Source organism: Melopsittacus undulatus, chromosome 8 (assembly GCF_012275295.1).
Source record: "Melopsittacus undulatus isolate bMelUnd1 chromosome 8, bMelUnd1.mat.Z, whole genome shotgun sequence".
Taxonomy (NCBI): Eukaryota; Metazoa; Chordata; class Aves; order Psittaciformes; family Psittaculidae; genus Melopsittacus; species Melopsittacus undulatus.
In genome coordinates, this window is record NC_047534.1 from 5973944 (window position 1) to 6029774 (window position 55831).

Consider the following 55831-nt stretch of genomic DNA (forward strand, 5'->3'; position numbering starts at 1 on the left):
ATTTTCTTGCTCATTATAAAACACAGCTTCTCCCTTCAGTTATAACTTGAAAAGGCTTGAAAACCTGACAGCTCCAGTTGGAATCTGTTTCCCTGGCTGTTTCCAAGCTATGCTTCAGAGTTTTTGATGGGCAGGAAGTCAGTGTATATGCTGAGCAGTTAAACACTGTGATTCAACAAATAACAGCTCCAGCAGTCAGAGTATCATCTAAAGGGAGAAAATCATTAAAGAAGTAGCTCATTTAAGAGCAGAGAGGGACTTCTCTTTTACGTTAATACTTTCAGTATTGTGAAAATGTGAGTTCAGTACACTATAAACGTTTATAAATTACTATACTAGTTACTTATTGGTGTTTTTTAATTTACTTGTTTGGGTCTGCAAGAAAAATATCTTCATCAGAATTATCGAATACCTAGTGAAGTATGTGGTTCATGTTGTCATGGTCCTGTTACAAATGCTTACCCTCTCTGTAGCAGGAAAATGGTTCTTTTGGATTCCCAATAGACTGATTCCTGCCTGACACATTTTGAATCATAAAAATGTGAAGCATACATTTTGGCAGTTTTGGGTTACATAAAAAACCAGAAACCATACATTTAAAAATACCACCTTGTTGTTTGCTTTCTGGTTTGCTTAACTTGGAGAAACAGTAACTGCCTTTGGGGTGATGTTCTTGGGTTCTGTAGTCAATATTAAGCATCCACATCTGAGCAAGGAGCAGGGAGAGCTGCATATTCTCCATTTGGAGGTGTTTCTGTTTACCTGCTGTGTCCTGTGTTTTGTCTGGGGAGATGCAATCTCAATATAGAAGAACAGCTATTCCAGTCATACTACTCAAGGGTTTGTGTTCTGCTTTTCTGATGTGTTTACTTTTGCCTTTGTTTCCCTTTCTTCCATTGCATTTTCCCTTTGTGGTATAGCACATCAATCAACCTTATTTTCTTTTTTCTCCCCTTGTATTATCCCATCTATTCCACAAAGGGAAATAACTGAAAGTCCAAAGCTGTACAATGCGTGGCACTCCTAAAAAGCACCAAATACCAAAAGTTCTATGATAATTTGAGGGTTGTCGAGCTGAGATCATCATCCCTATATGTGAAAGGTAGACAGCCATGACAACATTATGTATTTTACACTTATTTTTATTACATTACGTATTTTACACATATTTATTTTAAGGAATGGTGTTTCAGCCAGAGGCTGCATGTGATCCTGCAGGCTGCACAGCCACTTGGTTCCACCTTTCTATCACCTTCTCTTTTGCTGGCAGAAACATTCACAGTGAATCGAATTAGGAACTGATTTGGTTTTCAAGTAACCTTTTGTGGGGGATAGAGAGGTGATTTTAACCCAGATGACTTTACAAGACTGTTCAAACGCTTGTGCCAGCCCAAGGAAGAGGTGGGAGAAAATGGAGAGTGTGTCTTTTGGCAGCAATACTAACTTATGTGGGTTTAAAATCGTTCCTGAAACTATTACCTGAGATTTTTTTATTCATAAGCAAAGCTTTCTTTAGGGCCTAAACAGAAGTATTTGGATGGGTAGTGTATTTTGCTTACAGTTCAAGATCATATCTGATTCATAAGCATATTGTTTGTACTGCTGCAGTCACTGTGTGACTATCTTTCTTCCTGTAAGTTAATAATTTCTATTAAATATAATGTGGATATTCTAGTGGAAGGTGAGAAAGGAAGAAATCAGAGCTCTCTGTAATGACATTAAGCTTTTAGGCATATAGACAGCCTAAATGGACTCACAGCTGCTTAACATATGCCCTCTGCCTGAACTCGTTTTATCACTTGGTATCTGACTTCTCTCAACATATAAAAAGTTGATGTGATTGATGGTTGGTTATACAGTATTTGTCAGTGTGAACTGAGTCATTATGTGTATAAATTCAAGAATATAGGAAAATAAAGCTGAAGGAACAGCAACAAAAAATCTGACATTTTTTCCATTCATTAAGCTTACTTAAAGCAACTCTTTTTGTTTGCTGGAGTTAGTGCTTGCTGGTTTTTCTAAGCAGCAATTGCTGAGTGATTTAAAGCACATCGCTGCTCTTTTGTTTGGATTGCATTTGTGAAACCATTTAGAGTTATAAAACTGTCAGCTTAAGAACATTCTATATATTTTGCCAGTGAGGGCCTCATGTATGCAGAGTTTATGTTCTTCTCTCCATTTTGTGTGCGGTTCTCATTCTCCAGTATATATCACCATTCTTGGCGTTGGACATTAGAATCAGCCCCATGGCTTGCTTTAGAGCAGCAGGAGTTTTCAAAGTAATTATGAAGTAGCATCTTAGGTTAGTCATTAGATAAACAAATGTAGAATGTAGAAGATGTTAACGACCTTATCTTGCCCTTGGCCAAGCCTAGCCTAGCAGTGTAGTAATAGAAGGCTCTGCTGATGCTTAAAACCATATGAAATTTAGAAGGCCTGACTGCAACTAGAATGGAGTCATGCATCTAAACATTAGAAAGCATAGACCAGCACTGTTAATTACAGTAGTTAAAACACTGTATGGCAGCTTTCTGAACTCTGATTCCCTAAAATAACTACCAGCTGAGAGCTGAAAAATGTTATTCAAACTGTATTACTTTTGCTTGCTATGTTTCTCTCCTGCAGAATTCCTCAGCCTTATACTGTGTGGCAGCTGTAGGGCCCAGATCTGTCATTCTACACAACAGTCCATCTCTTGTGGACTTCCTAGTGCCTTAATTCCAAAACAAGCAAACACCACCAACACCTTGTGGTGTGCTGCTTTTACAGTGATATCTTTCAGTGTGGTCTGATAAAATACAAGCAGGTTTTATAGAGTATTTTAACTAAACAGTCAACAGGTTTTAATTTAGGGTCTTAAATCGTAATTGTTTTTCAATTTTCTGCTCTGCCTCCCAAAAGCATAATGAGGGCACACCTGATGCTATAAAATCCAGATGTCATTTCAGTATTCCAGGACTGTGTGATAAGTTTGGAGAGCCTAAGAGTATCATAGATGTACAGTTAATCAAGGTTGCTCACAAGAACAGAAAACATGTAAAGCATTGCTAAATAAATAGGGTTTGGGCATGGGTTGCACTTCAGTTTCAGAGCCTTTTAAAATGCTGAAATATGGATGGAATTCCTACTGGTCATGTTTAATGAGACAGAACTAATTGTACTTGGTCATTGTGATTGGAAGAGCAGCAAGCAGACCTGAAAGAAAGCTACATCCTGTAACTTGTGCCAGCTCTTAGGAATGTTATTTCTTTACCTTTCTCCTTCAGACAAAACATCCTAAGCCAGAATGTTCAATGGGAACTGAACTGTACATGACATACAAGTGGAGCTTTATAGTACTTGCTTCTTTAAACAAGTTCAGATTCTGCATACAGGTGTTCAAGGGTCTATTAATGGAAATTGTATACATTTACAAGAATAATTATTTCGCAGAAATTAATTATCACAATCTGAGGCACCCATCTCTGGTTATCACTGGGCATAAAGTCAAATGCAAAAATCTGTGATGTCCATCACATCCATTCCTTGTTTTTTGTTAAGACTTCTCTCTTTTCATACCCAAACTTAAGGTCCAATTCTCTGTCTCCCAAACCATTCATCCTGCTGTTAAGCAAATCAAATGACAAGAGAAGAGTTGAGGTTGTTGATACACTGGGGCTCAGCTGCTGAGGGGCTGTTTGTGCCCTGGGTGTTGCTGTAGGTGTCTATTTTAGGGTTGTTGAATCATGAATGAAAAGATTCTGCTAAAGAAATGAATCCTGCCCACTCCATCTTCCTGAGTGTCTCCTTCTGGATCTCATTCATGACAAATTGAAAATTGCATGTTCCTGCATACATGTGTGTGTAGTTGAGGGTATATGCAAATGTGTACAAAATACGTTGTGGAGTATTTAGCTGGGTGTTTCTGAAGATGTTAGTATAGCAAACTACAAGTGATGCTGGTTTTATTTAATAAATGAATGAATAGTACTTTTGTTGAGGTCTAGGAGAATACAGAAGGCTTGAAAGTAGAGTGTATATACACAAGGACATTCATTCCCTCTAGGTATAGATACCGTTGTACTCTAGAGCTGAAGCTAATGATAACTTGTTGGTAAAGAGGTATGATTTTTTTTGCATGTTTGGATGGCTTTTTTGGTTTTAACAAAATTTGTGTTAAACATAAGGTTTCCTGTTTGAATTGTAGGGAAAGCCACCTTTCCTAAGGATTGATATCCATGGAGTTTTCATTTAATAACTAGTGTTCTGCTTCACCAGCTTTTCCCATGGGTGGGGGAAAATTGTACCTTCTCCAACTGTATGTTTAATTATGTTCCATTTTCGAGTCAGAATGGGCATGTAACAGAGAAGCTGTCAGTTTGAGACTGAGCAAACTAAATATACTCAGCTGAATGAATCCAATACTGTGACATGAACCACTGGTGTAAATAGGAAAGGAGATACCTTGAAGCTTTACAGTATCCAAGAAGTGTCAGATCATATTCATTTGAAAGGGGTGGCAGCACTCTTTTTCCACCAGCACAGACACCAGTATTGTGTTTCACCCAAGATGGGCTACCCAAGTGGTTAGCAGACCCTGATGTTTGCACTTTTATTGTTGAATTTCAGCATTTTTGGAATACGCATTCTGCTTTTTCTGTAGAATCCCAGACATTTCCCTTCATAAAGATTTCGATAAGTGAGATTAAAAGAATGTTTATTCTTCTGCCTTTAAACTCATTTCATCTGCTTTGCTGACTGTCGCAAAACCTTATATACTGCTTTGAAAAAGCTCTTTTACTAGTAAAATTGGCTGTAAGGACAATTGGCACGAGCTGTTAAGAGCTCTTAACTATGGTGCAGATGTGATTTAGTTTTGAGGATGAAGTACTGTTGTTCTGGACTATCAAGACTAGTAGAAATATGAGAAATAGATTCCCATTGGTTCTATTTTGTTGTATCCAGCTCAACATGGGATTCTTCACTATCTCCATTCTCTAAAGGAAGAGTGTGAAGGGCTGGGTCATTGTTTAGGGAATCTCCTTTAATAACATTGGCTTGACTGAAAGACGTTGACAAGCCTTGCTTTGAGTTGTGGCTGCCAGAATATCTGTGTTTGGTCAAAGCTTCTGAACGAGAAAACACTCCTATGTTGTGTGTTTGAAAAGAACACATTCCATTAACAGGAGATGCTGTGGAAACTCGGACCCCTGAGCTTCTGAAAAATGCATTACTGAACAAAAATACCCTGCACTCTGCTTTAAAGATAATATTTACATTTCCTGCTGAAGGAGTAATGGGGAGGAATATCATTTGAGCTTGAGGATGTGGGTATGAGTGATTTGCATTGTCTAAGTCCTACCTAAGCTTTCCTTGTTTGAAATTTGAAGTAAAGACTTCAGTGGGTTCCTCTGCATAAGGATAAATTTAGCTCCAAGAGCAGCACAAAACAGACTTGTTGATTGGTGTGGGAGTGATTGCTGTGATTCCTGAGCTATGAAGGTGCTGGCTTTTCTACAAAGCATCTGTGTAGGGGCAGGCAAGACATGGAACAGCTTTTGTAAAGGTGGATCATGGGTCTGTGGATATGTCCAAAAACTCATATGGGGCAGTATTTTGTTAGGAATCACAACTTTGCTTTTTTGTTGTAAATTATTCTTCTTTAATGACACCTTCAGCTGTAATTTTGTGGCTGGTTTGTGTGAAGAGTTCAAAAGTGGGCTGCTAAAATCAGCGTCAAAACTTCTTGCTATTTAAATCCAGCTTCAGCTATTTTTATAGCTTGATCAGAACAATTCATGCTTTAAAAATGCTTAAACATCTGCAAAAAATAACAGTCCCTTATGGAGGTGTTCTTCAGGTCACTCTTCAAGTGTGTGGGTCATTTCCATTTCCATGTGGTTTGAAAATCACACAGTCACCCTTAACAGGCTGTGTTTTCTAAAGGAAGAGTGGCGTTGCACCTGCAGAAATACATATGCACTTGCTGGACTGAATTCTTATGTTCTGCCTGCTGGAAGTGAAATGGAGGAGATGCTGGGAAGCCTCATCTTTAGCATCAGAGTCATCCAGACTGTGTACCCTGCGGGTTTGGGATAATGAGGTGCCGAAACATTGAGTGGAAGTGGAGGCATCCAGTCCCTCCTCAGCTCTCTGTGGCAGTGAGCATGTGTGTTGCTGTCAACACCTAATGGTGACCAGCATGGAGGGGGCAAGCATGGTTGCTCTTGCTCCACAGGCATCTATTTATTATCTGTTCCAGTGAATTCCTGCCACTGCTGGAAAAGAGATGTAGCTCTCATAATTTCTGCTTGCCTTGCAAAAAGGCAGCCTTTGATTTCACCCTTCATGTCTCACTGAAATCTAGATAAACAGTCTGAAGTTGCCTAAAAACCTGAGCAGAATGTTGTGATCTACAGCTGTGATTGTGTCTTTCCCATTCTGATAGGGGTATCTGTATAAGAACTGCATGCACAGGGTCATGTCAGAATATCGCATGCTGGGTAATACTGTGTCACTCATTCCTGAACAGTGTGCCAGAAATCCCCCTCGGCTGTTTTAACAAGTGATTTTTTGACAAAACAATTGGACAAGCCCTTGTGCATGCAAGTTGCTGTAATTCATGGTACAGTTCAGCACATGGAGCTCGGTGCAAGTATGTACTGTATGTGGCTGCTATGGTGATTAAAATACATAAATAAAGTAGATAAATGTGGACCGTATTAGAAATTCATTACTGGCACTCTCTCAGATCGCACTCAGCTCCAGCGTGTGCTGTCAGTCGTGGTCCCTTGCTCTGAGCGAGCCCTCCTGGCCCCGGAGCAGGAGCTCCTGGAGGGGTTGGACTTGTTCTACCTTGTCAACTAGCAAATTCAATGCAAAAACAGTAAACAAAGGGCTTTTGTGCCTGTTTTATAGCTCAGTGAGGATTAGTGGCAGGACATGTTTTCAGATGGGACAAGCTTAGTGTTAACGTGCCTGAGGTTAACGAAGGAGGGCATGGGGCAGTCTGTAGAGGCAGAAAAGTCTCCCTCAGTGTTGGACGCAGTACAGAGTCGATAGAAGTGGTTCTGCTTACCTGGGTCAGTGCGTCAGTCACGTGTTCCCAACGTTCCGGCTGCTTTAGGATGTGGATCGTGCCGACCTCAGGCGCTTGCTTGCAGCCTGTCCCACAGCTTCAGAGGTGCCCTCCGCTGTGGTGGACATCCTAGCCTGCACATGGGCTCTGGCTGAATCAGATTCCTGCTTTTCTTCCCCCTCTCACCTTTTAGCATTCTCCAGCCGTAAAATCCATCCCCTTTCCTGAAATGCAGAACGATGCACTTGTCCAGTGAAGTTTGTCCAGGCAGGATTCAAATTCCAAAAAAAAGCCTTAAATTTCCTTCATGCCGGGGGGAGAGTGAAGGTAGAGAGCGAAGGAAAGCGCTCGCTTCCTTTAAATCCCCACCAGCGTCTTCCCAGCGCTGGAAGCAAAGTAGCTTGTCATGGTGATCTTCAGAGTCTAACTTTAGGGGGGAGGGAGAAAGTGGAAAGCAAACTGAATGCTGTAGTGGAGATTTCTCTCTTCCCCCACTGGGCCCCTTGCCGACTGTTTTTATTGATTTCAATCACTGGAGGCTAGCTGGCTCTCAGAAGAAACACTGTGTAATGTGTTCTTTCCTGGCTTTCATTAAAGAAACTCAATGCAGTGCGGTCACGCTGCCGAGCTCGCCTGGCAACCTGCCTACACCCTGTGGTACCTCTTTCATTGGAGGAGATGGAGCTCGTGGTTTGGGGTGGTTTTATTTCTTATTTATTTAATTTTTTTAATGTAATTCTCCAGCAAGGATTTCAAAACAGCCTCCGCTCTGCTCCTGCCTCCTCTCGCAGCCCAAAGCCCGTTCCAGCTTCACACGAAATCAGCAGCACCCCTAAAGGAGACGACTTTGGTGGCGATGAAAACACCGAGTGCTGCGACAGCCTCATGCTCCTTCCATTAAAATTCCTCTGTGTGTGTTTCTGGGGACGGGTTAAAAGGGCTGTGTGTGAGCCACGGGGATGTGGATACCAATGATTTCCAAGGGGTTTCCTTTTTTTAATTCCATCTTCTCCTGATTGGTGAATATGGTTTAATTAATGGGAAGGGAGAAAGCAAAAATCCTCCAACAAATACGTGAGAATTCCTGGCAGGGCTGTAGTTGCAAATGAAGCAAAACTGCATTCCCCAAGCCTGCAGTCGTGGTGGTGTCTTAAATACTTCTGTTGTGTTCAGGACTGTGATACTGGTGAGGAAAATGAGAAATAAAACATGATCCTAATCTATGCCTTAGGTCTTAATCTACTACAGTATGTATGTTATAGGAGCAAGCAATCTATAAAGTGGAATTCAACAGAATGGATTTACAGGAATCATGTTGTTCTGTGTGCTTATAAAGGCTTTCATTTAATTTAGTAAATTGTTCAATTCCTTCTTATGCAGCAGTCTCTAATGATAACACTTTATGTGCACTTCAGAATTGGCTATAAATCTGTGAAACATGTAAAGATCGTGTAGATGTGAATTAAGCCACGATTCAGGCTAATAAAGGTGCATCTATTCTCAATTACAGCTGCAGATTTCGCATGCTACCCAATTACTTGTGCTTGTGAGGTACCATGGCTGTGTCCACAAGGATGCTTAAAACCCCCCAACATTTACACAACCACTAAAAGAATCCTTTCCTGGATCAGAAAGATAAATCTGGCTTCCTGCAGAACTTGTGTGAGGCTTTTCTGCCCAAGTTGCACCTACAGAAACCTTTCCAAATCAGGGTAAGGTAAATAATGCCCAGGACTCGAGATTCTAAAGCCACCTCACTTCTATGAAAAAAACCTGTTTTTCTTTGAGCTATGTGTAATTTTTCCAGAATCTTCTTCTGTGAGTGCTACAGGCATGATGTGAGGAGGGACTTCTACAAATGTTACTTCTCATTCAAAACGTGCTTTTGGCATGCTAATGAAATTTCGTCTGCCCTCTCTGGTCATACTTCTTCTTTTCATAAGGTGCTAAATGATAGAAAATAGTTCTTTAAATTTAATATGGCCGTGAACTATTTTATGCAAATTCTATAGCTGTAGTCATAGCACAGTTCTTTTGCAAGCCTCAGATAGTAAATCATTTGTCAATCTTTCTTTTATGAACCTTGCATCTAAAGGTTTGCCAGCCTTTCTTTGTAGGTTTTGAGCACTGTTTATAGATTCCGCTTTTTGTTTTTAAGCTGGCAGATGGCCAGTTATTAATCTGGGATCACATGTATTGTGTAAGGCAGAAACAGGACGTTTTGCATGCTGATACCATGCACAGGGCATTTTTGGGGCAAAAGACTGCTTGGTAGCAAAGCCATTACGTGACGGGTCGGTAGCTCCACGTCAGCTCTTGCTCAGTGAACAAAGCCCCTTTTGACATTTCTCTGTATTAAAAGTTATGAAATAACATGAACTTAATGAACAAACAAGGTGGTACAATGCTCCTACTGGGAATGAAGCCATAGCATCCATTTCCACCTCTTTCTCCTTGAAGTTCAGAAATCTGATGCCCTCTTTATACATTTGTCAGTCAAGTTATAATTTATTCCTCTGAATTTCTGGTGTTGCCTGCTTTGCTGTTGTACAGACTTGTGTGGCTGTGCTGGTAGAAAAGTCTATTGGCTTTTGGAGGAGCTGCATTCACTGGTACTAAGAAGTAGTAAATTTGGTGTTGTGGTTTGGTCTGTGGTTACTGCTGTAGGTTTGGCAGAGAAGCTGAACCCCTGAGCAGGCAGAAAGCTCAGACGGACCTACACAGACGAATCCCAAAGGCAAATTTGTAATAAATGAGTATTCAGTTCATTGTGGGATTTCTTCAGAGTTTCTGATTCTGTCAAGCTTATTCTTTGCTGGCAGCAGAAAACTGGGGATGCAAATTTAGGAGGTTTTGGAAGTGAATGAGCGAGAAGGAGGAACAGAAGTCTTTAGAAGATGTCTTCAATTTTACTCAAATATGGAGCCAAGAACCTTTGGGTAACTATGAATCTGGAAACAGATTAAAAAATGCACTTATTGCTCTGCTGAAACATAATACAATTAGTGTGCTGTTAATACCATCTTGGTACTGGTTACCCAGCTATTATGGTTCATAGGCCTCTGGCACTAAAAGCTTTTATGCAGATGCAGTCTCTGAAAAACTTCATCTGTTTGGTTTTGACACTCTTTCTTTTGCAGAAAAAGGGGTCAGATGACTGCAAGAAATCCTGTCTTGGGTGCATCCTTCTGCCAGGTTCTCTTGCAGTTATAGTTATTTTTCTCTGTTCTGAATAGCTTAGCCAAGCACTGCTTTACACTTTGAAATGCTTTCCTTCAGTTTGAGATGGCTCCCCCTTTCGTATGGGTAAGCTTATTTCTAAGATCACCTACAAAATGTTTTAAATGTGTGCAGTATTTCTACATTATAAAGAATAATGGAAACCTTTAACTGGTATCTAAAACTGGCCCAGCTGAAGCCTCCAGATATTTTTAGTTGATGTCTTAGGCTATTTACAGTATATTACTGTGTTTACATACAATTCAGAGATATAGAGGCTGACATTGATGAAGGGCACTGTGTTGGCAGTCACCGCTCTTTGTATGCAGATGGACGTGGTATAGTCTGAACTTAGGAGTGTCTGAGCTGACATCTCCGTACCCTTGTAAAAGTGACATGGGTTTTTATACGCATGAGTGTTAAAGATTTGGGGGTCTGTCTTTTACTCACAATATGGCATCCAGTGGCAATACCCCTTTTAGCACCTTTTGAGGGCTTCTGGAAAGTTTCCAAGTGGAAGACTCCCACCTCCTTAATCACGAGAGAACACTGGCTCTCCTCTGAATGTCATTCATTCAAGTGTGCTGACCTAGCCTGACCCTGTTTAGATTGAGATCTAATGAGCCCACGATCCAAGGTGGTGTGGTAGCTCTCAGCAGGTTTTGCAAATAAGCGAAGTGTTGTGTTTTTCTGGATGCATGTGGTTTAAATTTATCACATCAATAAACAAGTGTCTCACGCTCAAATAGGGACTTTACAATGCTGTAGTTAAGACTAAATGGTAGCACTACAAATTGTGATGTCACTTTATAAATATAGAAGGAGACAACGTGGAATATTTACGACCTCAGAACAATGAAGTGCTGTTGATTGGGTTTTTTAATTTAAATAATGATATAATACTTAAATTCTTAATCCAAGTGGATCACAAACTTTGGACACAATAATGGCTCAGGGAAAGCAAAACTGAAAAATAAGGCTTTTGATTTAAATAAGACAGATGTGTAAGTAGAGTATCATAACAGATCATCCAAGATAAAATAAATACAACTAGGCTTTAAATCCCAGCGAAAGGTTTGGTTTTGTTTTCTTCTGAGTCCCAGGTTTTGGGGAAGGTTGGTTCTGGTTGCGTTGTTCTTTTATGAATTGTTATAAAACTACCCTCAGCTTCAGTGGAGAATGTGCCACCAAATGTAGGTGTTTTATGAAGCACATAAAAATTGAGGCTTTCAAATAAAAAACCAGTCAAGGACAGATTGTGGTACGTACCGCTGGATTAATCAAGTTGGCATGGATGGATAAAAGTGCACTTGCAACTAGAAAAGCTGTCTGAGCTGTAGGGTTGCAAGTGCTTTCACAGTCTGTGTGCTGGGAGTCCCAGATAGAAGCCTGATGAATCCGATTTTCCTTGGATGATGCTGTGGGCTAGCAGAAGGGACTGTAAATCCTAACTCTTTCATGGCCAGGACAGCACCAGCCGCACAGGGAGAGCAATTCTCTTGTTTCAGCCAGCCCACAGTTGCATCCACGGCGATGCTGGAAACAAATGTTGTTAGGGCTCGGTATTTATGTTGGAACCTACAGAGAGGGAGCAACTTGTTTTGTTTTTAATGGAGCAGTCGGCGAGAGGGATAAAAAGCTTTTTGATAATGCCAGGAATGCAGGGGGGAAGGGAAGGTACCGAGATACGCATTTACTGTAAGTATGAAGAAGCAGAGGCCTCTTTATCAGGCCGGCCCTAATGATGTGCCACAGTCTCTTTATTTGAAAGCTTCATGGCTCACAGAAAAGTAAACAAATTCACTACATGATTTTTAAAGGAAGATTAACCGTAGTGTGTCGTCTGTTGGACAGCTGCTGCAGTCATCTTCTGCAAACACTATAAATGACCACCCTCAGTGTTTTCCTGGGCTTTGTGCGCCTGGGGTGTTGTTTTAGTGAGGACCAGGGTGGCTTTTCAACTGAAAACGTTGCTTCCTCTATAACAATTCCGTACCTACCTTCACCCTAAACGTTATTTTATTCTCAGCATGAGTTAGAAAATGTCTTCTATGTAAATGCAACATATGTTGGGTTTTTGCCTGTGTTTGCAGAGGAATGCTGGCTTTTCCATTAAAGTAGCATGCAAGTATTTTAAACAAAAAAACCCCAACCTAAATTCTCTTTACTGTCCCAGGCACAATTGTTCTAATTTCTGCTTTATTGGTCTGTTTTGGTCTTTGAAAACAGAAAGTTGAAAGGATGAGGCAAAGTAAAGTTAGACAATACATGAATTGACACTGAACAAATATTAGTCTTCAGCAGGTGTCTTTGTGTTCAGGTATTGACTTGTTTAACTACCCTTAGGTTCAATGTCAGCAAGAATATTGTTAAGAGCAACATGTCAGGTTTTGCATTTGGAAGCACCTGACTAACACAAATTGATATAACAAACACTAAGAGTTTTGAGTTTATATGGTGGCTTCAGCCAGTTTTTCCATACAGCAGTTGATCTTGTGCATTCAGGTTTCAGTTATGGTTTCATAGTATAGGTGAGGAGAGAGCGGGGAGAGGAGGAAGAACATTTCCACTCAGTTTTGCCTCTGTGGATTTCCGATGCTCTAGCAGAGGTCCTCACCTGGCAAGTACAATGCAAGTAAAGCTGCTGGATCTGAAGGAAGTCTATTCTGTGAACAAAATTACTGTTCTTGGAGGCAGTGGTTAAATTCCTTTATCTTCCCCAGTCTTGGGATGTGAGATGCTCTCACAGCTGCTGTAGGCCAGGGTGGTTCCTTCAGATTGCCTCGCTTGTCTCTATATGTATACTCCATCAGTTTGTAGCTGAAGCGTCCGAGGGACATGCACATTTGGCAGAAACATCACAAAATGTACTGTATTTATTTTGAGCAGAAGAATTATGGATTTAAATAACAAACACGTGCAATCTCCCATTATTCTGTCCCTGTCATATAGTAGTTTTCTTCAAAGCCCATTTGTGTGCAGGTAAGGTAGACATTTCCTGGGCCACCTTACATCCATACCATTTCCACTGGTGTCAGTGGGTAGTTCTTCCCTACCCAGAGATCCCATTTTCTTATAAATATAGCCTGGCCTTGCAGGAAGCTGCCCCTTGCTCAGGTTGTCTTATTGAACCTGGTACAACTGTTGCTGAGCAAGTGGATCATTACTGTCCTTGTGCATACCTTTAGCCTGCATTTTATGGCAGTGCCTGACCATGGAGGTGGCTGAGAAGAACCTTTGATACCTTTGATGAAGGTATCAAAGTTTTCTTTGGGACTCTCTGAGATCTGTAGCTATCATATAAGCTAAGGATTAGCACCACCCATCTTGGACTTAGAACTGTCTAAAAGCAAGACCAGCACAGTTAAAAGAGTCTTGTTTGAAGAATTCCATGCTTCTTTGGTTGCTTGGTTGCTACTGGGAGGTAGAGCAGAAGTGATGGCTTCATAGTGTCCAAATCCCTCCTGCTTCCCTAGGTACATAGGGCTTTGCACAACCAATTTTAGGTATGTGTAATATACAGCTAGAAGATGCTCCAGTTACTGTACTGCTAAGAACAGCAGAGTCATCTGGAGAGGGCAGTTCTAGGGCTCCTTCAAGTGCAATATTTACAGTCCTGTGAATTGAGCAGAGTAGAGAGGTGATTGAAGTACAATGAACAGTAAAATTATGAACCTTGAAGCTTCTGGTTTTAAGTATTATCTGTGTCCTTTTGTTGCATATGCAAAGTAGGCATACTTGCTTTTATGTGTATTTTTTTCACTTTCCTGTAAAAATATTAATACTTGATTTAAATGTTTTTTTCAGGCAACAGAAGAAGAGGAAGAACTTACTGCAGAGGAAAGGAGGAAACTGGAAAGAAAATTAAAGAAAGAGCGCAAGAAGAAGGAAAAGCAGCTGATGAGGGAAGCTGGGATCTCTATTAAAAAGGTGGCGCCCAAAAAGCAGTCGGGATCTGAGCTGGCTCTGGCCTATTTAACCAGGTAGGACTAGTAAAACCACTGCAGGTGCTCCCAACAGGAGTAAGCTGTAAACTGTGCCAGAAATCCAGAACAAGCTGGACCAAGTAGTAGCACATTAAAGGAAATTGCTGCAGTTAAGTATTAAGTTAATGTTTCATCTCAGTTGACACCCAAGCATGCAGTTGATCACCCTTTTGTATTTATATCACAGGAAAAACTGAGAGATGTTAAGTATGGTGCAAACATTTTATAGAGCAAGACAGCTCCTTTCTGATTATGTAGTTGATGTATAAATACCACTGGGTTAGCTGCACTTACAAAGATGAAAGGCACGTTGCAGAAAAGATTGCACCGAGGAAATTAGTTCTGTTTCTGGAGTGCACTGTTCTAAGCAAAGGAGTTCCAGTTGTTCTCTTTATATAAGCAAATTGCATGAAGTGGTTGAGCATTAGGGAGTCTGAATTTAACCACCTGCATGATGTTTAGATATTTGCAGATTAAAATGGGATTATGCTGCTATTTTAAAGTTAACAGAGTACAATGCCTTATTTTTGCATACCAAAGTATACATCAAATATAGTGGCTGATTTCAGAATGCAAGCAATTACTTCATCTAGTTGTTTACAACACTCAGTATTCCAACATAAAGCAAAGCGTATGGTTAAACTGAAGAACTACAGCAAAGCATTCACAGTACCCTACAGACAGTAAGAGGTCATGTATAAACAGGACAAAAGTGCTTATTTTTTTCCAAACTGCAAAATATGCCCTGTCAGACCTCCAGCAGGCTGGTGTGTTACAAATAGCATTTTGCCCCATGGAGTAATTCCAGGGTCGAATCTCTGGCCATGCTCAAAACTGAAGCATCCAGACAGTCTGATTGTTACTTACCACTCTCAGTGGGGAGGGAGGAAATTAATTGCATTCCAGGCAGAGGGACACGTGCATTTTTGTTGCATAACCCACAGCATGCAGTGATAGCAAAATGACAATAATATTTTTGATCTGGAAAACAGCTGGAGGAGTTCACCACTGGTTTGAACTGCAAATGGATTGACAGTTGGCTTTGAAGCATCTGCTCAGACTATACTCTGATGTGTGTGCTAGTAAGTGGTAGATCTCTAGATTACGGATTTCAGGTTTGGGAAGCAAAGGAACAAGCTGTAGGGTTTTGCTTGATATTCCACTGTTATTTGGAAGAAAGACGTTATTTAATGTAATGGTGGTGAGGCACTGGAATGGGTTGCTCAGGGAAGTTGTGAATACTCCATCCCTGGAGGTGCTCAAGGCCAGGTTGGACAGAGCCTTGGGTGCCATGGTTTAGTGTGAGGTGTCCCTGCCCATGGTGGGAGGTTGGAACTGGATGATGTTAAGGTCCTTTCCAACCCTAGCTATTCTATGATTCTATTCTATGATTTGTATGGACTTTTCACCTTGCTCAGTGCGAGTATATGAAACTGTAATTGAACTAATATTTGAACCAGTTTAACTCCAGAGTTTCACTTAACCTGTACCAAATGACCTTAAAATAGTAAACCTGCTATGTCATTTGGACTTGTAATACACAGTTCAAGGGCTATATGTACAGCAGTAGGTTGTGAGGGATTGCTTCAGCAACAGACAGTTTGAATTTTGTAGACTTAACAGGGACAGTCATAAGATGCTGAACTGCCAAGCAAACATAACCATGGACCCTGTCTTCTAGCCCAAAACATGCTGAGACCATCTTCCACCATTGTAAATTACAGAAAAATAGCTTAATCCTTTCACTCTGCAGATGTTTTTTCAACCCAACAAAACTGAAAACAGAAACAATTGTATTTAAAGTAATAAGAGGAGTATTAGCTGGGGTAGGGAAACTAAAATCCAAGCTCTAGAAGTCCATTGCAAAACCCCCAGCAACTTTAGTGGGTCAGGGATTTCAGTCTATGTGTTTTTATAGGGCTACAGGTATGAATAATATGTGGGAGGGTAAGTTAAGCTTGTAGATGAAGAGATGAATATAATTGGAAGTAAACACAAAGGTGCTGTGGATTTATATTTTGCCCCACCTACAACAAAAATCCTCACATGACATAAGGGTTGCTAAGTGAAGTGGCATCTTCATTCCCTGATGACATGTGAATCTCCAGCAGGACAGGTGGAACTTGAAGTACCATATGATGACTGAAAATGTACTTTTTATTTATTAAGAGACTATTTGCTGTATGGGACTACAACCGTATGAGGTGGTTGCCTATGACAGGAAAATATTGGGTTTTAGTGAAATTTGCTTTGATAACTTTAAAAGAAAAACGTTAGAAAGCATTCAGTGAAAGATTTTTTTGTTACACAGACTTTTGACTTTTGCAAAGGAAAATGAAACTTATTTTGTAGGCCATACAGATATTTAGAAGTAGTAGTTCCCTCAGAATGCAGAATCATCTTTTCTGGTATGTGGAATTCTTCACCAGAAGAATACATTTCTGTTTCAAGCAGTAAGATCAGGGAGAATTAGCAAGATTTTAATTGGAGGAAATAAAACGTAACTAGTAAAAGGAGAGATCCTGTGTTTATAGAAGGCCCTGCTTCTGCAATAGCTTTGTATGCTCCATTTAAATATGAAGTGGGAGTAGCAGGCAGCCCACGGGCAGCACTTCTCGCTTCGCTGAGACACAAAGTGACTGTCAGAAAGATGTGTCTCATCTTTTTAGTTGGGAGGAGTTAATGAAGAGAGCATTAATGGGAGGGAGGAAGGCATGCAATGTGTAGGGGGCAGGACCACTAATTGCATACTGCCCCTCCTGACAGCTTTAGGACCAGCACTGCAGCAACAGGGTTGGATTTAGAGTGATGCTCCACACGAAGAGCAGTGATAGACCAAAACATGTGGCTGTCTTTGGTAGCACTGCTGATGTGAGCCCCTGTTGGGGGTCTTTGTAAACCTCCCTGCTGCTGAGCACAGTGTGCTACAAGCTGAGCAGTTCTTCCAGTTTTCCAGGTTTGTTATTTGAGTCTGAAAACAAATAATCCTTGATTCCTTGCCAGCCTCCAGAGAGGTCAAATTATCATTTTGTTGGAGGGCCATCCCAGAAATCGAGAGAGGCTTTTTTCCCCCATTTGTATGGGATGGCCACATGGAACAGCAGCTGATGCCAGCTATCAAACTGCAGCCTCCAGCTGTATCTGAGGGTGCTGAAGGGTTGAGCTGGGTGACATTTGATAGACCAGGGTTTTCAGCTGCTTTCTCATTTGAATGAGACCAGAATGAGCAGGAACCAGGTTTTGCACTCCTGATAGAGGAAAAGCAGCCAAATGTCTCCTGTTGTTTTCCTCTTTTGCTTTCTGTTGACATGTGGGAAAAGGAAAAGGGAAGAAAAAAAATGTCTTTGCTTCACCAATTTTTATCTCACCTTTTCCCTTGATGAGATAAGCTCAGGCAGTTTCCCAATGCAGTTCTGTCTCATGCAGCAATTGTGGCATGCCTGTGGAAATAGAAGAAAGCCTACTACAGTCAGATTCTCCAGCTGGCTGGAGAGCAAAGAGAAAGATCTGAAGATATATAGAGGATTAAAAATAGGGAGCTAAAGTGAAGCAGGAAGGTTATATAACTACAAGAGGAGGAAAAAGAAAATGTGGAATAATGAAAAAAATCCAGAGTGGTACTGAACAGAAGAGGGGAAACCTGTAAAATTACTGCAGAGGAACAGGGAAAAGCAGCACTGAGAAAGTATTAGTGGTTAAATAAACTGCACAAGTCTCTTCCTTTTAGTGATGACATGCCTTTTTTCTTTATGATGATAAGTGATGATTCAGGTTTAAAGCCAAGATTAGCATGTTCATTACTGTGATTCTTAGAAAACAGAAAATAGAAAATCATCTTTTTCTGAGCACTAAGTGCCTTCAAGTGAAAAGATGTTGCAATTCATGAAAATGGTAATTAGACTTAATTATAACCTAACTGACCTTCTGTGGTGCTAAAATGTTGGCAGAACTTGTTTGTCTTGGCAAGCCTCTCTCTCCTGGAATGCTTCTGTTCTTGTATTTGGCTTAGAAAGTTCCTTGCTATATGGATCTGCACATATGGTTTTCTCTATCACCCATCAAAGGGATAGTCAGAGATCTGAAAAGATGTCACTGGCAGCATATGGAATTACAAGATTAATATCAACCAAGGTAGAAGTAATAGATAATATTATCTGGATATTGCTGTGAATTACCTAAGCCTTGAGTTGTATTTATCATGTGTTTAAACTTTAAAAATAAGCTGCTGAAGTATGTTTCTTTTCTTTCTGTAATGGTTTATATTTTACTAGTAATACATGTCACCAGAATGTTCCCCATCCATTGTCATTTCAGTTTTCTTTGCAGATCTTACTTTCCCCATCCCTAATTTAAATTTAGGTGAGATTCAGAGAATGTCAGAGATTTTTTTTTAAAGATGCTCATAAGAATAATACAAAGCAAGGGCATGTTACAGAAGCACAAAAATGAGAGACAGTCAGAATTTTCCATCGAGAGAGGAAACAGTCTGACTCTGCAGAACACAAGGTGGGTTTTGCTGAGTGCAGTGGCAGTGCTGCTGAAAACAGTGTACAGCCCAGGGCGGTTGTTTATCTGCTGTGTTTGCAGAATGGAAACAGATCCCAGTCCTCCATCAAACTTTATAACAAACAGTGCTAAGCATGGGAGATTTTAAAGCTGGAACATTGTGCTTCCTTTCAAAGAATACAGAAATCTGAGGGGTGGTTGCTATAAGCATTTATTTTGATACTTTGATATTTTAAATGCTATTTCTCTTCTCCATGTATATATATGATAAATAAAGATAGCATGTTTAAATAAAGTGTATCAGGTTTTTACTCCTGTTGGTCCAGAGGCCACATGGAGAAGGGCTTTAATAAATGGTGGCTTAGTGTTCACTCAGTGTTTGCATCCAAGAAGTTTCTGAATTTTGAAGGAACCAGGAGAGGCTTGTGCTGGGCAGTAGAGATGTCAGCAGCATTTGAGATTCGTGGCAAAACAGCTGAGATGACTGTGGCCCTTTAGGAAATCACAAGACAATTCATCCTACCACATTTGAGGCCAAGTGATTGTACTGGGAGAGCTTCTGAGCAAATACAGCCACACTTATTAATGCTGAAAAGCAGTTTCTAAATTTAAAGTACATTGAGTGGGCTTGTGTCAGATTTAGTTTGCTTCGTTGATCCAGGATATTTTGAAGCTGTTTTTCCTCTCAAAGGGTAAGTATTTTTTAGCTGTGGTCAGTGGTGACTTGATGTTTGGTTCTGAGCTTATTTAAGTAATTCTTATGCTGCTGTACTTAATCTATTAATTTCAGACTTGATGTTTCACCATCAGTGGCCTAAGTTTTTAGATATTGAAAGTAATTGATGCACTAGAAATGTAAACATACACAGATCTTTTTTCCTCCCTCTAGAGACAGGCTCCTTGTGTTTGATAACAACTAACATTAGCATTTAGTGTCATTCCTCCTTCCCCCACCCTCTGGGATGGAGAATGAGTTTTCTTCCTGATAGGGAGGTGCAGCATAAATTAAGGCTCATCAGTTATCTGAAGCTTCATAAAATATTGGAGAACTGCTCAAGTGATGAATCTCAATTAGCCTGGAGCAAAAAATAGTATGTGAACTTAAAGAGAAACCATTGTAATGAGGCACAGCGATGTTACTGAATTTCCTTCAACAGCTGGGCCTTTAAGGTGTCTCGAAAGAACTGCTTTTCCTCAAAGATAAGGGGAATCTTGATGGAGGCAAGTTTTGCTTTAATAATCATAGGGCTACTTTTTAAAGGTTCTGGGGCAAGCATTAACTATGGATGTAATTAATCTATTCATACAAGCTTTTAGTCATTTTGTCACATTCATTAGTTCCATAAGAAGCCTCATGAATCCAGAGAGTCAGATACAGGATAAATTTGCATTTGGCGTTGTTCTGCGGCTGTTTTATATGACCTTGGGCAGGCGCTTGCTGCTATCTGATTTCAAAGGCTTGCACTTTTCCTAATACTCTGGAGATCAGTGAATTTGTTTTAGCACTTCTCCAACTTTCTATATTGGTTGACTTTTAATTTCTACCAGAGCCTGACCTGCCTCTAAGTGAGATTCCTCTCCTTGACCTAAATCAGCATGTCTGTAAAACTGAATGTTTTCCGATTGATGTTAATAGTTGGACAGACCTTCCTTATTTTGAAGGAAGCCACTATCTTTGTTCATGCAAAATAGTCTCTTGTTATTAAGAGTGACTTACCTTATCATTATGCTCCACTCCCTTGTGTAACTTCAGTACTCCATGGCATCTGATGAAGCCGACTCAAGTTTGTTTGCAGTTCCCTAGCAGCCCCGGCATTACTCACAAACTCTACAAAGCTCTCTGTTGCAATGCCCACACCTTTCCTATTTTTAGGGTGCTGGTATGCCAGCAGTTATTCTTGTGGGGGTAGGCGGAGATGGCATATTTGCTTCACAGAGTTGATGCTGCTTAGGGCTATTCTGTGAACACACTCAAGCATACTACCTTCTGCAGAAGGCAAAGCTTGCTGTTAGGTATAGGAAGCAGAAAAATGGCTCTGCTTTGTTGGACCTGGGACTGAGCAAGGCTTTCTAAATCACTGTATTGGCCCACATTTTGTAAATAAGTCCTCCCCATCCTGATGTTTGCATCCTTTACATGGCTTTATCAGTTTTCCCAATCTTGCTGCCCCTTTGGTGAAGCAGTACATCCATAATGCTTCATTTGTTGCTGGTTCTTCTATACACTGATGTGTTCTATTCTTCTTTGAACTCCTGTGTCTGTGAAAGTTCTGGAAATGCAAGACCTGGAAGCAAACATGCTGTTTTGCTGGAGCCACCTTCCAGCTTCACACAGGGAGGGACTGAGAGTCTGCTCCCTGTCACTCCAGCTTTGGTCTGTGGCTTACAACTGTGGATTCTTCTTTGAGCCATAGCACATTGAGATTTCACATTTAATTTGCTGCACACTAAAAACCTTTGGGTTTCTTTTCTCCCCTCAAACTATTACTCAGTTTTGTGTTAATGACAGTGTTGGCATAAACATGCCAGCTATAGCCATAATAAATTTTTCACTGGCTGTAAAAGGGACAGTGCTTCTCATCTTACTGCAGCCTGGCTACAGCAAGTCAGATACCCTCCTGTTTCAGAGCTGGCTTTACAGTATACATTTCCAGATGTTATTGTTCTCATTATCATCTTATTATTCAAACCATGCATTTAGGATTCTGTGAATGTCACGTTACACTCTCAGTAATAGCACCACACAGCTTTTGCCTGTTTAATCAAGATGTCTGACGGCAGCCAGACTTGATGATTTTCAGTCCCTATGATACACTCACTGGCTTCTGGATTCACTTTTCTGTATCTTGATAGCAAATGATACACAGAACTGTGTTGGAGGCATGCCAGTGATTTTCTAACCCCTTCATGACATCCCCAGGATGTCATATTGTTCAAGAATTGCTTTTAAGCTGTTACTAACTTCTTGGTGGGTTAGCTGCTTTTTGTGGTTCCAATACAGCAATTTCACTGCTTTGCAAGAAGCAAGTTAACAGCTTAATTTAGTAAGTGCATACAGATTACTGTTCCTTATGTATATCTCATCTCTTTTCCACCTGTAAATACAGCTATCCAGACTGAGTGATCCAGGTTTTGCCTGATGAAGGCTCACTTAAAAAAGGAATGCAACATTTTCAGTCTGCAGCTCTTCCATTCGAGTCCAACTTTGCAATGCAGGTGGTTAAAGAGATGCTGACACTGAACAGAGGAAAGTGCCTGCATAGCACAGTGCAGTGCAGAAATAGAAGCTCGGGTCTGGAAGCTGAATAACCAGGTTAAAACTCAGATGAGCCTGAACTAAGAAGTCATGGCTTGTTGCAAATGAGCTCAGGCACAGCATGGGGGTGGTTTGTAAGTTGTACCACTTCCAGTGCCAGAGCAGGCACCAAGGCTTCTTCAGCTGTTACTGAAGATAAACTTGTCAGTTAAAGCTAATGCTGACAAATAATAGTGTTGTTTACTATGTAATTCTAAAACCAGCAACCAAAAGTAAGAACAAAAACCAACACTAAGTAGCTTGGAGCCAATCTTAGCTATTTTTACCAAGAACTTCTGGGAAGAAAGTGAACCATAGGAATATATTCTGGGTATCAGTAATACTTTTACTGGAAATGCTCCAGATGGACAGAATTGCTATTTTAATATCATTTCAGTCACTTCAGGCAAGTCCTCTCCATACTGGTGTATCTGAATGTATTTTGCCATTTCTAGCTTGCTGGGTAAGCAGCTCTGGTTTCTAGAGACAAAACATTCTGAAATACCAAGATGTAAGACTTCTAGTTGCATGTGGAAGTTCCCAGATGCTGCATATATATCTCTGTGGTATTTTCAACTCATTGAGAAGTAGGAAGTTTTAGAAACATCAACGATTGCATGATTTTCCAGCCAAATTAGTAAATGCTAATGGTGCAACTCATTCAGCTGAGCTTTGGAAGAGCAGCTGGACTAGCACTACTTTCCCTGAACTAAATCTCTTATGGCTTAGATATTCATATCCAGGATCAACTCTTTTCTGTAGGGAATGGTTTTGGAGTAGCTTGCTTAGCCCTAACATATGGCTTAAGAGGAGAAAGCAAAGGAAGCTCATGTTCATACTAAATTTTTCTCCATCAGAGTCAGGAGCTGTTCCATCCCCCTAAATCTGCTCATTGTCCTACTTACCTTATGGCAGAGGAAGGAGATTTCTTCTTGTAATTTCCATAACCATAAGTGGTCACTAAATTTAACAAAAAGGGAGAAATAGATTAGGAAACACTAATCCTGCTTTATGGCTCCAAATCAAATAATTTGTCTTTCTAAATCTTTGCATAATTTTATGGCAGGTCACAAGGACACAGCTCAAAGCATATTTCAGGAGAAGCTGCGAGTGATTCACTTTGAAACCTTCTGTCTCTTTGTGCTTCTACCATTTTTTCAGTGTGAAACAAAGCTGTCAAAATATTTACTTGGGTATTTTGTTCAGATATTCTCAGGGGGAAATAATGTAGTTAATAGCATCATTAACATGAAGTCACAAATGTTTTTGTCTGACATCTGTCATTTACAGGATCAGCTGAAAAATATATTCTTGAATAACCAGCCCCATCTTTAAAGGGTTTTGGGTTTTTTTTTTGCTTTGAAAAGTTATTTCCTCTATCTTCTCCCCACCATAGTAATGGTAATTTGCTTTTCCATAGTACCTTTCCTGATAGCATATCATGACTGTGTTTTGTTAAAATAAATGAAAAACATTTTGACACTAATGTATTCATTCGTGTTATGACAGCTTTTGAGAAATTGTTATATTACCCCATTTTTCAGATAGGTAAATTAAACAGCGATGAAGTCTGTGACTCACCAAGGTCCTTGTACTATCTGAGGGTCTCCTTTCACCCAAGTGACACAAGGGAAACTAGGCATAACTTTCTCATCTGAACACAGGCTCTGTTTTCTTTGGCCCTGCACCAACGTCTGGTCCCAACAGACCTGTAGGATTTGCTCAATTCCTTATACTGAAAGAGGAGTTTGCATGGGTTTTTTTTCTATAGTGGCATCTCAAGACATTCCTGAAGGCCATTTGTAACTATACTAATCTCTGGGTGGACACACAATGTGTGGATTAATATTCCAAACCCTTCTGTGGTTGGGGTCTCCTTGCAGTTGTGATCCTTTGTAGTACTGCTGCAAATGAACAACACCACTTTATTCCACTTTATTGCTGCTGATAAAACTAGGAACAACCTTTCCTGAGTTAGCCAGCCGGAGGTTGCAGACAGCACTTTTATTCCCCATCACATGTGTAAGAATTTTCTCCTGCATGTAATGGTGTATCAGATGAGATTGGTGGCTCTTAAGTTGACTTGTTCTCATGGGCCCAAGGAGACTTCCCATGCATTCCTGGTGAATGGATTTTTTCCAAAGGTTATTTTGCCTTTATCTATTTATAGTTTTTGCAGTAGGATGTTTGAATTTCCTCATTGTCACATATATGTTGCCGCAGCTATAAATTGCATTAGTGGTAATTAACTGTTGTGCTGTAAAGTGCTTCCTCAGTTAGGAAAAGCTAGATTATGTGTGTGAAGTCCATAAATACTGGGGTAAAAATAGTGAAGGTTTCTTTGCCTGATTCTCTTTCCTGTAAAATAACGTCTTTATTTCCAAACCTAGTTAAGAAAATTTAATACATCCTCTCTTAATGACTCTTATTTCCAGTAAAATAAAATTCTGTATAAATGAATTTTCTTAACAGTTATTAAATGTAGCCATTAGATATTTCTCACTGAGATCCAGCTTTCATCTGTCCATAGTATTATACAAAAGAGATTGCATCTAATTGAATGATTATGCAGCTTTAATAGATTATTTCATCTGAAATGACTTTTAGAAACCTTGTGAGATGTATTAGGGAAATTCAGAAGCAGAAGTCTTTAATAACAGGCTAGTCTCCTTCAACTGTATCCTGACAGTAACTAGACACCTTCATTGCTCACTGAAGCTCTGAGTGCTCAACACTTCACACAATCACTTTGACCTTTACCATTTGTCTTGAGGAAATCTCATGCACTATTCAGGTCAGCTAAACCCAGAATAATTAAAATTGCCCATATCACATTTAAATGTTACAACAAAGTAACTCTTGATATTTTTTAAACTAAAAGCAGACTGCAGGGATTATTTACTTTATTTTAGTGAAATTCTGTTTGCAGTTGGGGCTTTATTGAAGGTGTATGAGGCATAGCTTCTTCCTCCCAGCCTCTGAAGTCTGCTTTCTCCTGGCTCTCTAAACTCATTGCTTAGCACCTGGCTCCGAGCCCAGACATCCCATCCTTAACCCATCTTCTGGGTTTGAGAAAAGGTGTTCTGTACTCACCCATCTTCTTCCATTCAAGCTGTGTTCTTGACATGGCAGAAGTGCAAAAAAGAAGGGTTTATGTTTTCCCCGTGTCATAAAATTTACATCTAGGAGAACTAACACTGCTGCTCGCTTCCTCAGACACATTCAAGCTATTCATCCAGTGCCCAAATACTCACAATAGTGGCGAGTAGTTTCGTAGCTCTGGGGAATCATTTAGTCTAGTCAGCCAAAGCCAAAATTAAAGTTTAAAATGCAGTTGGCAATGATTATTAATCAATTAGCTCCAGGGAGCTGTCAGGGCTTCCATGCCAGAGTCAGAATAACCTGCAATAGTTTTGAAATAATAAAACTGGATCCTTAATAAAACTCGTCTCCTGCTTCACTCGTTTATTAATATGATGATGCCTGAAAAGGTATCAGTAATTACTTTTATATGAATAAAATTGAATTGGAATGAGAGCCATCTGCAGGAAGCAGTAATTGGCAGATCAGCCTCTTTAAGCATAGATTACTTAAAATCATAGTAGTGCAATGCACATCACAGGATATTAGAAGAGGAGAATCTGATACTGTCATGAATACTGTAGTGCAGCAGCAGATTTTATTATGCAGTGAGATATACCTGAACATAGCAGCTAAATCAAGAATATGTGGGTGGGCTGTCAGCTGCTGTACACTTTTAGGTTGATCTTGATATTTTCATTGGCTTGTCCCTTTTTAGAACTCTTCTGGAGAAAGAAGAATAAACCATTCTGTAAGGTTACAATTTAGGCGATTCCAATGGCTCAGGATCTGCAATACTCCTTCTGCCTCTGCCATGTTTCCTAATGATGCAGGAATGGGGTGTCCAAACTGGGATGTGAAAATGACAAGGGTGGTTGATGGGTCAGGTTTTTTTGTTTGAAAGCTTCTATGGATGTTCTTGCTGTTGGTCCACAATAACCCCAAATGTGGTATCCTCTCAGAGGCACTGTAAAAGCCATCTGTATGATGGGTTATTTGAAGAGGTCTGTGTGGGGCTTCCTGTAACAATGATGAGCTATGTCTAACTAGCTAGTGCATTTAGGGCTGGCATCCAAATTAATAAATACATGTTTTTCAATACTGTCCTAAGAGAACTCAGTTAAGTAAAGGGCCTAGGTAAGAATCTGACAATCCAGGATGTCTTCTGTATGCCTATAGAACATCATCACCAGAGTAAGCCAGTGCTGTGCAAGAGGTTCAAGGCCAGTTCTGCAGCAAGACCTGCTGGGAAGTCTGCAGGAATGGGATTTCAGTCTTGTGGGGAAGAAAGGAGGCCAGCTGGGCTCCCTGCAACTGGGACCAGATATCCTGGACACTGAGAGTCAGAAAGGAGTGTGCATGGTGCTAGAACTTAGTGCAGGTAGGTATTTGGTACATAGGGAACTTGTTAGTGTAATGAGAGAGCATTGCTTTTTCATATTGTAGTCAAATGGTACTCCGGAGTATGGAACTGCAGAAGAGTACTTCTGATCCTGTTGGCTATGGAAGCCCGTTAGGTCTTTCCAGAGGTAAAACCAGCACAGAAACAGCCAACCTGGAGTTAACAACACCTGGTTATAAAAAGCAATGTGTTTTCAGCAGTGTTGCTGATCCGAGGCCCAGCTGGATGAGGCACCTTCACAGGGTGCCAGCCTCATTATGTAGCTTCAGGGCTTCTTGACATAGCCCATGCATAATAACTGAGGAACACAAACTTTCAGTGCAGTGTACTGAGCAATAAATCGGCACTTTGGCATCCTGGCTGGTGCAAAGCAAAATAGATCAAGCCAACATCTTCAGTATTAAAACCTTCTCCAAGGGGTCATTTCTTCAGCCTTCCTCAAAAAGTTTCACTGGTAAATAAAGGTGGTTTCTTATGCAGTATTTTCTTCAGCACTACTGTATGGAAAACCATGATACTTTCATAGATTTCTTAGTGTTTTCATAGTAAAAGTCAAAAGTTAGTTTTGTTTTGTTTGTCAGGATTTTTTAATCATTGCTAGCTTTGAAATAGGCCTTAAAATTATTCTGACTTTTTAATCATGTTAGTAAATGTTTGACTTCTGATAGCAGCTTTTTGTAGCTTGTCTAATTCTTCTTTCATTACCACTGTAATATTCTAAGTATAGCTGGTTTAGAATCATAGAATAGTTAGGGTCGGAAAGGACCTTAACATCATCCAGTTCCAACCCCCCTGCCATGGGCACAAACACCTCACACTAAACCATATCACCCAAGGATTCATCCAACTTGGCCTTGAACACTGCCAGGGATGGAGCATTCACAACCTCCTGGGCAACCCATTCCAATGCCTCACCTCCCTCACAGTAAAGAATTTCTTCCTTATATCCAATCTAAACCTCCCCTGTTTAAGTTTTAACCCGTTACCCCTTGTCATATCACAACAGTCCCTAATGAATAGTCCCTCCCCAGCATCCCTATAGGTCCCCTTCAGATACTGGAAGGCTGCTATGAGGTCTCCACGCAGTCTTCTCTTCTCCAGGCTGAACAGCCCCAACTTTCTCAGCCTGTCTTCATACAGGAGGTGCTCCAGTCCCCTGATCATCCTCGTGGCCTCCTCTGGACTTGTTCCAACAGTTCCATGTCCTTTTTATGTTGAGGACACCAGAACTGCACACAATGCTCCAGGTGAGGTCTCACGAGAGCAGAGTAGAGGGGCAGGATCACCTTCTTCAATCTGCTGCCCACGCTCCTTTTGATGCAGCCCAGGATACAGTTGCTTTCTGGGCTGCAAGCACACACTGCCAGCTAGGTATGAGCTAACACTGCTGAAACGGCAGAATTTTTTGTATAGATACCCAGAACAACATTAGGGTATATTAATGCCTCACTAGCTGTATACACATGACTAGGTATTACTGTAGTAGTTTTGTGGCACTGAGCAATAGAACTGAATCTTCTGGATCTGGCTTGAAAGGATTTGCATTGCTTATCCCAGTGGGTTTCTCCAGCTGAGAACCACCCCAGAACCTAGACTTATCCCAACAAGATGGAATCATAGAGTCACAAGCAGTGACTTCAGCTTGATTTCAATATATCTGTCCTTCACATCTTTCCTTTGAAATGCAGAAATGTCCTTAATTTCTTTTGTCCTTTGAGGTGCTGGGGAGGAGCAGGGGACAGAACCTCCCCCTTTTTTATTTTTGTTAGTTTATTAAGTAGAATTAAAATAAAAAGCAATGAAAGTGAGCTACTGGTTGCAGCTCAGCCTGAATCCATGCCTTGGCAGGAATATTCTGTATGACAGTTGGACGTTAATGTGGTAAGGCAGAAGAGAAGTGACCGTATTTGTTTTTTCTGGGTCTGGTAGCATATCCCTCATCTGATCATCAGAAAGCAGTTCCATAAATGGATTGCTGCCAACTTTTTACTTGCAGCTGGCTTCTGACATGATTTTCATACAGCCTATGGGACCCTCTTTATCTCCTTGTACCACCCAGGATGTTCTTCATGGGAGGGACGCACAACAGTTGTTTTCATATTCCCTTTTCCTTATTTCTGGTCTGGGCATCAGTGTGACCAGAATTAAGTGCAAGAAAAGACAGACATCTGGAGAGGAGATGGGACTTCAGCACGAGATAGCATTTAGTTGTATATTCTTTTCAGGAGCAAAGCACATTGGCTGGGAAGAGCTAAAACTCTTATTTTCTATTATTCTTCTGTGATAATTCAAATCTGGCCTTGTCTTCTTTTTATGAATGTATGTAAAATAAAAAGCACATTTAGCTTAATAATACAGTCGTATTAGTGGAGGGCTTTCACGCCTACTGCTGACCTTTTTGTTATTACTGCAAACAACAGAAAGTTCTTAGCATATTATTAGTGCTATAAATATGTTCTCAGCTCAAAATGTAATTTTGCTGCAGGCAGGCTAATGCAGATACCAGCAACTAAATGACTGTGTTAGGAAAAGAATTAAAATAATCAATTAAAGGGTTTTTTCCCAGTGGAACACTCTTGGCATATGCAGGTAGGTTGGTGTCTATGACAAGGTGAATCACAGTAAGACACCCTACATGTGTTGTACCATGTAAGAGATATGAGCTGTACTGATGACCTGCTGTATGATTTTGAGGCATCGCTGCAGTTTTCTGGGTCATCTCGCCATTCCACTTATCATCTGTCTCATCTGTTTATACTCGAAGCTCTTCAAGGGGATGTCTCATGTTGCGTTTGAACAGTGCCTGCACTGGGGGAGGAAGGGGATTTCTAGCTTGGCTGAAGCTTCAGGATGCAAGCATAATCTAAAACGTTACAAATAATGGCAAGTGATAAAAGTACAGATAATAAAAGATACGCTGTGATAAACATTTTATGTAGATTTAATCAAAGCTTTGCTTTAAGGCACAAAGGCCCTTTCCTTTTGCCTTATAAATACTGTCGAAGAAAATCCTGTGTAGTTTGCTCTACGGATACAGTCTGTCCTTATATTGGACATCAGGACAAAAACGGGACACTAAAAAGCAAGTTTATTTTTTCCTGCATGTGTGATTCCTAAATTTAAATAAAAGAGAAAAAAAAGCTTCTTCCCTTTGCCTTTTCACAAGTCTTCAGTCATTATGCTCTGTCTAAACCAGATGGAAGAATAGATTAAAAATTGTTTTTAAACCACAGATGGAGAAGCAGTGCCAGGATTTTCAACCAAAAATGTGGCACTGATTCTAAAATCTGTTGACAATTTTAGCAAGTTTTTTTTTTCTGGCAAAAGAGCTCCATTAGTGTCTCCTCTTCCAGGAAAATAAGGAAAACCTCTATCTGAGTCATAATTTAATTAGCTTCTAAACTGGATTTGAGAATATCAGTGTAAATATATTAACTTTCTCCAGGAATTGAAATTGGCAGATAAACAGAGTCATCCATAACACAAGAAAAACACAGTTAAAAATAAAGGCTGTGAGTCTCTTTAATCTATATATTGAGTTCTGGATATTGATTAGTGATTCCAAGATTTTAACTACAGCCATTGAGGTCAAGTCATTGAAAATCTACTTAGAGTTTAAATTTTGGATGTATTTTTTCCAAATGAAGAACATGAGCATCACATGTACTTGGAATCCGATTTCCCCTTACGTTGCATTGAGCACTGAAGCACGCTGCAAGGCAGCTTGCTGGCCATGCAAGTGTTGACAAAGACAGACATTCAAAAACTACCCTTATAAAAGGAAATTAATTTTAAATGTGCGAGAAAAAGAAGAAATTCTGCATACCCCCAAGAAAAATAAACACTTTTTACATTTCGCTTTAAATAATTGCATGTGTTATAACTGGACAAAAAATTATTATTCCTACTTCACTAAAGGTGCTGTAGGGCATATATAAAACTTCCATTCACATCCATATTTTTTTAATATATATCCATCTAAAAGCCCATCCATAAAATGGCTCTTCTCCCACAAGAATGAGCTTGTGCCAAATTTCCACTCCCTCTGTGCTGCTTCCAGCAGTTCCAGGGGGGCTCTTTGAGGTGCTGGGTTCCTCTGCTCACCTGTAAGCCATATGTGATGTTGCGCTCAGGGATGAACTGACTTGATAACAGCATTCGGAGCTTCCAGATTTGGGCCTTATAAGGCCAGTGAGCTTGCCTAAATCATACATGCACCTCAAACATAAATGCAGCATTTTAAAGCTGTTGCTATTGTATCTATTGCATTGTGAAATACTACAGCAAACCATTTGAGCACCAAGTGTTTAAGCAAGGTTTTAAATCTCTTTAAGGGAATTTTTTAGTGCATGGCTGTTCTTTATTGAGGAAGCACCTGCTATCCACGTTTTATGGGTTTTTGTACACATAGATTATTGAATAACTGTGACAGCTTTGCAGGGTTCTGTGCTGGCCAGTAGTCTGAGTAGATGCTTTGTGTTGTCTTCCTGAATCCAATTTGTAACAGTAATGTTTGTCTCTTACTGTGTTTCTGGAATCAATTTGTCTCCTTTCCCTTTCTCTTTCTACTAAGACATCCAAAGAGTGCTCTGCCCTGCACACTACCAGTTGTCTTCTGTTTGCCTACTTATGCTGCCTGTATTCCCATGTTTTGGGAACTGGTTTGTGTGAGGTTACTTTAATGTAGAGACTAAAAGTCATTTATGAGCTAAACCAGTGAGAATCTTGGGCAGCTTTTCCATGTGAGCTTCTCATGCTAAAATCCAGACTCCCAAATGTAAAATTCCCTAAACCGCCTGAGTCATTTGATTCATTTCCTCTGTATCTTCAATTTCAAAGCCATTTAGGAAGATCATTTGCGCAAACATAAAAGTTCTCTTTAACTAAAGTCAACCAATGTGTTTTTTCAATGTGCTGGAGCTCGTAAGAAAGATTCAAACATTAACTGTGTAAAGAAGGCAATTAGTGTTTGAATAATATATTGAAAATTAGCCGGAGGCGAACTGTAAAAATGCATGTTTTACACATGTATATTTTTGATCTAATTCCATAGTTTATATTAGATCTGGACACAGACACTTCTAAAAGCTACCAAATTAATTCAAACTATGGAAAAAGTTGTGATTGTCCATAAAAAGCTTTTTTAAAGCTGTAATGTAGTTGGTATATTTAATCACTCAAAGGGAAAGCCTTTTCTACTGCTGTAGTATGTCAAGGAAGCTTATCTGCATATAAACAGCAAAATGAGACCTCTCTCGTGTTACAGAGCTTCAACTTCTGTGGTTTAAAAGTTGAACGTTTCTAAAAATGTACTAATGATGTCATTCTGATAAACAAGATACCCCTCTCACCCTGTCATGGAGTGATGCTTTCCATAGGTTTTAGAGCTGTCATAAGAGTAGGAATAAAGCTGTCATAGTCATAGGAATCAGTGGAAAACTTTTGTTTTCCTAACTGCTGTGGGGGCTGATTACAGGGAACAATCTCAGGTTATCTGTCTTAAAGATTTTGCGTCCATTATCATGAGTGTTTTGCCCACAGTTTGATAGGAATTATGGTCAAAAGAAGGACCATTTTCCTGAAGGGGGAGAAACAGGAATTGATGCAACCATGGATAAAGTACCAGTAAAAAAATGTGCTTTCTGCAGTTCTTTAAGAATTTCTTATTTGTATCAGTTATTATGGTATATATAGAGCAAAACCTTTCAGGAAGACTAGCTGAAACTTTTGTCTGTTCCTACAAGAGAATTCACTAGAGTAAAAGTCAATGTGGAGGTCTTAGATGCAGAAGTATAACAGCTTGCCTTCACCTTTAGAAGAGAGCATATGGTTTTGGTAATAAGCTAATAAGAGCAATTAACCTTACAGTGCACTCTTTTGTTGGTCTCAGTTGTTTATAAACCAGGTAATAAAGATATTTTAACATCCTATAGCTTTATAGGAGATTAGTCAAATCAGGCTGTATTTTTCAAGTTGATGTGTAACAGTCCTCAGGCGATACTGCAAGTGATAGAAACATAAAACTAGCAGAGAATAAAATATTCAGAGTACTACGTGTTGTGTCTAGCCAACGGATATAATCACAAATACATAAAGAAATAAAAACGTGTTAAAGGTTTTCATTAGAATGAGGACTGTTTTAACAGGATTCAGTCACAGGATCTGTCATTCAACTTGTTCTTGTCGCCTTGCAGAGATTAAAATGTAAACTGTTTCCAGGTTTATTTAACATAAAAACTGATTTTAAATTTACCTTCTTCTTTGTGTGTGCAAATAGACAGCATTTTGCATAGCGTCTTCCATGTAGTTTTTCAGAAGGATGGACTTCATAAACAAATGGGTTTCTTTCAACAGCAAGCACTGTCATTGTCTTTTGGGGTGTTTTTTGAAGGACTTAATAGTCCTGCTTGCGTTACTTCCTGCAGAAGTTCCAGTTTCTCAGTTAGGAGCTACTGTGTTCGCTTGTCCCAGAAACTGCACCCACAAGAAAAGCCCTTTTTACTTCATTCTCTGTCAGCTCCTTGCATTACAGGTGGTGTATTTTGACAGTTGTTGTTCAGCTGGGCATCTTGCTGCAAAGCCAAGTGACACCAAGGGTTGAATGATGTTTCTTTTGCACGTGCTTTGTTTTCTAGGTTGGTGGTGATAGGAGAATGATGACGTTTTCCCCATAATAATATTTTTTTTGTTTGGTTCTGTAACTTTTGGCAGTTCAGCTTCTGGGCTCCTGCTTTTGTGCAATGTTTGTTTTGCAAACTTTTGCCCATTTACTGCAATGTCCCAAAAGAGACTTCTAAATCAGTTCATTTGTGGATTTAATTTGACTATGATACATTGTGTTTATTAGTGTTTTGTTTTTCCTTCCTGTTATTTGTCTGAGTTTTACCTTATATACTGTTTACGGATATTTTTATTGAATTTAGCTGGTCATAACCCTTTATCCTGAATTTGAAAGTCAAGACTAATTTTTTTCTTTGGGTTTTCTACAGAGACTTCCATGAAACCTTTCTGCACAAATTTGTGGTCTGGTTTTCCCTCTTTCATTGAATTGACTGAAAAATGTATTTGCTGGTGCAGCATTCATCAAATATGAGGACTTTCACTTTATTAGACTTGGCAGTATTTAAACAATACTAATTCTTATACCCAGCTGGCTTTTCAATTGATTTCTGTGCTCTCTGTTGCTGTGTAAAACAAGCTGGAACATTAAAGGCATCATGCATGCTACCCTCTGGAGACTTGTTTTTTGGAGAAAAATCAAATAAGTGTAAAATCTTCTGGTTTTATTCCTCATGGAATTTTTCTTCTGGATCTTTAAATGATTATTTCAGTGTACTGACAGATTTTGCACATGTTAAGATGCTAATTTTCAAGCACATTCTTTTAAAAAATCAGTCTTTATAGTGAGGTTTTCTAGCTTGCTCTTTGTTTATAGAAATAAAGGTCTCTTTCATTACCTAAAACAGATTATACCAGCTTTAAATCATATTCAAGATGGACGTTAAAATGTGACATTTTAACCCAGCTAAAACTGCAGATTTCAGATGTGTTCGCTAAATAGTCCAAGAATATCTGCAGATGTTAATCATTTGGTTTATCCGCTCAATTTAACAGTATTGAAGCAGCCTGAAGTTTTGATCTGTGTATTAGAATTCCCGGAGAAAGTGAGACCCTAAAAGCATTTTCATGTCCTGTAAACACCAATATTGAAGTCACACTTCTGGACAAATCCCAGCCTTAAAACATATGCTCCTGAAGAATGAGTTTTCTCTGCTCTAGAACAGTCATCTGTGATGGGCTTCAGCCTTTCTTGAGGTGACTGTCTAGCATGAGTCTCTCCAGTCCTTTAGAGGCTACTTAATTTCATGTCAATTTATTGTGAAATACCAGCTTACTGGAACCCAGACTTGATTCCTCATCCCCTCCATGTCCCTGCGTACTCAGGCAGCCCTGCAACTGGGATAAGGATTTGGTTGTTGTGAATCAAATGAGAGCAGTGACCCCTCATAAAGGACTGGCCAAAGCTGAGGAGCGGGAATTGATTTTTAACTTAAAGAAATCAGAGCTTTCTGATGAAAATTGATAACATTTTTGGCCATGATGTCTTCCTATGGTCTTTTCTTTCACGGAAGCCAGGTATCCATCTGTTGTGTTCTTTTTGCCACTCACACATCATGCATGCTAGTGTATGTTTCATAGAGTGTCATAAACTCTGTGTCACACTTATAAAGTTACATGGAGTCATTGTAGGAAATATTAATACTTAATGTTTCAGTCATGGTATTTAATGTATTTTTTTTACTACAGCTGGTCTGAAAACCCAGAAGAATGGAAGTTTCAAAAGACAAGACAAACCTGGCTTCTCTTGCACATGTATGATAAAGAGAAGGTTTGTATTAACGTTACTTCTTCTCAGAGCAAAGATGATTTAAACATTAGTTGTAGCTATTTTTTATTCACCAAAAGTTGCTAGTAATAGCCATGTGCTTTGCTAATACTTTTTCAATAATGTATAAATCAATTACTTTGTGTTTTAACTAAAATGTGGAATCATTTGGTTTAAAAAAACTAAAATGTGGAATCATATTAATTGCTTGTAATTAATCTTTTCCTTTTGTTGGTGATCAGTGTCCTGTGTACACCAGATTTTTATGCTTGATAATATGTCATTTTTATACTTGATCTGTGTCAAGCATAAATAGAGCAGGTTAATGTTTTATGTAAGTCTGGAGCTTACTGAGAATTTGAGTCATCCTTCATTTCTAAATGTGGAACCCAGCATTATAAATCGTGATTCTCATATTGCTTTAGGTATCTCTGGCTCCATATGAGATGTACAGCCATCTTGCCAAGATGTTAAAATAGCTTTCTCATTAAAATATAAGTGAAATCTGATGTTGATTGTAAAAAACATGGAGTATAACCAGAAGTGAGGCTCACATCATTACTGAAATCCATTCATTTCATAACTTAAAAACCAACATAGGCTGAATTTTCAATAAGCATCCGGCCATTGTGGTATGGAGTGGGGGTTTCCAGTCGTTCATTATGTTGTTTGGTAGAGCAAATAATCTAGTTATTTGCACAGGGCCTTTCTTGTTGATTCATTTAGTTGACATTCAGTTAGGTTTTGCTGACTTTTTTGTGTGCACTTCAACATTTGAGCATTACCAACTTCCTGACCCAAATTACTCAGCGGCTCTTAAGAGAATCACCTGACATAGGGTATTACCTTTATGATAAAAATACTTTTAGAGAACCAGATAATTAAACGCAGATTTTCATAAGGGCAAAAGTGTTAACAGAATATAATACTTTAAAAAGATTAGTTGCAGAATGCATATTTGATTGTAAGTATCTAGGTTGTTTGCACTTCTGTTTTCAAGTTTTTCCTGTGAAAGGCTTTTATCAGCCTTTCAAAATCAGTGTATGCTCTTTAAAACTACCTAGGAATTGTTTTACAGGCAGAATGATGTTTTAGCTTTTTACCTGTTTACTTTGAGGTTTGTGTTGAAATATACTGGGAAATAATTAACTGCGAGTAGCATTTGTTTTATTTATCAAAACTCAGCTTAACTCCTTATTTCTCAACACTGAAGTGAAACTTCATCTTTTTTTAATCTGCTGAAAGTGCAATGATTGATTTACATTCACATATTTTGTAGTTTAATAATAAGAGATACATTGGCTATGAACTTCATGTAATGATTAACATCTGCATTCAGATGCAGTATTTAGTGCTTTAGTATCAAGTGCTTATAATTAAGCAGATGATGAAGTCTCTTTTTTCATCAGGACTGTAGGAAGGGCAGACCATATTCTTTTGAATATTTTTTATATGCAATTGGACTTCCTATCCATGACAGAATAAAATCTGTCAGATATCCATCCAAGCATGACTAAAATACAAAAGGAGACACGAGTTTCTTTCCTTCCTCAGCAGCTTCTTTGATCTCATGGTGTCACTTGGATGCCTACTGAAAAGCCATGCAAAGGAGTGAATTGAGTTTCCTGGACCGATAGTCCTCTTTCTGTGAGAAATAAGTTGAGTTTTTAAAGTCCTTTGTGACATGAGGGGTTTAAGTCCCTTTAAAATTCATCTGGTGGTGGCTGACAGCTTCCAGCCCAAGCCTATATACCTACAGTGTATATAATGGTTCAGGATCCCATATAAAATAAACACTACATCATTTGTTGATCTTTGTCATCCGGTGCAGCATTTTTAGAAAGGAACTGCATCAGCTGTCTTCAGCTTCTGGGCTGCAGGGCCCTGGAGGGGTTTCTGAAGCTTCCTCAGAAGGTGACAAAAAAGCAAGTGTGGCTGCAGTAAGCTGAAGTTCTCTATGCAGATGCTTGTATTTGTTTTGTAAAACCTGTGAGCATCTGCAAGTCTAAAAAGCCTGAAACCTCCAGAGTTACATAGTATAACTTAAAAGTGATAACCGTTCTTTTCCTGCTACTGTTCTGTAGTGTTTCCTCCCCCTTTTTCCGATGACAGTAATTATTTTAGGATATTTCCATGTTAGCTCCAGTGCATATTAGCTGGTTAGAACAGAGGTAAGGTTAGTGTGTGAGAGAGAAAAAGAAACTAGAAAAACGTCAAAGCATTTTAACAAGAGTAATAAAATCCCATAAGCATCACTTCCACTTGCCAGAGCCACGGTGGGAGATCTGGATATCCAATTTCAAGCCAGCCCAAAAGCTGATCTTAGAAGATGGATTGTGTTTCTTTCTATAAAACCACAACAAGAGTCCCTGAATTTTCAGGTCTTGTACTGCTATATTTGACAATTAAAATTGAAAATCATTAATTTTGCTGCCACTTTTGGTGTTCCAGCTCTATTGTACGTGCCAGTTAGGAGGAAATACAATCCTGTCTTGCCTCCTTGGTACTGTATTGTATTACTCAGCTTTTGCTGAGATAAACCTAATACCTGCATTAAAGAAAAAAATCTTGACTTTTTGAACACTGGAGCATTTATCCTTAGGGCAAAATACTAAATGTTTGCTAGGCTTCAGGCAGCCACATGTCTGTCTGCACACTTAGTATTTCTAGGTTTTGAGTAGGCTTTTAATTGCCCCTTCAAGCACTTTGCTTCAATGATACAATAATAACTGTAATTCTATAGAGTGAGGTATGACTGTACCACAAGGTCTGAGAACAAAAGGTGTAAATTATGTAGATAACTTGGATAAGGCTTGAAATGTAGAAATATTGCTGAGATTTAAAAACCCTGTACTGAGCATCTGCGTTAAAGGAGCACTATCCTGCTGAAATTGTTTGTATCTGATTTTTGTCTGTTATTTGTATCAGCTCACTGTGAGTAAAAAGGTTGCAAAAATATAGGCATTTTTCATTACATTTAAATGTGTTTAATTTGTGTATAATAGCAACACTTCACGTATCATCCATTTCAGTGTTAGTCACTGTAAAATTAATTTCTTTTGTATCTATGTTCTTTCTTTAATGCAAGAGTGTTTGTGTGAAGAATTAGAAGGTTTTCCATAGTGTAGAAGTGATGAGGCTGAATGCAGACTTTAGTTTTGATTTATTACTTTGAAGTATCTCTGATTGATGAAGGCACTGTTGGAATATTCTTTCTTCCTCTTCTTTTGGAGTGTAGAAGTTTCAGTGATCAAAGTTACGCTGCCAAATGTTGATGGAGAAATAAGTTGTAAATTAAGTATCTGTTGAAGCTCTGTCTTCTCTGAAATGTTGATACTTTGCAGAATTGAAACAGCCCTCGAATAATGAGTCTCCTATCCTTTAAATACTTACGTATGTGTTTAACTTGACTCAAGTTATATGTGTAAAGTTAAACATGGAGGAAAATATTTGCAGCATTAAGTCATTTTAACATCTCCTGATTCACAGCAAAAATATTCTCTTATTGGCTGAAACCTGTTCCACAGATACACAATGTAAAGATATGCTTCAGTGTAGATCTGTTCACCTGATGCTTTTGAAAATAAATTGGTTTGAAATACTGAATAAATAATTCAGAAGTCTTTGCTAGGCTATTGCCAAGATTATTTCATGTAATGTTCATTTAAATTGTATGTTGTACCCGATAAGCTAAAATTTAACCTGTGACTAGTTAAGTAGAAAGGGAGTGAAATGGCGGTAATGCAACTGGAGATGACTAAACTGCTTTTAATGTTAGGCCAGTTAGTAGACCCTATCAGTTTTAGTCAGCGTGATTTAAAAATGATTTCCATATGTCTGAATTTCAATTTGTTTTTCAAATCAAATTCTTTTCCTTTGTACGAGCATTCTGTCAGAGTGTTTGATGGTGGGTGGTATCTTATCTCAGCAAACAAATAACTTTGGGTAGGGGTGAGGGTAATTCCTGCAAAATTCCTTCCTCAGACATGTGCATGCAATTCTCACTGAATTTGGTAAGGTTTGTGTACATGTTTCTAAAAGTAGGATTTGGCTAGTAGTTGGCGTGTTTTTCTACCAACAACTCTCAGCCTTGAGCTCATTGTCAGGGGGTGTTTGCATTTGCTGATCAGCATTTCCACATCTGCTTAGAATTTCCTCTCAGATGCTTTGCCCATCTGAGCACATGACAGTCCTCTTGCCACGGTCCATCCCTCCCAGCAGCTTGAGCCTTGGCAAGCAAAACTTCCCCTCAGAGGTGGGCACTGGCAAACACAAAAGCCCATGCAGTTTTCCTAACTATCTTTCAGGTGGTGTTTTGACATGATTATGAATGAGTATTGAGAGAGAAGAAAGTTAAGCAGGTTTTTTTTCTAATTCCTTGATTTTTTCTTTAAAGGTTCCAGACAAGTATTTCACCATTTTACTGGATTATCTACAAGGGCTTCAAGGCAATGCACGAGACTTAACTGTGCAGAAAGCTGAAGCTTTTATGAAGGAATTTGATGATTCCAATGCAGAAGACCCAAACCTCTTGGACAAGTGCGAGCGCATACGACAAGTTCTACAGCTGCTGTCCTGAGAGTATTTTTGTGTCTTAACAGTTGCCTGGCGGAGAGAAGGATAGGTTGTCATATATAGAGACTATAAATTAGTTGTAAAGACATATTTTCTAATAAGAAGCCTAATATTATATGTATTCTAATACTGGGTATTCAGATTTTGTATGCATGAGTTTTTCCAATGGCACAGGTTTATCCTGTTTTGATGTGATAAAATAAAAATAACATATTTGGTCCATAGACGTGTTATTAAAGTAATCTTAAGTGCATATCTTCAGAAAAATAAACCTCTCTTTCTTGTTAGTTTTTCTCCACCTCCCCCTGTAATTACTGTTAAATAAGAGGAGCTTTGCAGTTCTTAATAAGAAGAGCAAAGGAACCAACAAAAAGCCTGGAGGGTCTTTCACAATGGCAGCTTTTAAAATGAGCATACAGTACAGTGTTTGCTCAGCCAGCTGTAATCTATCACTTTCAGCTTTAGAAGTATGTCATTTGGATTTGGGAAAGATCATTTTCAGTCTGTTGAACATGGGTTGTATAACACAGTTGCTTATTAGTACTTCACACGGTGATCTGGAGATACCATCAGCTTTGTTAGTTTTCCTTTTATATTTTGAAGTTTTCAAATGCATTATGGCTATTGTTTAGATATTCAGATAATGCACAGATGGGAACAGACCAAATCCTTTGACTATATGTAGTGAAGTCATCTGATTGTGCCAAAACTTACCCTGTGATGAGAAGTGCTGTGCTGCAACATTTTGTAGCTAGCCTGCCAATATTGCATTTTCATCTTTCTCTTTTAACTGGCATCCAAAAGAGTTTATTTGTGTTCATTCACTTTGACGTGAGACATTTGTCTCCTATGAACATGCTGAAAATATGAGGCTTTCAAGTAGAAAACAAGGACATTAATTACTCAAAAGTTGGATGATTGGCTTATTTAATAACACTTGTATTCAGCCCGTGTTCTTGACCTGATTCTTTGATGTTTCTGCAAACACTGTTCATACTTTATTAATAACAACTATATGAAATGTGTAGTGTTTAAGAAGAGTGTCTGTCTTTGGGAATTACAGCTTTAATTCGGATATGTGGAGGAGGGGAGGATCTATGGATATGCAGGCCTAATTTTTCAATAAGAAGCATTTGAGTGGATTTGACAGCCTTCACAGTCATGGATTAGTTGCAAATCTTCAGAAATATGAAATATATTACTAGTAACAAATAACTTACGCTTTCTGACTTCTTGAAGGTGATGTTTTCAGCAAAAAAAGACTAAGGACCAGCATGCCCTGCTCTAACACAATAACCATCAAGGAGTGAGCAGAACTCGGCAGCAGTGACCAGCCTCTCTGCTGAGCTGCAGATCCCTCATAAGCAGCTCAGGTACTGTTCAGTTACCACAGGACAATGGCTGGTTGGGGACTGCTGAGGATGCAACAAAGGCCTAGAGCTTTTAGAGGCCCAGAGCTGTATAAAACTGACTTTGCAGTTTAAAAGTTGATGAAAAGGACCTGTAATAAAGAGAAGTGATACTGACATTTAGTGAACTTGTAAATGATCATTGGACTTGTATTTTATGTCTGAGAATATGCAGCTGGGAAAAACTACTGTCACTCCCAAACACAAGCTGATACATTTACTTTCCATCATGAAAAATAGGAATTTCTCACAGATTAAGTTTTCAAAGTTTCTTTTTTTCAGCTTAAATGATGTCAGAGAACAATTTGTGTTCTCCTTAGATTTGAAAATCAACCCTTTTGGTTTCTCAAGTCACACAGAAATGTGGGTCCTCATAGTGCACTTAATATGCCTCATAGCTGAAAAGCACAAGAATGTTACAACTGTATTTTGGAGGAGACTTGTAAAAAAGATTGTAAAGGTAAGCTCCAGGCAAAAAGATGTGAATCTTTTATGATTTTGGCAGGTTTGGCAAGATCTACCTTTCCTGGACATTGGTTTCAATTGTGTGCAAGCATTGACAAATCTGTGAGAAGAGAGGCTTTGTAGATTAAGAACATCATATTTCTTTTTATAGCAATCAACATTAAAAACATATAAGGCCTGCCAATCTGGAGTCCATGTGAACAATAACATTTGGAAAAGAACAGTTACAACCTCTCAGCAGTGCAGTAATAGACCTCTGTGGGTGAGGTCCTGCTTTGCTCTCCTCTTCTTCAGCTGCAATTCCAACTTTCTCTTCGGTGCTACAGATTCCTTGGTGGAGGACATGGTCTTTGGCCTCTGCTTCTTGCAGCTATGGAAAATTCAGAAGTTAAAAACTAAGGTAATGGTTGCTATGTTTGTTTTCAGTAGAGAGAGCGAAGTGTGATGTTCTTTGCCACATGTCTCTTGGTGTATGGTGCGGTTCAATAGTGGTGTCTGGAAATTGGGTGAAAGGCTTGTAAAACTGCTTTGCATTGTTACTGTGCATGTCTTGGGTTTCAAAGCTCAATGTGAAATATTTTAAGTGTTGTCTTATGTTGTAGTGCAAACAAGAAATAACACTTAATTGCATTTTGTTTTTTTACTTTGCCCCATTTCTTAAAGAATCTTCAGCTGATTGGCAAAAAAGTCATCATCAAAACACCCATGAAATGCAAAAAAGCATTTTTGGAATACATATTCTTAGGCCCATTTTAAAGACAAGATTGTGAGCACCCAGGCAGATTACCCAACACAGCATGCAAATGCAGTATCATCTCTGGCAAGCAAATTCTGTTTTTTCCATATGCTCACCACCAGGCCAGCTTCTGCATCCTGCTCAGCTCGGCATTTTAACGTAGGAATTTACATTACGTAATGAGTAAGTATAGCAAGATTTCCTCCATCATGTATTTTAAATTACAAAGTTTATAATCAGTTATTGAATTCCTGTAGCTGATCGAAGCTGCGTAAGAAGATATAATCTGGCACTACATTCACTTTGTCGTTTGGTCATGTAGAATTCTCAGATCTCAGCATCACCTGTAGCTTAGGCAATTGTATGGATAAAGATAGGACAAAACCACATCTCTGCCTCTGTTTAAATCCGTCTACTGTGTTAATAAAAATTGCATCCAAGGCTAGAAGTAACAGTGTGTACAGACTGACAAATTGCATCTTCATCTGCCCACTCTAATTGTCTTCTAGTTGAGTTAATCTGTATTGTGTAGCTCTGGCTAGAAGAATTCATATCCTAAGAGAATGCTGAAGTCAGGACTTCTAGACAAAATAAAAGAACATTAATTACTTAGAATTGCTTAAAGCTGGAACTGTGCCTCTAATGGAAGTACTAATTAGTCAAAAATTGACAACGTAGAAAGTTCCCTTTGATTTGGCTGATCCTTGCTAGGGATTGTGCAGCTTCTTGGTTCTCCACTGTCTGCCCCCAATTTTGTTATCATGGTTGTAAAATTACTGGGTAAATGAATTCTCTGTTCTTATTTGGAAAGGGTGTGTCGTAGCTGTTGAATGTGTAGTTTGTTTCCTTATTTCCTCTCATTGGAGAATAGCTCTAATGGGCTTCTGTTGATTTTACAGCAAGGTGACTCCTGACTGATCCCCCCATAATTTCCAATAGCTTAGAAATGCACTTCAGTTTGAGCTTAGGGTTTGTTTGGGTTTTCTTCACTTTTGCCACTGAGTAAGGCAAAGTAATGAATGTTAAAATCTACTTGCCTATCTGCAGTTCAGTGTCAGAAAAAAACAATCATGAAAGGGATTTAAGTTGCAAAGTCAAGCACTCAGAAAATTGGAAAACATAAGAATGGAAATTGTCTGTGTAATTTCAATTTTACTCCTTCACGCCTATATGGTATTATGCAACCTCTCATTATGTCATTTTCCATCATGTGTGACTGATAAGTCATTTATTCAGTGTTTTTCTTGCAGTGCTGCTGCAATTCTCAATTTCAAAATTTAGGTCTATAAAGTCAGAGTAAAGCTGAGAGAAACAGCTTTGCTGTGTGGGTTTGATCCTGCTCAGGAGAAACAAACAGGGACTTTCCTATTCATTTGGTATAGGAACTAGTCATAGATGTTTCATCATAAATGCACCTTTTAAAACCTGTCTTAATGTTCTGGTTCATTTACAGTCAAAATACTGCATTGATGTTACTTAATTTAAATCCCATTTTGTTGACATAAGACTTTCCAATGGCTTATTCTGGTTCAGCCTTTGGTTTCCTTTTATGTCTTCCTTTCTGTACAGCTGAATGAGGTAGTTATTTCTGTCCCTGCAAATAGGAATATTAGTTGTTTACAGTTTCCAGTCATACAAGGACACAATTAAATGTCCTTGCCTTTGCAGGACAAGCTCATTTTAGCAATGATTCATAATTACATTCTATTTAAAATTCTTCATAAGAACATACATAGTCAACAACTTAATAACAAAAATAATGATTTTATTCCAAATATGTTTGTTTTCCCCTCCAAGGAGCAGGGAATACCAAACTAAATAAAACCACTGAGTGAATGGTGGGGGAAGGGCAAAGCAAAACAGTGGTTTATCGTTCTTTGTCAAAACAAAGCTGAATAAGAAGCTTGTGCTACCAAGAAAGTTTGACTGGTGCTATAGACACAGAGGGAGGGCCCTGCAGTTAGAAACAGAACAACAGTCACACAGTTGTTCTTACTGATTTTTTTGTCCCATACATGCAGAAAATTTTTGGCATTCCCCAACAAAACCCACGAAAACACCTACGTCCAAAAGTTAAATAGGTTTCAAAATCAAATACTTAAAAGGCCAAGAAATGCCACATGTATATAAATGGCCAGAAGAATTCAACTTCTACCTCTCTGTGCCTCCAGCCTGGAGACTGAATGAAGGGGGATTTTGTTAGAAGTAAACAAACAAGAGCTCCTAAATTATGTGAACACATAGTTGAAGATTACAAGTAACTTTTATTCATAGGAAGGTGGAATTATATTTCCTATTAGCTTTAGTTATCCAGATATTTTGAAGGTTTGCTTCTAATTGAAATGTCATGTAGACTTTTGCAGTGACAACTTGCATCTATTCTCCTCATTGTCCCACGTGCATTTTATAGAATTGCAAGCCATGGGACACAGGATCTGTCACTCTCATTTGCTTACAGATAGCTCAGTCTGGCTACAGCACTGTGAAAATCACCCTTTGCTGTAGAACTCCTTTGGACCCAAAGGAGCATGTTGACACAAGTTTCCATGTACTTGTTTAGAGGTACAACAGGCTTTGGCAGCATCCTTTGTATCAACCAGGCTTTCTTAAGCTCCATGAAATTGCCAGAATCCAGTACAGTGATGCCGCTTATGGAATTTGCAAGTGAACAGCAGTGTTTGTGGAGCACTTTGAGACATGAGGCCTCAGGATCTCGGCTGTTCAGGATGCTCAGCCCACAGCTTTTGCCTTCTGTGGCTTTCCATCAGTTTTCAGTTTTGAGCTGCTGAGAGGTGCAACCATTTTATTTGTCCACTTTCTGTGGGCTTAATTTGACTAAACAAACCATTTTAAAGCTATTTTGGTGTATTGAAAACTTAAGCTGCAGTGATAGTGTTTCTCTGGTAGCATAGATACATGTAAATAGGTGTTACGGATTTCACAAAGAGCATACCCTTTATTAGAAGCAGAAGCTCTTGCAGTATCCTGGAAATAACTGTCCAGCACCCTGATTTACCTTGTTAAATAAGACCAGTATATCCATGATCTGTCACAAATACAGGCTAACAGATAGACACAGCAACAGAGAGCCAAGAAACCATGTATGGGCATCAAACATACCAGAGGGCAAGGATGACAGCAGGGAATGTAACCTCGTGAAGTTGCCTGGTTAAGGCAAAATGCCACCTGGCACAAATCCTGGCTGCCATAAGGTTAAAAATAACAAATACTATCCCTGTTACATAAGGAAATCTTTCCTCCTTGTTTAATGGGGCACTGAGATATGCTGAAAAGAATAAATACAGAGTCTCTGAATTCTTATTTGTGGTGCTAGTGCTCAGGGACAAAAGAGCTGGAAATACCAGGGTTGACTGTAAGCATTAAACAGGTGAAATGTGGGTGAAATTCCAGCATCTAAGGATGCTCAGCAGCAGCATCAAACCAGTTCTCTTCACTGGTGACATCTCAGCCCAAGCAAGGCCTTCTAGTCTATCACTCTTTATGATGATCATGTTACTATAACATAAATACAGAGTATCTGTGTGTTCACTGCAGCCTGTAAACCCTGTGGATAGCTGCAATCCATTGCCAGTGTTCTGCTCTATGTTGCAGTCAAATAGGTGATGGAGAAGCTGTTGAAGTCATCATGGATGAACTTGATACTCACCCCAGAAGTGTGATCTGTTTTCATCCCATCCCACTTCCAGTCCCATGAAGGAAACACCTGGCTACAGCAGTTTGAAGGGTAAATTCAGTGAAGGTACAGTGAGATGCTGCTGATGTCCTTGTAAGGGGCACACACCTCAAAATGAATTCAGTCAGTGACAGATGTTTTGATTATCAAAAAGAAAACCCTTTAGATAATTTTTATTTCCAATGCTTTTAATATGCTGTTTAATCTCAGAGATGGAAAATCTGTACTGAGTAGATGGTTGCATTATGAATATTGCACCAACATCCTTCTTTCCTTCCTGTACAAGTCTCTGAGCAGATTATAACTCACTTTAACTGATGTATGGAAAAGTTCATCTGACTGATTAGCAAAGAAGATGAGGAGGGAAGCAGCTCATCAGAGTTAGGAAATGCAGAAGTTAACTTATATTTTGATATAGGCCACATATCAATATCTGGAATCTGAGTCTGTGATATTTAAACAGAACTCATTCAAAAATTATCACCTGTGCAGCAATATGGCATGAACTAGCTCTCTGCACTTCATGGTGTCACTTTTCTTTTGAAGAGCCAAGACTTCTAACTGTAGAGCACAGTTTGTGGAAGGAAAACTGCAGTCAACTGGACAATTAATTCCAGAGATGGCTCTAATCCTCAAAAATACCCATTGGCTCTCTAAAAAATCCAGGGATTCCCCTTTTGTTTTCTAAATTATTATTTTTTATTATTTCAGCTGTCTTTGGACAAAGGGAGGGGGGAAAAGTGACCGCAGAGAGATCAAGAGTATCTTTGACATTGTTTAGTGAGAAAATACTGACTCTTGTTGAATTACTCCATTAACACGGAGCAGACAGAGTGTCTCTGTTCATTTTTGTTTGGGTTATGTTTTGCGGGGGGTCCCAGCAGAAGATGAAAGCATGACAGGTGAGTCTTAGTTTATGCTGTTCCCTACCCAAGTGTTACAGATGGTTGCTACTCCAAAAGAGGAACGAAGGGAATGTGAGAAATGCTGTCCTTCTGCAAACAGCACGTCTTGCACGCTTTTCTGCTCTGCTTGTGCCGATGTTCCCCTTCCATGTTAACAGAGCAGCATTTCAGCCAGCAGAATGTATCAATCAACCTTTATTTGCATTGTTGCTGTGGGTCTTGTATACCTCATAAAATTGCTTTAATGGTCAAATTAAACTTTTGACCTGCTGTATAGCTTGCAAGCCACTGGTGTTTTGAACTGACTGCTGGAACGATTCGGAGGATGCTCGGTTCACTCCAGCATCGATGCTGGCAAAAGGCAACTGAATGCAGGTAATGGAGAACATAACCTTAGAGAGGAAAACAAATTCACTGTAATGTTGAACTGTGTGAATGATGATTGAAGATGACAAGTACAGCATGCATGCCTTGGTATCAGGTGCCATAGAACTTGCTGACACTTGCATTCTTTTTCTTGAGGATTCCTTTTCTTGAAAAGTGTTTCTAGTTCAGTGAGTTATAGGAAGATAACATCAGTCCCACAAAACTTACTGCAGAGATCTGAAAATGACGAAATACTGCATCCAACCCCATGGATGAAAATGTGCTGTAGCCTTTCAGAGTGACTTTAATATTTAGAAATGATAAAATAATTGTCTTGGAGGAAGGCAGACAGATGTCTCATCAGGTTTATCTAGAAAATCCTGCCATTTCTCTCAGACATGACCTTTGAATAGGTCATCTTATCTTTCTTGCAACTCAACTAGATCACTATGATGGGCACCAGTTGACATACCCTTGAAGTGGATTCAAAATCCAGCCCTAGCTGTGTTGTGGATAGAAGAAAGTAAAATGCTCATAGTCCTGTTCTGATTGTCAGGATGCTAAGGCTGTAATTCAAGTCATTAGGCTTAGTATATAAAGCCCTTCGTAATCCAAGTCTTAAGAATCTGAAAGGTCACTTGTGGTCCAATAATCCCGAATAGTAAATGTGATGAGCTAGAAGAGACTGTCTGATCCTAAAGCACCTCTTAAAATGAATTCTGGTCTCTGCCCAAAAACATATGCATGTTATTTCTACATGATCCAAGCGGCTGTGCAAAGAACAAGCAGCTTGACTGTTGCACAGCATCATGCCACAATGATTTTTGAAATTATTTCAATAATAGGACATAAAGAATAGACAGGAGGATGCTCAAGATTTTGAAGACACACATCCTCCTGTGGCTGCAGTGGTCCAGTGGAGAGATCTCTGCTGCAGAACTGCTCATCACCAAGATCCCCCAAATCCTCCCAAAATCTGCCAGTGCAGCTGCTCAAGTAAATAAAATGAGCAAAGGTGGCTTAGATAATAGGAACAGCAGGGCTCATCCCCTGGTCCTGACAGCAATGTTGGAGATCATTCATACAATAGAGCATTCACACAGGCGACTGGGACAGTGGATGTGAGGAGAAGACAGAGGTGCAGCAGTTGGCATTAAGCTGGCAGGTGCTGAGATCTATCAGATCCGAGGTAACTGTAGCGCAGCTGTGACCAGCTTGCGGGGATCCATAAGGCTGTGGCTGGCAGTACAGAATGGCTGCATGGAAGGGGCCACAGGGTAGTTTTGTGGGAGAAAAGGACAAGCAGCAATGTGTCGAACTGGGAGGATGTAGGCATGGGGTGATGTGATATTTTACAGGGTTGATTCCATGTGAGATTAAGCACATGGTTTGCTGTGTTGAAATCTGAGAGCTCAGCCCTTTACTCCTTGACATCTCCTCAGGAAGATGCCAGAGGGGTAAGGAAATGGAGGGGTAAGGAAATGCTCAGCCATTTATGGTACCACTTCTAGTGTCCCCTCTTGCTACCTGACCCTCCTTTTCATCCATGTTTTTGTGCTGAGGGCAATTAGATAGCAGCTTGGAGGAGAGATGGATGACTTTGGTTTTCCTCTTTAATACCTTTTTCCCTTTCAATTTGTTCAGTGTTTGGAGTGATTTGATCTTTACATTGTATTTATTTAGTGGGCTCTGGGTATAGTTAGTTTTGTGCCCCGAAGGGCCTACTTTTCCATACTATATCAATGTGCAACTTCTGTTAACACCAAGGCATGGTATGTGTGTAAAGGTGCACTGAATAGCTAAACTGTTCTTAAATACCTGTGACCTCTTGGCTTTTCTATATAGAATGATTACAGATTTTTTGTCCTTGCCGTGTTTCATCAGAGGGTGCTGCCACACCAGGCAAAGCTGGGGAGGTCTGATCATCCCTTTATTACAGAAGGGAAAAACAGAGGGAAAGAGATTAAAAGATTTGCCAGCACCACAGAGCAATCAGTGGCTGTGCTGAAAATAGAAACCAGGCTCCTGGTTTCCATTCCCCATATCTGGCCTCTAAGCAACATGACTATATTAAAAATGTAAATGCAAATATAGAAAATATTTCCTTTTTCAAACCTTCCCTGCTAACATTTTGTGTTCCTTTGGTTCCATTCTTCACAGAATAAGCTGGTAGCACTTGGATCAAAAACTCAGGACCCAGATGGGCTGTTCTCACTGAACATAGCAAAGGAAACGGGACTGAACCACCAAAACCTCAGAGTGACCAAAAAGCTCATGGCAGAAGGTGGGAGGAGGCTTGTGTCTATTTTGAAACAGAAAAGTATTCAGTAGCTGTAGGCTACTGTTCAAAATACTTTCATTACTGTATTTAAGGAAGCCAAAAGTGATACCATAGTGACAGTCCATCAGCCTTTGTATTGTAGAAAATATTCCCTCGTGTAACACATAGCAGATATGAAGCCGGCAGCTTAGGGATGTGCAGGCATTTTAACTGTTTGGCATTAAGTTTGCAGATGATTGGTAAATCAAACCCAACTGAGGTCTGAAATACATAACTAGAAGAGAGAAGTGAATTGCATCTCACTGAGGTACTGCACAGCTGCAGAGCCTCTCACTCTTCAAGCCAGAGATGCTGGCAATACCATTACTGGTCTCATTCCTCTGGGTTTGTCCCAGCTTTATTTCTGTTCCCATATTGTTTCTCTGTGCTGTAAACAGGCTTGATGATCAAAAAAATAAAAATAGCATGTGGATTCAAATCAACCAAACAGCCAGGGTAAACTTCATGGGAGAAACTGGATTTAGAAATGCAGCCCTGAGTCATGCCAAAGAGAGTCCCATGTTAAAGGCTTTTTTAAGAAGCAATTGGAAAACAGTCTCCTTTTAAAGACACTTCCCAGTGCTCATTACAGAGCCATAACATTGCAAACTGGGGCTAAATTCCACCAGTCTCACTGTTGTGCATGTGTTTGTATGAGTAGGGTTATGAGATGCGGCTGCACTTATTCAGAAATCCCCCATAGGGTCGGTGACAGCAGCATGTGGCTCACCATCCTGCCCAGCTAAACTCTGAATGCTGCACATTGGGGTCATGCACACATTGTCATCAGAGCACTTGAAGTAGAAAGTGAGTGTTATTGGACTCTAGGTATAGAGATGAGCCCCCCATAGGGTGTTTCGAATTCCTGCTGTTTTTAATGGCAAGCTTCAATAAAAATTAATGGTGAAACTCAGGTGGTGTCAGAAAGAGTTTGCTGTGGCGAAGCTCATGCGTCTTCCCTAAGACATCTCATCCCAGAGCTCAGCTCCTTCTGAATCCCTTTCCATTTGGCAGAGGCCCAAAATAAAGAGATGAGATGAAATTTAAACCATGTTTGAAACTAGATGATCTTCAAGGTCCCTTCCAACCTAAACCATTCTGTGATTCTGTGTGTGATTCTGTGGCAAGCTAAGGACAACTCCTGTTCTCTGGAGTTATGAAGCTCCTTGATCTACTGAGTTCTGGGACCATGTGGTGCTTCCTGCAGGTCCTTCACCTGCCTGGACAGTGGGGACATGGTGGTGATGTGGGAGTGACACCTCGTGGTTTGCAGATCTGGGGTAATAGCCTGACTACTCTGCAGAGATGTGCTCAGCTTTGGTTGTGAGTCAGTCAAGAGATGAGATAAACACCTAGGAATTTCTTCTTGCGGTTGTTTTTTGCGACTACAGTAGGCTCTTCTTTAGAAAAGGGAGAATATTTGCAAGTACTTCCCAGTGACTTTAATCTAGTTGTTGGAATAAAGCTGGTTCTGTGTTATCAGAACCATAAAATTACAATGCATAAGGTGTACTGACTACTTCTGGCTTTGTATCCCATCATCCCGTTTCATTAAGGCTTTAGAACTCTAAGCCTATTTTAATGGCTGGGTTCAGAAAAGGTCTTTTATGTCATCTTCATGCTCATCGTTGATAGGATAGCAAGAAAAAAGCAGTTTTCATTAGCAAAAGTGTCCCCTTTTGCCTTTTTAGCTGGCTTAGGAGAGCAAACGTGTCACTGATGAAGACTCAACGTGACTCAGTTTTCGGTGCTCATCCAGCAGCTTCTGAAATACATCCACATTTTGTGAGGTTAATAACATTGTAGCCACCAATGTTGAATTTTTGACTGGTTCAAGACCATATGTCTCTGACCTAATTAGAGTTTTATTGGCTAGTGGTTTATGGAGCAAACCTCTGAGGGTTTTTTGCCCTGTTCATGAAGAATCACTAGCAAGAGGGGAATGAAGCTCACTAGCACTGTAATCCTTCTTTAAAATGGGCAAGCACCTCATCCACTTACAGGTTGGTAACTGTTCATAATGTTAACCTGTCAGATAATACTGCTACATTTTAACTTAAAATTACTGATTGGATTAAATATTAATCTGTAACCTTAAAAAGAGCAAGAAGCATGGTTCCCCTTTGGCTGATGATGCAGTGCAATGACAAGTTACTATTGCCAAACCCCACGATTTGCAATCCCCCAAAATGGTTCCAGGGGAGCTCCGGGTTCATTTAAAACTGCTCTTGAATGGAGATGAGCGCCTTTCTCAGTGTCTGCTGAGACTACAGGTTTAAAACCACAGGCTGGTTTTTGTCACTGTAAGTCATGTTTCAAGTGCTCCATGGGTGATAAAATATCCAAATTGTGATAGATTGAGTTACTTTATTATCTGCTGGGGGCACATTTACGGTGTTGCCCTTTTTGGTACGCCTGTTAGTGATGACTGCGATTCTGCTCATGTTTCTGTCACTGTCTCATATGGCCTTTGAACTAATCTTTTCTCATTTTCATCTGGATTTTCCTTCTATAAACTAGGGATAATGGCGTTTCTTTAGCTGGAGTGCACTTCACATTCAAGTGAAGGGTAAAGTGCTGCTGGTGGAGAAGAGCTACCATCCCTGAAATGAGTGACAGACCCCATCACTCATTTGGGAAATACGATTAGGCCTTATAAAAGATAATCTGCACAGCACTGCAGAAGCTTGTGTCTCACTTAACATCATTTAAACACTTTAACCTTCTGACAAATGGACAAATGCCTGGCCTTCAGCTCTGAACAGAAAACACCAAAACTCTCCCAATCCAGTAAGAGCCTGTGACTCCAAGTTCTGTTACATGACACAAGCTCACGATAGGCAACTCCAACCTGGAAGACAGGTTGTGCGTGAATTGATGACTTAAAGGCGCTTGCTGGTTTCAGGATCAACAGCGTTTTGGCTGTGCAAGGCACAGAGGGGTTGGAGCCATGGGGTTTGGGCCAGAGCTCACTTGGGGCTGCACCCACTTCACTGTGCCAGGCTGTCACGGCTGTCGGCATGTATTAATGAGCTGAAGAGAAAGGTCTGAGGCAGCTCGTGCTGCTTCAAAGGGCTGTTCAGGGTAACATTTAAAATGCAGCTCCCAAGAAAAATAAATGGAGAAGGGTTTAGTTTTCTCCTGTGGCTGCCTGCAAGCTGCAGCCATGGAGCTGAGAAAGTGCTGCTGAGGCCACCCATGCCGGAGGGCTGCTGGCTCCTTCCAGGAGGATCTGCCCTCCACGCGGGTCATGCAGGTCTTGCTGCTCCCATTGGCTTCCCAAGGCATGGCTCCCAGCAGTCTCATGCTTGCTTGAGGGGGCCTGCATGGGGATGGGGATGGGGAGGAAAAGCCCACTCATGGAGATGGGAAATGGTGTTTTCAAGGTTGCATTCTGAAGAACCCAACCTGGGCACCTGACTTTTTTGCTTTGGCAAGGTTGGCTTTTATTTGGTGTGTAGCAATGCAGGACTGGTGGGAGCCTTTGCCTGCACATGATTTCATGTTTGCTTTGGAGGAAGTGCTGGTCTCAGGCTCTGTTGATGTTAGGAAGGCAGCGGTTGCATGAGGATGAGCCTGATACAGGGTGATGTAAGGCAGCATGTTCCCACAGTGCTGGGGATGGCAGTGTGGCTTTGCCACCCAGACACAGGCATTCATGTGCAGAGCTTCCTGGGCAGGTAAATGGCATACAGGCAGGGCAGGGCTGCCCATGGGTACCATCAGGGAGCAGGTCAGGGTGGGAAGCAAAGGGGTTTTTCAGAGAGAAAAGGGAGGGGGAAGTTGAAATCTTCATGCAGAAAGAGAGGAGTGGAAAAGTATCTTAAATATGTTGTGTTTGTACATATTTAAACACCAGCTAAAAGCTGGAACTGAAGCTTCTAGGGTCAGAGACTGGGCAGATGGGATGAGAATGCCAGGGAAGGAGAATTGTAAAAACACAGCAAATCCTGCTTCAGGATGTGCTGCATCTGGGTTTGCCAGTGGTGCTGGAGAAGGAGAAGCCCAGTGTGATGATGAAGAGCAAACCCTGAAGCCTCAGAGAAATTAAAAGGCCTGAGAGAAGAGTTTCTGCCAGCCTGGCCCCTGGAGCGGCTAAATGTCTAAATGCAATGCTCATCAGGTAAAGTGGCTTCAGACTGGAGCTGCCACATGTACTAGGGGAGGGGATGAAGCATCTACCTCTGCTGTGAGGTTATTTTATCCTGAAAAATACTCTATAATCAAAGAAATGGGCAGTGTGGCTTGGAACTGAGGCCTTTTTCTCTAAAGCAGAAATTGAGTATTTCTTACCACCAGATGCCCAGAAGAGACATGAATTCACTGTCCACCTACAGGAGAGGCTGGGACCCAGCTGGGTGATGGGGACTTCGCTGCAGGGTTGGACAGCGCATCCCAGTGTGCTCTGTGTGCCACTGCTGTACCTCCTGGTAAGTAACATGGTGCTTCTCAAAACTGCCAGATGATGCTGTGGGGGACAGTTTATCCACCTGCTCAATGTAGTTCCCCACACCACAGAGCAAGATCCTGAAGGCTCTCTCTGCTGATTCCTGCAGGAGCAGGGCCCAAGCAGTGTGCTGCTCCCAATACCCCTTGCTGTGCAAAGTTACAGTAGGATACATCCAGAAATGGTGATTATCACAGTATGAATTTTAATCCCTCTTGCCCATTACTGGCTCCAAGGATGGAAGGAGACCTTGCTTTCTGCTCTCCAGTCCTCCTTGTCCAAGAGTGGCTGATTTGAAAGGGCTCAACCTCCAAGTAATTATACACAGCCCAAAGGAATTACTTTCTTTCCCAACTACAAATCCATGGGTGGATCGATCCTGGGGCACTCTGTATAAGGGCTTTTCTTTCTGTAATTTCTCCTGCAACTTTTGACATGATCCTGCCCTGACTGGGGACATTGATTATTCTTTTTGTCAGAGGGATCATTTACTCCTAGATAAAGATTAATTTTAATTTTAAATTTTAACTGAAATCTCTTAAATGAAAATGTTTTTATAGGCCAGCTAAGACGCTGTTGTCTTTGCCCAGCTTTCCTCTGTCACGGGCTGCTTCACCGAGCAGGTAATGAGTAACCTTTCCTCCCTCTGGGTGGGTTGAGGGCAGAGGGCTGGCAGAAGTAGGCTGGTGGCCTCCTTGCTCCCTTCTCCTTGGGAATCATAAACATTTTTAGTGTCAGTGACCTCTCTCTGCCCCTTGTTTTGGGTAATCCTTGCGGTGCAAGAAGATGCTTTTCCTACACCATTCCCTGCTTCCGTCTGTGTGGAGCCTAAACGACCTCCCAGAAATGACTATGGTGAGAGGGCAGCAGCTGAGTCAGGCCCAGGGGAGCGGGGCTCCAGGCACAACGGCTGCATTCACAGCCCAGCCCTGACACATGCTCCAGGGCTGTCCAGGGCACAGCCCTGCACCACACTTCTCAGAGCCACATAGACAGGTCATTGTCCAAGCAAGGATGCAGACGTACATATCCAGACTCCCAGTCTCCTGCTTTTACCGCAGATGGTTTGTAACACAAGTGGGTTTGGGATGGATGGACCGTTCTCAGATGATGCATGGTTTGAGAGAGGACTGGGTATGACCTAGGATTACATCTCCTGCCTGAGATGGATGGGAGAGTGCAGGTTTGAATGAGCATTGTGTCCAGTCTAAGTGTGAACCTTGCTGCACCTTGGAACAGTCCCAAAGCATCCTCAAGGCTGGTAGCATCTCATAGCACAGTATGGAGCAGCACAAAATCCTTGTGATCTAAAAAGCTGGAAAAAAAGATGTCAAATGCTCTTTTCCTACCTAAGGGACCATTGCATCATTTGTGTGATCAGAGGAATTTTACAGAAGTTATGTGTTTCCACTGATGTCTCTGACAGGTCTCACACCATTAGACACTGCCAGAAACCAGTGGAAACAGCAGGTCTTTTACAAAGCCTTTCACGTTCACATTGATTCAGTAATCCAGCTCTCCAAGATATGTTTTATATTCCTTTTGTTGTGTGTAAAAAGTGATACCAGTTAGCACTGGACGGGGAGCAGAAAGCAATGCCCATTGCTAAAAGAGCCACTCATGAGTTTTGTTTCCCTTCACTGGGAGAAAATGCTTCACTGCAAGGGGACAAGAAGGTGAAGAGGAGGGAAAATGTTGTCCACCAGTGGTCCACCCAGCTTCACACATGATCTGGAGTGAGTCTCTTCCCCTGCAGGACCTGCTCCTCCTACACTGTATCATATACCATGGTGAGCAATGCCTGTCTACCCTGAAGGTTTATTTTGGGATAAGTATTTGTAAAGAGCTGTCAGTGTTCAGAGAAGTAGGTTAGATGAAGAGGATGGAAAAGAGAGATGAAGAGGAAATTTTAAGAGAAATTGCATGACTGATGCCTAATAAAGCAGATATGGGACTCCCAAGTGCTGGGAAATCATTGCAGG

General features: G+C 40.2%; 1 protein-coding gene across 1 annotated transcript; it reads left to right on the forward strand.

Annotated features, from left to right (window-relative positions):
• Positions 1–14086: 14086 nt before the first annotated feature.
• Positions 14087–39727, forward strand: C8H7orf50 (chromosome 8 C7orf50 homolog; the record flags this gene model as incomplete). The annotated part of the gene is made up of 3 exons (XM_031045601.2): positions 14087–14259; positions 34854–34935; positions 39329–39727. Coding segments are annotated over 3 exons (438 nt in total), but the record flags the coding sequence as incomplete, so codon positions are not given.
• Between the last annotated feature and the right edge of the window lie 16104 nt (positions 39728–55831).